The sequence below is a fragment of the Mytilus trossulus genome, chromosome 5 (genome assembly GCF_036588685.1).
Source record: "Mytilus trossulus isolate FHL-02 chromosome 5, PNRI_Mtr1.1.1.hap1, whole genome shotgun sequence".
Lineage (NCBI taxonomy): Eukaryota > Metazoa > Mollusca > Bivalvia > Mytilida > Mytilidae > Mytilus > Mytilus trossulus.
The window spans coordinates 64,936,626-65,008,714 of NC_086377.1; the positions used below are offsets into that span (position 1 = coordinate 64,936,626).

The 72,089-nt window shown below is 34.0% G+C and overlaps 2 protein-coding genes across 4 annotated transcripts; one reads left to right on the top strand and one right to left on the bottom strand.

The window, feature by feature from the left end:
* The first annotated feature begins 232 nt into the window (after positions 1-232).
* LOC134719064 (glucose transporter type 1-like) lies at positions 233-20,146 on the top strand. Of its 3 annotated transcripts, none has more exons than XM_063582007.1 (13): positions 233-394; positions 5,801-5,924; positions 6,915-7,010; positions 7,682-7,842; positions 8,662-8,786; positions 9,982-10,152; positions 10,760-10,867; positions 12,243-12,331; positions 14,252-14,350; positions 15,385-15,597; positions 16,004-16,079; positions 16,835-16,962; positions 17,787-20,146. In XM_063582007.1, the coding sequence occupies exons 2-13, from the start codon at positions 5,850-5,852 to the stop codon at positions 17,979-17,981; spliced, it is 1,536 nt and encodes a 511-aa protein (XP_063438077.1). In that variant the 5' UTR covers positions 233-394; positions 5,801-5,849; the 3' UTR covers positions 17,982-20,146. The 3 variants fall into 3 exon arrangements, with proteins under 3 accessions (XP_063438077.1, XP_063438076.1, XP_063438078.1); XM_063582006.1 differs by lacking the exon at positions 233-394 and adding an exon at positions 3,096-3,276; XM_063582008.1 differs by lacking the exon at positions 233-394 and adding an exon at positions 3,844-3,891.
* A 2,766-nt stretch (positions 20,147-22,912) lies between these two features.
* Positions 22,913-27,604, bottom strand: LOC134719806 (uncharacterized). The gene is made up of 5 exons (XM_063582764.1): positions 27,429-27,604; positions 25,835-25,999; positions 25,001-25,174; positions 24,019-24,230; positions 22,913-22,977 (listed from the first exon to the last, which is right to left on the bottom strand). Exons 1-4 carry the CDS (start codon positions 27,463-27,465, stop codon positions 24,019-24,021), a joined length of 588 nt encoding a protein of 195 aa, XP_063438834.1. The 5' UTR covers positions 27,466-27,604; the 3' UTR covers positions 22,913-22,977.
* Between the last annotated feature and the right edge of the window lie 44,485 nt (positions 27,605-72,089).

A 72,089-nucleotide genomic window follows, 5' to 3' on the forward strand; every position in this document is an offset into this window, starting at 1 on the left:
GGGCCCTACATTATCTTGTTTTAAAACTTTTAAATACTACTAGTATTTGTTTATTGATTTTGTCCATAATCTCTCAGCACCACACTATTTTCTATTCTCTGTTTTCTGGCCCATTTTGTATTATATTATTTATTTTTTCAGCCGTTATTTTTCCCATAACTGTTTATTACGTAAACTAACAATAGACCCTCATGTTTGGCAAAATCTTGAGATTGTTTTAATTAAAGTGCTTCTCAAAATCTAACGTAAAGTTCGGAATTTTAACACACGACTGTTTCTCTTGATGGATGTTTCCCACGTGTTAGGTAATTTTGGGCACGTTCATGTTGCACAAGGCCGAAAATGTTATGAAACTGAAGACGGATAATTTTCAAAGAGGATTTTGTCTCTCTAGGTGAGTTTTAACTTTTGATATTCTGTATATCAGCGGTGGATTCAAAAAGAGGCATAGAGGGCATAAAAATGAAAGTAATACATTTTATGCGTTTGAAGTGATTTTCTGTATTTACCTTCACTAGGAAGGCCCAAAGCTAAAAAACGAAAGTCGGGCGGATAAATACCCAACCACGTTTATTGAGCAAATGCAAAATGTGACTTAATTACACCAGTGTCCATGATAACCACAAGACACAGCTTAGTGAAATATTCGGACGGCTGGTAATACGTTTTTATAAGCAGAGAAGGCAACAAGTGTCATAAAGAAATGTAATGAAAAACTTGTATTTTGTGTTGACTGCAGCTCAGTGATCGAAACCTCTATTTTTCATCTGTTAATTAAATTTTAAAATTATATATTACAAGTATGCTTATTTAAAAACCAAATAAATAATTCTTAAAGGTATATTGGCATGTGGATCGTATAATAATAGTCTATATAGTAGTTGCTTAATGACGAGTAGGCCATTCAAGAATACATACTAGTAGTCTAGAAATGTTGCATTTCAAGGAACAGATCGTGTTAGAAAACGAGTAGGCCATTTAAGAATAGTCTATTTTAGAAGATTCTCAATGACAAGTAGGCCTTTAAAGAAAAGTCTAGAAATGTTGCTTAACAACAAACAAACCAAAACAAGGTATAATAGTATAAGCATGAGGGCAATGTTGTATGATTGCTATTAAGACAACCATATCAAGCAGAGACCAAATCAGGTAAGGTAAGAATAACTATAAGTCAAATTACGGTTATGTGAAAGGTGCTGCATGATAACCAATGATCAAACAATACAACAGAGACCAAAACGTAGTGTTAATCAGCAACCCGTAGATCAAAGTTAGCATATTGGCATTATACAGGCACGAACAATAGTGTGCAACGAGTTTGGAAATAAAGATACTATAGGAAGGGTAAACATTGTGTATTTAGTTTTCAATCTGAAGAAAGCTGAAACATCCAAAGCAATTGAAGGACAATGAATGCAGTTTATTTTAGAATTGTGTAAAAGTAATTTCAGAAGTATATTACGAGATTTCAACATTTGAAAAAAACCAAGTGATAGGTTCAATTTTTCTTTGAACAGTTTCAAGATAGAGTCAATTGCAAAAGTCTTTTTAAATTTTTAAATATGCCATTTGAACGTTGAATTTATATATTTGTTCCGGACCATATGAGTATGTAGACTTGAGAGGATAACTTACCATATTGTGATTGACTCATAATAACAAATCTGATATGACCATAGGTATAAATGTGTTATACTAACTGTGTGAAGCTGCTTATTTTCATTTAGTAAATTATTATTACGATATCATAACATTACCTTTGATATCGTCTTTTTGATGACATGACAACCAAAAGGGTCATATCTTATGCCGAAAGAATTTAAAGTATTTGAAAGAGTACACTTGTTAATTACCCCCGACCATACCCATACGGTCATGACCATACGCGTATGGTTCACAAATACTCATATTGTCCGGAACATATTCATATGTACTGGAGTATTTCTGGACAAGATATTAACTAATAAATGATTGAATAATAAGATTTTAGAAAATTTTAGTAGTTATCATAAAAACTTTAAAAAAAAAAAAAAAAAAAAAAGAGAGCGAAACTTTCTCAATCGAAGACAATATGAACCGATTATCAGGTTATCGAATGTTGATATCGTAAAATATCAGCTGGGAGACATAATATGAAGCTTTTTGTAGAGTGAGCGTAGCGAACGAGATCAAAAAGCCTTCATATAATGTCAAGCAGCTGATATTTTACAATATCAATATGCAGATAATCTGATAATCGATCTATCGGGCTATATTTGCGTGTTTCGGAAGTATTTTCTTTGTTTCGTCAGCACACAAAAGATGACTTGATAAGTTCGGGTCAAAGTTATTAACGTCGGTTCAAACATTATGACGTCGCTGATATGTCCGGGTCAAAGTTATTAAGGCCGGGTCAACGTATTTGACGTCACAAAGACATGATACGGAATAATATTAAGAGCTGAACAGAGTCATATAGACAGAGGGACGACCGATAATGAAACTTAACTGGAAATTCAAGTTACTAAGGAGTGTACGTGGAGTTATGATCGTTTTTGATGTATGTCCCCGAGCAAAGTTCAGTGAAGCTGAATTTGAGCTATTCTTTTTGATGGTACCTTAAAGTTATATATATTCTAACTTAATTGTCTGCGTATTTATACATTATTGGCTAATAGTTCACATGTTTCATGATCGGATTTGATCATTCCTGATAAAGGTCAATCCATAAAAGTGATTCTTACGCACAACATTAATAGGTTAATTTCTGGGAAGGTCAAACGAAGTATGTCTCCTCCTTAAGACACAAAGACATTGTGATATACATCTGTACTCTGCAATACAAATAACGAACTATCTTTTCATCCAATCTATTTTATTTTTCGAAATTACTTGTAGTTAAAAAGTTACTAGCATATTTGACTATGTTTTGAATGGGAGTGTCGCATTTCTGTTACTGAGTATACATATAAAAGGATAGGATATATATTAAAAGTGCATTTCATCTTATTCATAACGGGATCAATAGATAACCCTGATAAAGAAGTCCCGTGTCACATACCGTTATATACATGTACTATTTTAAAACACATTCTAATGCCTACTTTATCTCACACAAATTAACACACGTGAAGTATGGTGTTTTTATACATAGTTTTATATAAATACATATACACACTTGTCATGCTTCATCATAATATATACAAGTGACAACTTTTAATCAATACCGGTGTAGTTGACATTTTATTTCTGATATTATTATTGTGATAGAGATGTAGATTTAAAACGACATGTAAGGTAGGTTCATACACGTATTATCTGAGCATCGTAAGTAATTGTTTTGACCTGGGACCAGTTGACACGTGGACACATCATGAAAAATAAATATTATAAAACATCGAAACATTTCACCATATGGGACATCGTGTTTTTAGTTCATGATTGTTATTTTATTATTTGTTAATTGTTTTTGTTTACCTGTCTCACACCGCGGGACTACTCGGGGGTCAATGTCATATGTCAGTGTCGTCCGTCGTCCGTCGTAAAGCCAATTTTTTTTCAAAATTACCTCTTCCTTATTTCTTATTTCTTCTTTAAAGGATTATGTACCCTTGTGTTGATTCAATGCAAAACATGAAAATTTTATAGAAAATCCACAGCATTAATCCTTGTACTCTCATATTTGACGATTTGATGACTGATAGATATAAGATTATTGCATGCAGTGCTAGCATTAATTTCCTTAAAACTAGTTTATTATTGTAGTTATTGGTTAAAACCAATAAAAATATAGACCAAATCAAGTACACCTGTTAGAGTGCACTCGACTTTAGTGCACGAGGTATTTTGGAATTTACAGATTGGTTAGAACTTTTTGTAAAAATTAAACACTAGCACATCATAGAAGAGCAAGTGAGTAATCTATGTTTCAAATTTTATAACAAAATTCTCTGTGAATAAAGGCATTGGATTTTCTATAAATATCTTGGTTTATTTGCCACAAAGTAAATCTTTTTCTATTAAATGCAACGAAACAGTAAATAATAATGCCTTGCATCAAGTTTCCAGCACTAAATAACTTTAGAATAAACTGGTCGTGTAAAAGGACAAGGTACGATAAGACCCGTTTTTGCCCCCCCCCCCCCCCTTTTTCATTTTCTAAAGTGCAACATTTCTTCACACACATAGAGTGTCCGGGGAGGGTAAAAGAGTGGAGAAATATATCAAAGGGACAGTCAAACTCATAAATCCAAAAATAAACCATGGCTAAAAATGAAAAAGACAAACATTTAAATAATAGTACACATGACACAACATAGAAAACTAAAGACTAAGCAACACGAACCCCACCAAAAACTGGGATTGATCTCATGTGCTCTGGAAAGGTAAGAAGATCCTGCTCCACATGTGGCACCCATCGTTTTGCTCATATTACAAACAAGGTAAATAGTCTAACTCGGTAGGTCACATTCATGAAAGGGAAGGGGATTGTAGTTACGACGTAAGGAACATATCCGATATCAGCTGTGAAACGGTTATTTCATAATTGTCAACCAAATCGTGATGGGGTCCTTAAAATTTACGAATTTAACATGTCTTATCCATTTGTTTGATGAGCTTATGATTTTGCCATTTTATTAGGGACTTTCTGTTTTGAAATTTCCTCGGAGTCAGTGTTATTGTGATTTTACTGAGAACTGTTGCCTTGTGAACATGGTTGTTAAATACCCTGATAAGTTTTCATTGTGTACTTGATCATTGTGCTGTTTCTTTTGATTATACCAACAACAACAAAGAAGCGTTTGGTACATATGAATATGTGAAGGTATCTGCTATTTACTATTTTACGTGTTATTATAATAAGGAAATGTTACTTTGATCTGATTTTCAATAACACATTTAAATATTATAACGGATCATATATCATGTTTTTAATCTTATGATCTTATGTTTTGACAGTATTTCAATATATATACATATTTGTCAAATAACGTCTGAAGGTGATCAAACACAAAGATATGCAAATGAAGGTTCATTTTACGTTTTTTTAGTATAAACATCAATGTATTTCAAGTGCAGTTATAAAGAGCTTAAGGCTATATTATGTACAACATGATTCTAAAAGCATTAAACTAGGGTAATATTATGTTAAACGACGACTTTTGTATCTCATCTTTTGACTATAGAGTATGAATACGAACTTATTACCCGTATAATGCAATATGTATAACTCATAAAAGAGCTTTGACAAACGCCAGTGCATAGAGGGTGATGGGTTATATACAAGGTTAGACTATTTGCACAACTGAATATATAAATATCAAATGATCATGTAAAAAAGAAAACTGAATGAAGCCAAAAGAATGCTGACAGCAAATACAATGAATCGGAAATGCCTGTACTGTAAATAAAACCCTTCCGCGTTTAAAAATTAGCATATCTTTCTCTGTGATATAAGATTCCTGTTACATGTCGTTGCTGTAAGAGTATTATGTGCAATAAATCCCCCTTGAGTTGAAGATTTGTATTAAGTCAAAGTTAAACACATTTTGTTCTCTGGTAATGGCAGTAATGAAAAAGTACAGAAACAACTTCCCATCCCAGTCTAACTTAATTCAATATTCATCGTTTTAATCTTGTAATTTATGAAGTACAAATTGATATGTTGTATGCTCTTAAATATGAAGTTATTACAGAGACAAAAACAGTCTAGAGGAACTTGACTTATAAATCTGACCTAAAGTATACAGTAAATACACATACAGCACTCAAGAAAACTAAATAAACATGACCCTGAATGTTGTTCTCGTCTTTTTTACAGATGAAGAAATTTAGATTAAAATAGACTGGAATTATCAAAACCTATCAACATGTCTACTGCTGATGATATAAGCATTGCCGTCTCGTCACAAAAAGAACTGACCATTAATGACAAAACAGACGGGGTATGTATTAGTATATATCAAATGATAAAAAAACTTGGGGTATATTACAGACAGAACAGAACACAGCAAAAAGACATAAAACAAACGACATTTAGAAGTCAATCTATGGTACACACGTGGAGTACTTTCACACAGTAAATAACAGCACGTGTCAAAATAAAACAAAAGACGTTAAGAGGTCTATTCAGTACATACATGGAGTAAATATCTTTTAGACAGTAACTGAGCAGCACACAGAAAAACACAAAGAAGACATGAAACAAAAGACCTTGCTACGATACAGACGTGGGGTATACGTGGACTATACGTCTTTCAGACAGGAACTGAAGTTACAGAACAACAAACAGCAAAACAAAAACAAAAACAAAAATAAAAAAATAAAAAGACGTAACACAACAGATGTTTAGAGCTATACCAAAGGTACAGACGTGAAGTGTAAGTCGTTAACAAAGTAACTTAACAGTACACAGCAAAACAAACTAAAAGTAAAATCACAAAAATACTGAACTCCGAGGAAAATGCAAAACGGTAAGTCCCTAATCAAATGGCAAAATCAAATGATTAATCACATCAAACGAATGAAAAAACAACTGTCATATTCCTGATTTTGATACAGACGGCATTTTCAAAAGATATAAAACAAAAGATGTGTAGAGTTTTATATAAGGTACATACGTGAAGTATAGTCTTTTAAACAGTTAGTTAATGACCACTTCCATTGGACAATATCTCCTGTGGTTTTGTTTTTTATAAATGGAGTGCATTAGATCTTAATAATCTAGACAATCAGATGTAATCCTCCATGTTACACCTTAAGACACCTTAAGACACAATACAGCATCAGATCTTGATTCCGATCCTCATTAAAAAATGAACAAAGGGGTTATAGAGTGTCAATCAACCCAACGACCATTACGCATTTCATTTAAAGCATTTTGAAATTTCCTGTAAAAGTCTTATAGATATGACAAACTATTCTTTATATTCCAGAAAATAACTGGGCGGTTAATGCTAGCTGTCTTTGGAGCTGTTCTAGGATCTCTACAGTTTGGATTCAACACCGGAGTAATAAATGCGCCGGAAGGAGTAAGTTTTAACATTTATCCTGTCTTTGAACGCTTAGAATTATACTCAGTGGGTAAAGAAACGTAAAATATCATATGCAAAGCCCTTTTAGTCCTCCAGCACAAATATCCCTTCAATGCATTTTTCAACTTCATTTTGCTACATGTTAGTTAACTTTTGTTTTAGTGTAGACATTAGGCGATGTTAAGTCTTGAAGAGGTCAAAATCATAAATGCTCATCTAAATTAATGGGATAAAACTGGACCATACATGTAATTATTGTTTTACAATATTGTTTATCTTAACAACTTGTAGTAGTTTTTTTATTATGGTGGATTGTTGTCACCGAAGGTATATTTTGTTCTTTTTTTTTTTAATAAATATGCGGAATTTCAAAACGTTAAAATCTGAAAATGAAAAATTTTCAAATCGTATTTTCGATCTGCATTCCTTTATTACTTTAGAGCATTTGTATAACTTTAGTTCTATTTAGTCTTAAGTCTACACTTCTGCTTTAAGTAAGTGCAAACGATGGATTGATTGATTGCCAATTGCCTAACGTCCCCAAGAGCAGCTAATAACGATAAAAATCAAACAAACGAAACAGCAGCAATACAAGTACAATCCCAGAATCAAACAATTGTTTTTGTTGTTTTTCTTGCATTACTTTTATCATTGTCTTATATTTGTAGAAAATTAAAGACTTTATGAATGTAACTCACATTAAACGAACAGGAGAAGAATTCTCAGAGGATGCACTGATCAATCTTTACTCATTGTTGGTAGCCATCTTTGCTGTTGGGGGAATGATTGGAGGTTTAATGGCGGGATGGTGGGCCGATTTCTTTGGAAGGTACGCTACGATTAGAAATACAATTGAAATTACATTGTTCCTACCAATTTATTGAAAAATGTTACTTGTTCAACTTCACTCGGATGACTGATACCCAAATTTTACGCGACTGTATTACTGTGTAAACTAGCAAATAATTGATGGTAAACACTCACTGAATCCTTACTGTCGTGAGTGACAAAGTTGTATATCTGGTATATTGATCTGTAAACAAATACAGACATTATAAATGCTATGCCATTGTCAAGTGACGTCATGTCACATATTCAATTTAATTTACATGAATAAATCCATGGGTCAAATTTTAGATCGAAATGTTCTATATAATCGAGTCTTAACAACATTCCTGTTTTGTCTAGACCTAATACTAGTATATAGAATTTTATCTTGAAAGATTATGCATATTCGCCAATAAATACGATTTAAAAGAATGTGTAGTCTTGCCATTAAAACAAATCAAGCTCAGTGAACCTTTGTTACAACCTTTAACTGCACGCTATAAATAGTTACACAGGCATAGTACATACGACGTTGACTGCTTTAAGACGATTTTGTCATCTTTTGTAGGGGTGGACAGGGGAATTCTTGATTTCCACTGCCCCCTTACTCCAGAGGAAAATAGGTTGAAGACACTTTTTCAGCATACAAATCATGATTATAATAAGACTATGATTATGGCTGATCTTTGACAAGCTTAGACGGTTAGGAGGTTGACATTTGTAAAGGCAATATGTTGACCTTCAAATGGTTTTAGATTTTGTTGGTCTAGCATGTCTAGTGTTGAAGTCTCCTTGACGAATAACTCTCTTATTATTTTAGAAAATTTGGTCTGATATTGAATACTCTACCTGGTATTGCTGCTGCTTGTCTGATGTTCTTCAGTCGCCATGCCACGTCATATGAAATGGTTATTGCGGGAAGATTTCTGGTGGGATTCAATTGTGGTGAGTGCAATTAGTTGACCCTCTAGTTGAATAGACCATATAGAAATGGTGTAGTATACTTGAACGTTTCCGTGTTCAACATTCTCATTGTTCAATACTTCAGTTGCTGCACCGTCGAGATTATGCAATCTAATTTACGTAGACGGATGTAGAAATTCTAAATTGTTTCAATACTTTTTGATTATCTTTATAAGATGTGTACCTAATCGATTTATTCATTGATTGCTTAATTCCAGTTGCAAAAATAAAACTGCTTACGTTTCAGCTTGAAATTCAAATGAAGCAGATTATAATAGTTACAACAATAGTGCACATAACACTAAGGTTTTAAAAGATAACAATATACATAACTAAAGTGCATGAACTTGTAGAATCAATATTTACTTGTTAACTGTAATCAGGTGTTACACATATCATTCATAATCAATATTAAATGTAATCAAAGTAACTTAAAGTACTTTTATATCATGCAGTATATGTACACTGTTTGCATTAACATCTCAGAATTTAAAATAATATATAAAGGTATTGAGCGACATGTTGCACTCATAAAATGCACTTGCATACAATCACCTAAGTGATTGACTTGCATTTTGTCTATATATTCTTTAAAAAACCTGAGTAGTTACATTGCACTTTCATCTGCAACAGGCAGATGTTTTTTTCAATGTGGACAAAATTTAAGACATTAACTCGTTGTTCAAAATTTAAAACTTATAACACTGGTTGGGTAGAAGATATAGTAGAAAACCCATATATCCGCTACTTTAGCTGTGTGGTTTTTTTCTGACAACTTTTGTTTTGATATCTAGCACACTTAAACGTCTACATTAGTGTGACAATCTAGCTATAAGCAAGGTTACTGTTATTTATGAATATGAATGTAGTTTTACCTGCATTCTGTGAAAGACCAACCAGAACAACAGGGTCCCACAAATGACTGGACTAGTGTAAAACTGTTCAAACAGGAGTATAATGTACATTTTATTTAAATACGTTATTATTATTTGCTAAAAGTAACTTCCCGTCATTCTGAAATCATCATTCATTTCCAAATGAAATGTAACATTCATGATGACACGAGTTTCCGCGCTTCATACACAATGTACTTCGGTCAATGCTTTTTCAGGCCAATAAATTTACAAAAAGAAGCATCCAATTCTTAAATGAATTAACCAATCATTTGTGTTTGTAGGATTATACACTGGCCTAACGCCGTTATATTTGTCAGAGATCTCTACTCCTAACATCAGAGGTGCACTCGGTACCTTACATCAGTTTGGTGTTGTCATCGGTATACTACTGTCACAAGTTCTTGGATTTCCAGAGGTGCTCGGTAATGGACAATACTGGCACGTCTTATTAGGTAAATGAATATAAACGCTTTGGTGTGTTACTATTGGATTATCTAGTTATATGGACTTGTGAATAAATTGATATAAGACATTGCCTTTTTGATTAAGAATGCATTTAACATACATTTATTAAACAAGGAATACATTACCGCTTTTTCTGTTCTTATGGTGTTGAATGTTCACAAAACTAAGGAAAAATCACTTTACTGCATTGACAGATTTAAAGCAAATGCATGCTATGTGTTCAAAACACATCGCACACAGTATGTAGTTCTGATAATAAATTACAACATTTCAACTTATTGATCCAAGAAGCATTAAGTAAAAGATAGTTTCTTGACAATTCGCATAATTTCTACACAAAATTGTATTGACTTTTCAATTCTGATACACACTTTGTATTTTTCAATGTCCTCATTGAGAATGCTGAGATCTATTTGACTCTGTACGCTTGTTTTAAAGATTGTATTATTCACATTTTCAATGTCAAGCGTTTAATATTTAAGAAATCACATCAGCATTATTATTCTTTAGACATTTGTTAAAGTCATGTTTTTGACAAATTTATTTAAAAAAAACCCAACCATTTTGAGCTTAATTTAATATTACGACATTTAGGTATGTGCATAGTACCATGTGCTCTTCAGTTATTAGTTATGCCGTTTTGTCCCGAAAGTCCAAGATATCTTCTGATAACAAAGGAACAGGAAGACAAAGCTCTTAGCTGTAAGTATACTTATGTTGTGCTGCTGTACTACTATCTGAGGTTAGGGAGGGTTTGTCGCCAGTTATCATGTATAACCCCGAAAAATTATATATGTGACGGTCCCATGTTAAAAGATTGTTATTTAGTGGCTGTCGTTTGTAATTTATTGTCTGCTGGAGAATTGTCAAATTGACAATTATTCCACATCTTTTACAACATTTGGTTGTAAAACCAATTAAAATCATTTAGAAAAATTTCCAGTTAAAAAAAGGAAGCAATAGACACCATGACCAATAGAAAATAACCTATTTATCATCCACATATAAACTCACCGTGAACTGCAGATTTAGCAACAGAAACCCCATCGATAACAGTTTTTTTGTTTTATTTACGATTTAAAAGGTATAGGATTCCTTCTTGTGATGAATTATGGTTCCCAAATCGTGTTGAAGATTATAAAAGAATCAAATTGTATACCAAAAGAAGGTTTCCTAAGTCTGTATTCTCACCACGGAGTCGGCGTAGCTCCTGGTTGACCTTCAATTCTCCGAATGTTCGTTGCTACTGTTAACGATCCATAAGATAGTATTTTATAACTTTCACGTTGACTGCGGTCTCGAACTGCCCCAGGAAATAATGAATTTGTAGACATTGTCAGACTTTTACAAGTAGTTAATGCTCTTCAACTTTATTTAACCATTTTTTAATTTAATGATTCAGACGTCACTGATGAGTCTTTTATAGACGAAATGCGCGTCTGGCGTACACAATTGTAATCCTAATATACTTATGATGAGTTTATTTCAACTTATACACTGTAAATTCAGTACTGTATTGAAAATGCTCTTGTAGTCAATACAGATTTGTTATGTTTATGTTCAGGCTGATCAAGAGTTGTTATTTACCTCTTCACGTTACCATCATATTGAATTGTCTGAAAAGCAAAAGTACTTAACTTGTTTGACTTCAAGCACACTTACTGCAATAAATAAGTCTGAACATGCCATAAGAAATTATTGTTCCTTTTCTACATTTGAAAATGCCTGTACCAAGTCAGGCATATGACAGTTCTTGTCCATTCGTTTTTGATGCGTTTTGTTATTTGATATTGCCATGTGATTATGGATTTTCCGAATTGATTTTCCTCTAAGTTCAGTATTTTTGTGATTTTACTTTTTTTCAGAGAATTTTTAAATGAAAATGACCGTTTAAGAGTTGGAACTCATTTTCTAGTGTAATTTTTTAGATAGTTAACATTCCTGATTAGTTAAAGTCTGTATGGGATTGAACAGTGGACATATCAGTAAAGAATAGAGACAAAGGACATAACTATCAAATTATTAAAAGATGAAGACTCCATCCTAAACCAAAATCATACTTCCCTTTATATTACAGCATTACGTACATTGAGAGGAACATCCATGGTGGATGCAGATATATCGGAAATGAAACGTGAACAATCGAACAGTCGAGCAGAGGCAAAGGTAGTTACTCATTCAATTATTAGTCTTATGTAAAAAAACAAAAAACAAAGAGGCAACTCTTTCAAGTACACATAAGTCTACATTGTTAAAATGAAGTTAAAGTTATGACCGTTGACTCCATTTTAATGTGTCACTTGTCTATTTAGAGATATTCCACTGTCAGTTTCCTTTAAGTTTTACAACAATACTTATAAAGCTGTAACTTTATTTTATAAAACAATAGTCGGCCCCTAGCCTTGTCATTACTTAACTAAACATTTGTAACAAAATTTTCTGTTCATTGACTATGCAAAAGTATTAAGGTGCATCAGACAACGATGACCGTAGATTTTAAGTGGAAGTTTTTCATTTGTCTTTATTGTTTTATATGTTCGGCATTCCCGATGAAGGGTATTTCAGAAATAAGTGATCGGTGGCCGCAACTAAGTGTTACCTTTTTGTGCAAAAGATAAACTTCGTACAATCAAAACCCATATGCAACTGTCTTGCTGGTTATGTTTTGAACATAATTCATTACTACATAGTCCTTGGAGGTGAACATTCTATACAACCTATCCATGTGACTTTCAAACAGTTTATCAATTGAACATAGACACCGAAACTCAAAGTTATCAAGACTAATATAAAAAAAACAATGACTTAAGATTATGATTGTCAATGCATGCATCTATCTGTTATCAAATTATATTGAAATGTCGTATATACGAATGCAGTTAACCAGTTACTATTATGGAGAAAGGATCATATTGCAAATTCAATATATTGCTTTCCATTGAGTACTATCGAATGTTTAATCATTAGTAACCACTGCAAAATGAATTCAACATTTCCCCTTTAGCGCGTATTTATAAGCACTTTGGTTGCTAGTATTCTTCAGAATAGATTTTGAGATACATTATCATAAGTATCATATTAATGTGATTGTTTGAATGTGTATTATGATTGAGTGTTGCTCTTAGTCTTGGCCCATATTGGTTCAATTACAGTAAAGATAATGAAATCTAATGAATCACTTCAATACAGTTTTAAATCGTGCTGTAAATCATAGTAATATTAACAAATACTAGAACTGTCCTACAGTTATCAGCCAAGGTTGATTAACTCACTTATTACAGATAAGTTTGTATGACCCTAGATGTATTCGATTTCATAATTATTATTTTATCACATTATGCCTACAAGGAATACATAAAAACAAACACTTTGGTAAAAAACAGAAGAACAATGGGCCGTTTCGCAATTTCTTTTAAAATTAAATGCAAAGTTGTGAGTATATCTGGTATTGTTTTGTTTGCTTGCCTTGGTGACAAACCCATTACCATTATTTTGACGCGGCTTCCTGGAAGTTTTTACTTATTACTATTTGAATGTTTTGACCAGAATTTTACCTGTTTACCTGGGAATATGCTTAATTTGACAGCCATATGTATATTAACAGTTGCTTATATACTTATTAATTTCTTAAAATTTCAATGGTATTTTAGAATCATGGTTTCAAATATTTTGTGTATTGAAGTCTGTGTTCATACTTTTCAAATGATACTATGATACAATGATGTAACAATCGTAACTGAACTGAAATATTTTACATTGCAATATGACATATATATTGATAATTCAATCTTTTTAAATAACAAATAAAAACATCTAGGAATATACACACGTAAACGATCTTCAACTACAGGCACGTTTCTGTATCTAAAAATACGTTTAGACATGTTGAAAATAAATGATAAATAAGTTTTCAAAGATGTACCATTGACATTATATTTCTTATGGCAAACAAAACACACAGATTTAACTAAAGAGGTGTGTTCTCAAATAGGACTGCCACAAGAAAGCCAATTAAACTAATCATGTATTTCTTTTGCATACAAACCTTGTCATTTAATTGTTTCATAATTGCAATATCTTTTGTAGATTGGCATGTTGCATTTATTTAAGAAGAAATCTCTGTGGATGCCTCTTGTCATCAGTATCATTATGCATTTGTCACAACAGTTGTCGGGTATCAATGCAGTAAGTGTTACGTCACAACAGTTGTCAGGTATCAATACAGTAAATGTAACGTCACAACAGTTGTCGGGTATCAATGCAGTAAGTGTTACGTCACAACAGTTGTCGGGTATAAATGCAGTAAGTGTTACGTGACAACAGTTGTCGGGTATCAATGCAGTTAACGTTGCGTCACAACAGATGTCGGGTATAAATGCAGTAAGTGTTACGTCACATCAGTTGTCAGGTATCAATGCAGTAAATGTAACGTCACAACAATTGTCGGGTATCAATGCAGTAAGTGTAACGTCACAACAGTTGTCGAGTATCAATGCAGTAAACGTAACGTCACAACAGTTGTACTGTATCAATGCAGTAAGTGTTACGTCACAACAGTTGTCGGGTATCAATGCAGTAAGTGTTACATCATAACAGCTGTCGGTTATCAAAGCAGTAAGTGTAACGTCACAACAGATGTCGGGTATCAATACAGTAAGTGTTACGTCACAACAGTTGTCGGGTATCAATGCAGTAAGTGTTACGTCACAACAGTTGTCGGGTATCAATGCAGTGACGTGTTGATGTCGGGTATCAGTGAAGTAATTGTTACGTCACAACAGTTGTCGGGTATTAATGCAGTAAGTTTTAAGTGTGCTTTGATGAAACAATACGAAAGTTATAGACAAATAAAGCAAATAACGGGAAAATCTTTAAAGAAATACTTATTTGTTTATAGACCAAAAACAATTATTTGGGTCAGACATCGCTATCAAATGGAACAACTTTTTATTCACGTTGAAAAACAATCCTGTGTTTGATCCAAATGTTTACACGATATTTCATCAGGAACTTGAACTAAAACTATTTAAATTGGTTGTCATTGGTTAATGATTGTGATAGATGTAAATTATTTTGTCTTGCATTTAGTCTTTACTTCTTTTTCTTTGCATTGTATTATTTGTTGGATATAGTATCCTATTGTCTTATATTCTCTTCCAAATTATTATGAATTTGTTGGATATTTAGAGTTTTGTTACTCTTTTTTAATTTATTTTCAGATATTTTATTATTCAGCAACGCTTTTCAAAAGTGCAGGTGTTTCAGAAACTACAGCTGCGCATGCGACCAGTGGCATTGGAGCTATCATGGTCGTTATGACGCTTATAACAATACCACTAATGGACATAATAGGAAGAAGAACTTTGCACCTGACTGGACTGGCAGGAATGTTCGTGTTTAGCATTCTTATAACACTATCACTGGTGTTTCAGGTAAATAAAATATATATACAGGCAACTAACATCGTGAAAGTAGAATATAAATTAACAACTTAAAACAATTAAACGATCAAAGTATATTTAAAACGAGAAACATCTATTGAATATTTCATGGATTCCAAGAAACATTTTTATCCAATATGAGTATAGCTGTATTTGAATTATCAATTCGTATAAAAAAAATATTTTGGGGTGCATGTAATGGATATATTTGAATTTTTTGTTGTTGTTGGGCTTATTGATTAACAAGTCTTGAACATCTGTTTACTACTACCGCCTCGTATTTATATGGGAAATACATAGAATCACCGAGCTTTAAGTTGTTTAGCAGAAGATATACAGTATAAATACCAACAACTAGTATAACGGCCTTTGAATTCTTGTATTAAAATAATTTCAGGACCAAGCCAAGTGGGTTAAAATAGCGACTATTGTTGTTTCCCTGTGTTTTGTGGTCTTCTTTGCTATTGGGCCAGGTAAGGGAAAATAGTGTAACAAAAAATGCCGAACTTCAAGGTAAAATAAAAAAAAAAAAGGTAACACCAAACGTGAGACGTTATCACCTAAAGGAACTTATGGAAATGCAACCACATACCTACTTACATTAATGTATACATATGTTTGGTATCTAAACGAAAATTTTAATATTTGAAAATAAAAGAAATGATTGGTATCCGATATTGACGTCATTGATACAGTAATCCAACACCACAAACACCACAGAGCATCTATAGATTTAGCGTAAAGTTCGGTCTCTTCAACAATAGCAAAGTGTGTCGCAAACAGTTTAGAAATGAATTCAAATTTGAGAGAAAAAAAATAATTTGTAAATTTAATGCGTCCAAAGCGTTTTTCTGGATTTACATTCATCAGGAAACTTCAAAACTGCATTCTTGAACCCCAAAATATGCCCACTGTTACATAAGAAACAGAAACAGGTGAATGGACAAAAATAGACTCAGGACATTTAAAGTAAAGTATTAGTCAACTAGTATATTATTAATCAAGTACTAGTAGTAGGACATTTATTCGGTAGTAAAATATACACCAGTAAGTGAACTACTTGTCAACTAATTATATATTCAATTAGCATTATATTTATCAATGAGTAAAACATTTGTCAAGTGGTAATTTTTTTGTCAATAAGTATTAAACTATTTTTCAATTAGGTATGAAAACAATTTTCAATTTATCAATTAAAATATTAATCAACTACATACACATTTGACAGGTTCAATCCCCTGGATGATTGTTGCAGAGTTATTCTCACAAGGTCCTAGACCAGCAGCGATGAGTATCAGTGTGTTGATCAACTGGATATTTAACTTTGTTGTGGGATACCTTTATCCATTTCTTCAGGTAAATAATAACACACGTGATGCAGGATCTGCACACCACACCGAAGCACCTCTGGGTTTTGTGTGGTTTGCTTTGCTCATCCTTTATTTTATTTGCTATGTTTTGTAGACTAATGTTTTTCTTTTGTACTTTTTCTTCTTCGTTTTATTCTTTATAATGACATTCTGAGTACGTTTACGATTTGATTGATTGATTGGATGGTGATTACTTTACGCCGCACAAAAGGTAGCGAGTTTTCGACTTATTAGTTAAACAGTCTTTTGTATCATTCGCTTCTCTTTTATGTTCTATTTTGCACACGCAATATTAACAAACTATTTAAAATTTTGTGTGTCCGATTAGCTATTTTGGTTTTATCTTTACCAGGAACGCTCACACTCAATCATTTGAAAGTAGAGGATGTATAAATATGTAGGAACGTAAGCTCTATCGCGAAATGGGACCTTAAAAGAAAAGCCAAAGTCATCCCAGGTCAATTGTCTTGGTCTTGTCTGATTATGCCTACTAGTATTCCCTCATGTTGTAAAACCAAATATTCATAAAACAGATAGTGTTACCAAAAAACAAATACATTTATAAAACTAATGCAGCTGTAATACTGTTTATAAGATGATATGAAATCTTCTTGAATATGTCAAATTTGCATTTTGGTGTTTTCGCTTTTTACAATGCACCAAGTAGCGAAAGTAGTGTTGACTAGCAGTTGATTTGAAATGATTAAGCGTAAAAATAATTTGGTTTTCATTTTGTGGTTTGCTTTTGAAAAATTCTAATCTAACTTTTTCTACAACATGTGAATGTATATTTCTATTGTCTTATTTTAGAAAGCTATTGGACATTATTCCTTTATACCATTCACTGGATGTCTTGCACTTTCCTGGATATTTTTATTTAAATATTTACCAGAAACGAAAAATAAAACAATAGAGGAAATCTCATCTCAATGGGAGAGAAAACCAAAAGAGGGTTTCGTAGCAAAGGAGGACACGGGACTAGTACATTTTAAGACGTCATTATAACTGTATTGCTAGCATTAATGAACTTTGAATGATCAAATAAACTGTAAAATGTTTTAAGGATGTTCACTACTCTGTTTCAAAATAACAAGCCTTTTAAAGACGGTTATAAAATGTATACATAAAGGAACTAAAATGCAGAAAAAAATAAAGCGTCCGTGTTCTTGGTTTCGTGATATAAAAGCCATTGGACTAGACTTTTCATACGTTTAGATTTGCACCCTTTTCCCTTCAAAAGTTATGAAATAATAACAAGGATTTTAAAACATTTTGAAATATAGCTTTTTAAACTTTATGTTATACAATTATGAAAAGAAAGGTAGCGGTTAGTGGGGGAAATGTTTAAATAACCCTTCATTGGTAAAACCAGAGCATTCTGAATATCTGGCAAAAATGTTAAAACAAGAGGAGCGAACATCCTTTACCTAGGACACAGGATTTGTCCACTTTAAGTCTAATTCTACACAATATAATTGCACGCATTATTAATTTGAACGATACACCTAGTTGATAGTGTTCTACTACTCAATCAACTTTACATGATTGAGCCTTGTACTAGACAGCAACATGATTTAGTGTGTTCCATTTTAGGAAAATTGAAATTGCAATATTGAGTTTTTATCATTTATTTAAAATTTGCAATATGCATTTTATACAATATGTATACTAACGTATACATTTTGTGAGTATTGACCAAGAGATTTGATTTTAAATAGAACATTTCATTTTTTTAAGGAGTAATTTATGGTGGTCATGGAACATGCATCTAGTTATTTCATAGTGTAGCTATATAAAATGTTTGGTAATATAATTGATACATGTTTTTGTAACATCTTGATTTCTGAATATGACAAAACAAAAAACAAAAGATAGATATTTAACAGAACATTTTCCCTGGTACTTCTTTTTTTTTTTTAGGAAAACCGAAAACTAAATATTGAGGGTTATAACATATTAAGTATCGTCATTTGTATCTTATTGACGACATGTCAATATTGACCCAGATATTTTGTTTTGAATAGAGTTTACTTTAGGACCAAGCAGTTTAGCCATTAAAATAATTTTTGTTGCATAATTGATAATTTTTTTTTTAGTTTGATCTATTTTTTACGCTGTCTGTCTGTCTGAATATGAACAAAGATTTTAATCGTTGACATAACACTATAGACTTCTTTCCTTAAAAAGTATACAAGTCAAAATTGTATATAAAGGTAACACTCCGGACTCAAGAAAAAATTAACTCATAAGAGCGGTGACGTTTTGATTGCTGTTTAAAATGTATAGCTTTTACAGCATGAAAAGAAGGGGTGAACTGACACAGTTTGTTTGCCTAAAAGAAGTGACCTATATAACATATTTGACTTTTTGATTTTAACATTTGATTATGGAATTTCCGCTTTGAATTTTCCACAGAGTTTGGTATTTTACTTTTTATATACCATAAGGGAACGTAAATGTCAATGTCCTAGTCAAACAAATCAGGCTGATTTAAATGATTTGGTTTAAGAAACTGTACATAAAGTAACGATGGAATTTGCCCAAACATATTCAACCGTAGACTACATATTGTGTGTAAAGTCACCATTATGCATTGGTTGACCGATTTGTTTGGTCTGTCTGCAACTCACTGCTGACATGTGTTCAGTGTCTTAGATCATAAGATACTAGGGAAGTCCCTATTAAGACATGTTTACTGAACTGGGATTCCCATGGCAGTTGGTACATGAAATATATAAAATGACGTTTATCTTGTCTCCGCTACCAGCCTCCGTTGGTGATCTTTTCTAATCATACAGTTCCTTTACTATTGTTGTATTGCCTTGATTTGCATCTGCTTCCTGATTATTTCTATTTTTTATGAAAGAGTTGAACTTAGAAGTTGGCAAAGATAAAATTAACGGTGTTCCATCAACTTTGCTATGAATGTTTTTGTTTATCACTTATTTATATTTATTTATGTTTAATATGTTCAACAACTTGAATGTAATGCTTTTAGTACTTGTCATATTTTAAAAGTGAAAGCATTGTGTTTCAGATCATTGAATTGAAAGTTATTTACTAATAATAATGTTGATTACATTTATAACCTTATTATAACATTTTGACAAGTTGTTAAATATATTTTTTAAAATGTCCTTTTTCTTGTTTCCTATATATATTCAACTGTGAAAAAATCTAAACTGAATAAAGTTGAATATATTTCCTTCTTTGTTATATTTACATAAAAGATAAACAGTTGTCTTTCAAATATTATTTGACTATTATTTCGAGGAATTGACATTATTTGTATTACTTTTTTGATACCTATTATTAAGGCTAACCTCTCGCTTTTCTTGACTTGGTACGAATCATAGTTTGCCATGCTGTATTAACACTTGTTGACGTAGTGGTATGGTGTATATATTCATGACACAAGATCCCTTTTTCACTTAATAACACAAACATGAGTAAATGACAATGCTTTATTAAAAGTTGTTCTTCATCTAAAAGTACTAGTCTTTTTTGTTGATTTGCGAGTTCGCTTTCTCATGGCCAATTTTTAGTTTTAAAGAACATGTCGTTCTCTTCAGGGAAGCGGTGTAGTATATGTATTGTAATTAAAGTTAAATATAAAGATGTGAACAATTTCCTTGAACTGCCAAAATATTTTCAATTTTCCTTCATCGATATTACCTTCTTTCAATAATATTAACTGTTTACAGATTTTCTATCTCAGGAAGTTTTAGCACTTACTGATCCTCAACTGTTTATTTTATTTGTCCTTTTAATTTTCTTGATTCAAGCGTCACTGATGAGGCGTTTGTAAAGCACGTCAGGAGTGCACAAGTATAACCCTGGTATCTTTGTTGAGTTGTTTAGATGACGTTATGAAAGAATAGTGAACAAGAATATGTCCATAGTACACGGATGCCCTAATTGCACTATCATTTTCTATGTTCAGTGGACTGTGAAATAGGGGTCAAAACTCTAATTTAGCAATAAAATTAGAAAGATCATATCATATGATCATGTTTACTAAGTTCCAAGTTGATTGAACTTCATCTTCCTCAAAACTACCTTGACCTGAAGCGGGACAGACCGACAGACGAACGGACGCACATACCAGAAAACATAATGCCCATAAATGGTGCATTAAATATTATACTTTAAATAAAATTAGGATAGTGGAATTTCGGATACTTGCCTCCAGTAGTTCATGATCTTAATCTCTAAGAATAATTAACTGCCGAAAAACTCCGCGACTCGATGGATCACGATCATACTTTGGTATGCGACAATAGACGTAGTTGCCGTTTTTCAAAGGTTAATGGAATGAAGTTTTGAAATATTTTCCTTCTTATCCTAGCTGGTTGTGCAATGTTAATTTCTAAAAAGCAGAATAAGGTTCGTAGAGGACAATCAACATAGTTTGATTGGTTGACTGGTTGTTAATTGTCTAGCATCCAGTGGCAGATATTTCATGGATGCTTAGATAGTTATCAAAGGTACCAGGATTATAATTTAATACGCCAGACGCACGTTTCGTCTACATAAGACTCATCAGTGACGCTCAGATCAAAATATAAAAAACTAGAACAAACAAACAATTAAAAACGAATAGATTCTGTAATAAGGATCAAATGAAGCACGTGCTATTTGGAGTGCAACTGGATAATTAGCGTATATTAAATAGGGACAGCAATTTAGTCATTAAACAGTTTAACACGTGGGATCGTCTCTTTACGAAGCATCGAATTTAACGTCTTAATTCTGGCTGGACTTGAAGGCTTATTTATGCATATCGCAAAACCAAACACGATACCATACTTTAACAAGGATTATACTGCCAGTCGGAAGAAGACCAAGAGTCGCCATTTTCTTTTCCCCAGTCACTATTGGGTGTAAAAAAAAGTCGAAGCAACACACATACAACACCATGACAGACAAAGATTAGTCCACTAAAGAAGAGAAAGAAATCCAACAAAAAAACTGACCAAGCATTGTCATTTTCTTCAACCTGATAATGGTATGAAGCATGTTAAAAACCCAGTTTCTACATGAAGGCTTCATGAATATACAATTACATTATATTTATTAAAGAATCAATCGAATTAAATTGGCCACTTTCGAGTTCATCCGTCACCGGCAAAAACTCGTCAATTATACACGCCTTTTTGACGTCATTTACCAGATAGAGGGGCTCGCCTGTATCCCTGCACTATTTACGTTCATCAAGCGTCTTAGTGATCGTCTTTGTGCAGGATAAACTAGAAATAATGGTTGCTCTGTAGGTACTTACTGACATTTCCCTAATGACAGCAGTGTTGATTGTCAATTTTGAGAATTCAATTTGCCGAATAATTCGTACAATATAGAATTATAGTTTTACAACCACTCGCTCAACATTGGAAGGAAGTGACGACGCCCCTAAACGCACAAATGACGATGATAAAGGCGCGTATAATTGACGAGTTTTTTCCGGTGACGGATGAACTCGAAAGTGGTCTATTAAATCAAATTTAAGGATAAACTCATTTGAGCAAAATAATATGTACATTCAACAAGTTTGTCTCTGAAAGGTGCGTTTTGTTCATTCTACGGAGTTCCTTATGTTCAAAGTTGTATGTATAGACAAGTATTGAATCCACATTCTTCCTGGGAAAAAAAATAGTTCACCATGTCACAACTTTAAGGAATCTGTTTATGTCACCCGATCGACAATGTCGGGTGACATATTGCTCTTCCGCTGTTTCTTTTTCTGTATTATTATTATAATACTTCCACCTATTTCCCAAAACAACTATCTACAGATGGACTGGTTTATTATGAGCATACCGGTTAAACTCCGCCCAGTCAAGTGAAATAAATCGAGTAATAAATGACACACATTAGGAAAATAAGTTTATAATAATTAAGTAATTCTGAGAAAATAATAAATACAAAATATGTAGGAGTTATGAGAAAAGGTTTTTAATTTCAAATTCTGCTTCTTTGGCCAAAGTCTGTAACAGCTGTTATTCTATAAAGTAACAAAAAGTTATTATTGGTTTAAAAGTCAAAAAGTCTGGTTCCGGATAAGTTTCATTTCATTTTTCTTACTCCAAGTCACGAGGTAACATTTTAACATTTCTATTGTGTCGACGTCTTTACCAAATACAAACGTTTCAATGTATGCTTTTGAAAATATTTCCCCAGAATGCATTATATTCTAAAACGTTTAATTGTGTAACTCTGTTATAAATGTTGTTGTGTGTGTTTGTGTTGTAATTCTGTCACGTAATGTTTTAGGGATATATCTTTATCAGAAAGCGGGGTGTTTGGAATGCCATTAAACCGGGTTCACTCCACCATATTCTCTCTAAAATGTCCTATACCAATTCCGGAATTTGACAGTTGTTATCTATTATTTCGTTTCTATGTGTGTTGGCGCTTGTTTTTGTTGAACTTCGGTAGTCCTGTTATTCCTATGTTTTCTCTTATAGTTGATGTGTCTCTCTCGGTTTGAGTTTGTAACGTGGGTTTGTTTTTTCTCAATCGACTTATGCATTTTGAACACCGGTATTCTACTATTGCCTTTATTTAACATGCCGTTTGAAAATGTCTGTTGAACAACAACATGATTCATACCCACAAGTGCAAACATACCATGCAAATGAATGGCAAATCACACAATAACACACTTGATCTTTTGTTCACTGATTTACATGGGGGCCGCTGTGCCCAATTGGTCTCAGTAATACTTGTATAGGTATAATTATTCTATCAACACTGATAATGCGCTTGTGAATTCGAATTGTATTAAACTCATGAAAAGGTTCGTTCGACTCCGATCTTCACGGATTAGGATTGTGCGCATCTAGCATAAATATAAATTTCAAGCCTGGTATCTATGACGAGCTTATTGTTGACCTGCCCAAGTTCATTAAACTCCAGATTCCACACCAACAAAAACTAAATAAAATATCGTTAGTCCTTATTGTAAAGAGAAGCGTTAAACACCAACACTAAACCAATAATATACAATACATGGCAATTGTTCACCCGTTGTAAGTTATCTTACCTATCTCCCAAGCCTGTTGTGAATCTCACTCTTGCATATGCAGAAGGTACAATCAGAGGGATCTACCAGATATTTGCCGTTACATTTAGCACTACATATCTGTCTGGCTATGCTACAGTCTTGACTAACTGTAGTACCCATGGTTGTAGGTGCTGGTGTTTGTGTCGTAGGCAGGTCTGTGGTTGTCTGTGCTTGCATTGTTGTTATAGGGGCTGTAATAATAAAGTGAGAAACGTGTTGTCATGTAGTATATATGTACTATGCGGTATAAGATGAGTTTTTGCATTGTTGAAGGCCTTACAGTGACCTATAACTGTTAACTTCTATGTCATGTGGTCCCTGTTGAAGCGTTGTATCATTCCAAACCTACCTACTTTTCTAATACGTTTATGTTTTGTTTTTGCTACTCTTTATATTTTGTGTATATGGCTTTATTCGAGCCTGATTAAGGGTTTCCCCGAAATTGTTCTGACTGTACTGAAATATATATTACCCGTTAATATAAATACCGTCGACGTTGAAGATTTTCCGTCCCGACATTACTTGATTGGCCAACGTTTTATCTACCAATGTTACACTTAGTTTATTCACCTCTTTAGTATTTGCTCCATTAATGTGTACCCATTTATTTATATACAGTGCAAGTGTCAACATGTATTTATATTTTAGAAAAGAGAACACTATTTTCGTGTCCGAAATAACATATGGTAGAACTTTCTACGTGTTAACACACTTTATGGTGTACCCTTTCATTGTATTCGACTGTCATAAAAGTGAGAGTTTTAGCAAGCTATAAAACCAGGTTTAATCCACCGTTTTCTACATAAGAAAATGTATGTACCAAGTCAGGAATATGACAGTTGTCATGCATTCGTATTATGTGTTAGAGTTGTTGATTTTGCCATTTGTTAAAGGACTTTCCTTTTTGAATTTTCCTCGGAGTTGGGTATTTTTGTTATATTTTTTTTACACGCTGTCTTACCTTGTGTAGTACTTGCGTCATGGTGCACCTTAGCACACATGCAGAACTCACATCCGCTGCCACCTATGACAAATTGCTCACATTTTAGAGGACAATTGGACTGTGTAGGTATACATGGATTGTGTATGGTGTGGTAAGCAGTCCCGTGGTCTGGTCCTGTTAACACTGCAGTGGCTATAAATAGTAAAAGATAAAAGTTCTAGTGCAGCATGACACGGCCGTCGTTCATTGGTAGATAGTGATCTCCTCTAATGTTAACTAAATAACTAGTGTTTCCCTATTGTGTAAATCTTACAAAGCAACAAACACTTTGATTCAACTGATTTTGTTTTGCATGTTGTTATTTTTTTATTACATTTACTCTTATCAAGTCTCATAGAAATGATTCTCGTTTGAAATTGAAATTTATACAGAATAGAGAATGGAAACGGGGAATATGTCAAATAATAACATAAACGATTCACTAATTTTTCTGCACCAGCTGCGCATTTCGACAATAACTGTCTCTTCAGAGAGGTTACAGACCAAAATATTTAAAAGTCCAAAGCTTATCAAAAAGATGAAAATATTTAATAAAAAAAAAGACAAAAAAGACTACAGTCCGACCAAATAAAACAGCACAAGGCCACCAATAGGTATGCAACGCAGGGGAAACCAAGCTACCGGAGGCTAACTGTCTACACTTGGGCCCTTAAATACTCTGTAATAGTTCAGCAAAACTTCAAAACATAAAAATAATATGACTACCTATTTACGTTTTATTAGCACATACTAAAAAATCCAAATAGCGCTTTGCAATAATACATTCCACAAATTTACAATATACATACATACCTCCATCGCCCTTACAATGACAAACATTACACCCACTGCCGTCCTTTTCGTATGTTTGACATTGGAGGCTGCAGTATCTACTTATAGGTATACACATGTGACCTCCTGGACCAAACATAGGTCCTCCTCCTCCATCTCCGAACAGCCAGCCTTTGACAAAACACACTAAAAAAAACAAGACCGAAATTTAAAAACATTAAGAAAGAAAGAGATACATAAAGTGAAAAATATGCAATGAATGATTAATCAAGACAATGGTACAAACCCCTCAAAGAGATTACAATGTCTTGTTAACGTGCAGAAAGCGCGATAATATATATACACGGAGGCATTGGATTCAACGTCTACATCTGACTGGACGTGGCTGCGTTCTTGCTCATCCCGCACAAAAAACGGACGCCGTACTTGGTTAGGGGTTTACTGCCGGTTGGAATAAGACCTGTTTTCATCATATATCTCTTCTCCAGTGATCGGGACTCAAACGAAAACAGTTACAAAGCTGAATAATTATCAAAGGTACCAGGATTATAAATTAGTAGTCTAGACGCGTTTCGTCTACACAAGACTCATCAGTGACGCTAAAATCAAAATATTTATAAAGCCAAACAAAGTTGAAGAGCATTGCGGATCCAAAATTCCAAAAAGTTGTGTCAAATACAATTAAATACAAAGTTGAAGATCATTAAAAAACGAAAGTTCCGAAATTACGCATAACACAACCTTTGCCTGGAATTTTTTTTTTATATTTTATAAACCGTAAATAACAGCAATGACATTTCATGTCAGCACAAAGGGGGCTAACAACAAGGCTGGTGCATAAAGCCTAATGCATCGAAGATTAATTTATGACTAATGCATTGTTGGTTTCGTAATAATGCAAAGCTACCAACATAAATGTATTAAATGCATATCAGAAAACAGGAGCGATGAGAGATCGGTTTTTAAGTAGATTGGTTATGAAACACAGTCAATCAGCATTAATAAAAGATGGAAAAACAGACCCTCTTTGTTACCTGAATATTGGAAGTTTTGGGAATTTCTTTTATTACTTCTCTTGTACGACCATTTCTGAAAACACTCATCATAAATACCAGGATTGATAAAATTTTGTATTTGCGCCAGACGCGCGTTTCGTCTACAAAAGACTAATAAGTGACTCTCGAATAAAAAAAGTTAAAAAAGCACATTAAGGTACGAAGTTAAAGAGTATTCAGGACCAAGAATTCGTAAACGTTTTGCCAGATACAGCATGAACCCAACATAAGTCAAGCTTCTAATAAACAACTGTCACATGTTGGTTGCAATTAGAAACTAGTGAAGATCAGTAAATGTGTCTATTTAAAAAAAAAGGGATACTTTAATACAATTTAAAAAGTATTGTCAAAATGAGCTACTAGTAGCCTTTTACAGGAACCTATAATCATTTAAATAGCCTCATACTGTGGTATGATAGCTCACGAAATAACAGTTCATGCTCGTCAAAGACATATTGCAGAATGACGTAAATACGATAGACCAGAAGTACAAAGGGTTATCTATGTTATACAAATGCCACATGGAAATACAGAAAGTGTGCAATAATTGGAACGCCTACCTGAAACAAGTACGGTGAGAACTTGAAGCAGTTCCATGTTCGATGTATTGGTTTCTACACGGAATCACGATCTATTATATGTATAGCCATATGTTATCTGCCATTTGACACCTGTCCTGGCTATCGTTATTAATATATCTTATTACATTAAGATTACTATGATGTGAGGCACGGACTATATCTTTTGGTCTATATTTAAACAAATTGTGTCAGTCACTTTCCCTTTTTGGAATTTGTTTTTCGGTTTGTATCTCTGAAGTGTTTCCGGACTTTGGCCTGGTGATGTTTTGTTCTGAAAAAGAACATGTGTCTGCCTAAAATCAGTATATATTAGAAGAAACGTTTAAAATTAATCATGCCCTCATTAAAGAGACCAAGACAATTAACTCTTCCACTAGAAACCAAATGACATAGAAGTTAACGTCTATAGTTCACTGTGCAGCCTTCAAAAATGAGAAAAACTATTACCGCATACTCATCTATTAAAAGACACGAATAGACACATATTTAAACAATTCAAAGGAGAAAACAAGCGGCCAGATTAATGTACAAAAAATGAACGGAAAAAAAATATACTAGTATACAGCAAAAATTGCAACCTCTGAACATGTTTAGAAATCTTAATTTCAATACTCTTATAAATTGGCATTTTTTTTTTAGAAATCATGACAAAGAAACGCAAAGAATGGAAAACTCGATTCCCACCCAACACCGAGGTTACGTACTCTGGAAGAGTTAGCAGTTCCTGTTCAACATCAGACAATTTACTCAAAAAAGGAAATACAGGAAAAGAGACGGAACAGTTAAACAACACCACAAAACCCGCTTAAGATTCAGCATACACCATATTGAGATCAGAGTTTGTATTCAGGTGTCCAGGATGAAGATACTTCGTCACCTATCGGCAACCGTCGCATTGCTACTGACAATGACAAATCAGATGAAAGTCGAGTTAAGTTATGTTGTAGACGAGAGAAAATGGCTGAATTAAGGCTACAAGTTGGACATATACATTGGTATATGCGAAACTGCTAGTTCAATAAATTAGGATTAATCCATAAATCTTAAAGAGCTACATGTTTAATTTAACCGTTGACATTTATTTTATATGTCAGTCATACTATGATACAGATTTAACTGCATCTGTGGTATCTATACACATGGAAAAAAAGTATTGCAACACTTTCATTGAAAACAATGTAAAATGACATAATTGTAGAATATGTATAATTTGGGTTTTCCGTTTGTGGTAATACTAGAGAGACGCATCATTATAGCTGTACTGAAAAAGTTATTCAAGCTTTATCTTGTTTTCTATACCGAAAAGAATAGTTAAGAAAAACGCAAAAAAACTATTTCTGTGCAGCTGTTATGTCCTATCCATGTAGCATTAATATTGAATGAAATGTAAATTAATAACAATAATTCAAATTTAAACCATAAACAGATGAGGTATTTGGGAAAACCCAAATTATACACATTCTAAAATCATGTCATTTTACATGTTTTTCTATGAAAGTGTTGCAATACTTTTTTCCAGGTGTATATGCTATCTATTAACTCAATTTTAGTTTATAGACGCTGTTAACATGGTCACCAAACTAAGGGCTACTTTATAGAATGACATTTTATGTATATAAACGTGAAACCAAAAGATAATTGGAGCAAAATATTAACTGACTAAAATACAAAAAATGTATAAATCAGATAAAAATAGACGCTCGAATATAATCAACTAAAGAAATGAGTGAAAAACAAATGTCATATTCCATACTTGGTACAATAATTACAGTTGGTTAAACCTCACACTAGCTTCACCAAACTTAGAATATCTTCAAAGTTGATGAAATAACTTTCATAGATATACAAATGTATATCAGATCGTGATATCAATAGATACAGTTCGCTTCTTATTTGTTCTTCATAAGAAGCTATAGTTTAATTCTATCTCATACTAATACATATCAAAGTTTATAAGAAGAGGATCACAAAACTGTTTGTAGTAGTAACAAGAAGTAACAAAGGCATAACGACTGTCGATTAAAGAACTGTTTGTAGTAGTAACAAGAAGTAACAAAGGCATAACGTCTGTCAATTGAAGAACTGTTTGTAGTAGTAACAAGAAGTAACAAAGGCATAACGTCTGTCAATTAAAGAACTGTTTGTAGTAGTAACAAGAAGTAACAAAGGCATAACGACTGTCAATTAAAGAACTGTTTGTAGTAGTAACAAGAAGTAACAAAGGCATAACGTCTGTCAATTGAAGAACTGTTTGTAGTAGTAACAAGAAGTAACAAAGGCATAACGACTGTCAATTAAAGAACTGTTTGTAGTAGTAACAAGAAGTAACAAAGGCATAACGTCTGTCAATTGAAGAACTGTTTGTAGTAGTAACAAGAAGTAACAAAGGCATAACGTCTGTCAATTAAAGAACTGTTTGTAGTAGTAACAAGAAGTAACAAAGGCATAACGACTGTCAATTGAAGAACTGTTTGTAGTAGTAACAAGAAGTAACAAAGGCATATCGTCTGTCAATTAAAGAACTGTTTGTAGTAGTCACAAGAAGTAACAAAGGCATAACGTCTGTCAATTGAAGAACTGTTTGTAGTAGTAACAAGAAGTAACAAAGGCATAACGACTGTCAATTGAAGAACTGTTTGTAGTAGTAACAAGAAGTAACAAAGGCATAACGTCTGTCAATTGAAGAACTGTTTGTAGTAGTAACAAGAAGTAACAAAGGCATAACGACTGTCAATTAAAGAACTGTTTGTAGTAGTAACAAGAAGTAACAAAGGCATAACGACTGTCAATTGAAGAACTGTTTGTAGTAGTAACAAGAAGTAACAAAGGCATAACGACTGTCAATTGAAGAACTGTTTGTAGTAGTAACCAGAAGTAACAAAGGCATAACGTCTGTCAATTAAAGAACTGTTTGTAGTAGTAACAAGAAGTAACAAAGGCATAACGTCTGTCAATTGAAGAACTGTTTGTAGTAGTAACAAGAAGTAACAAAGGCATAACGACTGTCAATTAAAGAACTGTTTGTAGTAGTAACAAGAAGTAACAAAGGCATAACGTCTGTCAATTGAAGAACTGTTTGTAGTAGTAACAAGACGTAACAAAGGCATAACGACTGTCAATTGAAGAACTGTTTGTAGTAGTAACAAGAAGTAACAAAGGCATAACGACTGTCGATTAAAGAACTGTTTGTAGTAGTAACAAGAAGTAACAAAGGCATAATGACTGTCGATTAAAGAACTGTTTGTAGTAGTAACAAGAAGTAACAAAGGCATAACGTCTGTCAATTGAAGAACTGTTTGTAGTAGTAACAAGAAGTAACAAAGGCATAACGACTGTCAATTAAAGAACTGTTTGTAGTAGTAACAAGAAGTAACAAAGGCATAACGTCTGTCAATTAAAGAACTGTTTGTAATAGTAACAAGAAGTAACAAAGGCATAACGTCTGTCAATTGAAGAACTGTTTGTAGTAGTAACAAGAAGTAACAAAGGCATAACGACTGTCAATTAAAGAACTGTTTGTAATAGTAACAAGAAGTAACAAAGGCATAACGACTGTCAATTGAAGAACTGTTTGTAGTAGTAACAAGAAGTAACAAAGGCATAACGACTGTCAATTAAAGAACTGTTTGTAGTAGTAACAAGAAGTAACAAAGGCATAACGACTGTCAATTGAAGAACTGTTTGTAGTAGTAACAAGAAGTAACAAAGGCATAACGACTGTCAATTGAAGAACTGTTTGTAGTAGTAACCAGAAGTAACAAAGGCATAACGTCTGTCAATTAAAGAACTGTTTGTAGTAGTAACAAGAAGTAACAAAGGCATAACGTCTGTCAATTGAAGAACTGTTTGTAGTAGTAACAAGAAGTAACAAAGGCATAACGACTGTCAATTAAAGAACTGTTTGTAGTAGTAACAAGAAGTAACAAAGGCATAACGTCTGTCAATTGAAGAACTGTTTGTAGTAGTAACAAGACGTAACAAAGGCATAACGACTGTCAATTGAAGAACTGTTTGTAGTAGTAACAAGAAGTAACAAAGGCATAACGACTGTCGATTAAAGAACTGTTTGTAGTAGTAACAAGAAGTAACAAAGGCATAACGACTGTCAATTAAAGAACTGTTTGTAGTAGTAACAAGAAGTAACAAAGGCATAACGACTGTCAATTGAAGAACTGTTTGTAGTAGTAACAAGAAGTAACAAAGGCATAACGACTGTCAATTGAAGAACTGTTTGTAGTAGTAACAAGAAGTAACAAAGGCATAACGACTGTCAATTGAAGAACTGTTTGTAGTAGTAACAAGAAGTAACAAAGGCATAACGACTGTCAATTAAAGAACTGTTTGTAGTAGTAACAAGAAGTAACAAAGGCATAACGTCTGTCAATTGAAGAACTGTTTGTAGTAGTAACAAGAAGTAACAAAGGCATAACGTCTGTCAATTAAAGAACTGTTTGTAGTAGTAACAAGAAGTAACAAAGGCATAACGTCTGTCAATTGAAGAACTGTTTGTAGTAGTAACAAGAAGTAACAAAGGCATAACGTCTGTCAATTAAAGAACTGTTTGTAGTAGTAACAAGAAGTAACAAAGGCATAACGACTGTCAATTGAAGAACTGTTTGTAGTAGTAACAAGAAGTAACAAAGGCATAACGTCTGTCAATTGAAGAACTGTTTGTAGTAGTAACAAGAAGTAACAAAGGCATAACGACTGTCAATTAAAGAACTGTTTGTAGTAGTAACAAGAAGTAACAAAGGCATAACGTCTGTCAATTGAAGAACTGTTTGTAGTAGTAACAAGAAGTAACAAAGGCATAACGACTGTCAATTGAAGAACTGTTTGTAGTAGTAACAAGACGTAACAAAGGCATAACGACTGTCAATTGAAGAACTGTTTGTAGTAGTAACAAGAAGTAACAAAGGCATAACGACTGTCAATTGAAGAACTGTTTGTAGTAGTAACAAGAAGTAACAAAGGCATAACGTCTGTCAATTGAAGAACTGTTTGTAGTAGTAACAAGAAGTAACAAAGGCATAACGACTGTCAATTAAAGAACTGTTTGTAGTAGTAACAAGAAGTAACAAAGGCATAACGACTGTCAATTAAAGAACTGTTTGTAGTAGTAACAAGAAGTAACAAAGGCATAACGTCTGTCAATTGAAGAACTGTTGGTAGTAGTAACAAGAAGTAACAAAGGCATAACGTCGGTCAATTGAAGAACTGTTTGTAGTAGTAACAAGAAGTAACAAAGGCATAACGTCTGTCAATTAAAGAACTGTTTGTAGTAGTAACAAGAAGTAACAAAGGCATAACGTCTGTCAATTGAAGAACTGTTTGTAGTAGTAACAAGAAGTAACAAAGGCATAACGTCTGTCAATTAAAGAACTGTTTGTAGTAGTAACAAGAAGTAACAAAGGCATAACGACTGTCAATTGAAGAACTGTTTGTAGTAGTAACAAGAAGTAACAAAGGCATAACGTCTGTCAATTGAAGAACTGTTTGTAGTAGTAACAAGAAGTAACAAAGGCATAACGACTGTCAATTAAAGAACTGTTTGTAGTAGTAACAAGAAGTAACAAAGGCATAACGACTGTCAATTAAAGAACTGTTTGTAGTAGTAACAAGAAGTAACAAAGTCATAACGTCTGTCAATTGAAGAACTGTTTGTAGTAGTAACAAGAAGTAACAAAGGCATAACGTCTGTCAATTGAAGAACTGTTTGTAGTAGTAACAAGAAGTAACAAAGCCATAACGTCTGTCAATTAAAGAACTGTTTGTAGTAGTAACAAGAAGTAACAAAGGCATAACGTCTGTCAATTGAAGAACTGTTTGTAGTAGTAACAAGAAGTAACAAAGGCATAACGTCTGTCAATTAAAGAACTGTTTGTAGTAGTAACAAGAAGTAACAAAGGCATAACGACTGTCAATTGAAGAACTGTTTGTAGTAGTAACAAGAAGTAACAAAGGCATAACGTCTGTCAATTGAAGAACTGTTTGTAGTAGTAACAAGAAGTAACAAAGGCATAACGTCTGTCAATTGAAGAACTGTTTGTAGTAGTAACAAGAAGTAACAAAGGCATAACGTCTGTCAATTAAAGAACTGTTTGTAGTAGTAACAAGAAGTAACAAAGGCATAACGACTGTCAATTGAAGAACTGTTTGTAGTAGTAACAAGAAGTAACAAAGGCATAACGTCTGTCAATTAAAGCACTGTTTGTAGTAGTAACAAGAAGTAACAAAGGCATAACGACTGTCAATTAAAGAACTGTTTGTAGTAGTAACAAGAAGTAACAAAGGCATAACGTCTGTCAATTGAAGAACTGTTGGTAGTAGTAACAAGAAGTAACAAAGGCATAACGTCGGTCAATTGAAGAACTGTTTGTAGTAGTAACAAGAAGTAACAAAGGCATAACGTCTGTCAATTAAAGAACTGTTTGTAGTAGTAACAAGAAGTAACAAAGGCATAACGTCTGTCAATTGAAGAACTGTTTGTAGTAGTAACAAGAAGTAACAAAGGCATAACGTCTGTCAATTAAAGAACTGTTTGTAGTAGTAACAAGAAGTAACAAAGGCATAACGACTGTCAATTAAAGAACTGTTTGTAGTAGTAACAAGAAGTAACAAAGGCATAACGACTGTCAATTAAAGAACTGTTTGTAGTAGTAACAAGAAGTAACAAAGGCATAACGACTGTCAATTAAAGAACTGTTTGTAGTAGTAACAAGAAGTAACAAAGGCATAACGTCTGTCAATTGAAGAACTGTTTGTAGTAGTAACAAGAAGTAACAAAGGCATAACGACTGTCAATTAAAGAACTGTTTGTAGTAGTAACAAGAAGTAACAAAGGCATAACGTCTGTCAATTAAAGAACTGTTTATAGTAGTAACAAGAAGTAACAAAGGCATAACGACTGTCAATTAAAGAACTGTTTGTAGTAGTAACAAGAAGTAACAAAGGCATAACGACTGTCGATTGAAGAACTGTTTGTAGTAGTAACAAGAAGTAACAAAGGCATAACGACTGTCGATTAAAGAACTGTTTGTAGTAGTAACAAGAAGTAACAAAGGCATAACGTCTGTCAATTGAAGAACTGTTTGTAGTAGTAACAAGAAGTAACAAAGGCATAACGTCTGTCAATTGAAGAACTGTTTGTAGTAGTAACAAGAAGTAACAAAGGCATAACGTCTGTCAATTGAAGAACTGTTTGTAGTAGTAACAAGAAGTAGCAAAGGCATAACGACTGTCAATTAAAGAACTGTTTGTATTAGTAACAAGAAGTAACAAAGGCATAACGTCTGTCAATTGAAGAACTGTTTGTAGTAGTAACAAGAAGTAACAAAGGCATAACGACTGTCGATTAAAGAACTGTTTGTAGTAGTAACAAGAAGTAACAAAGGCATAACGTCTGTCAATTGAAGAACTGTTTGTAGTAGTAACAAGAAGTAACAAAGGCATAACGACTGTCAATTGAAGAACTGTTTGTAGTAGTAACAAGAAGTAACAAAGGCATAACGTCTGTCAATTGAAGAACTGTTTGTAGTAGTAACAAGAAGTAACAAAGGCATAACGACTGTCAATTAAAGAACTGTTTGTAGTAGTAACAAGAAGTAACAAAGGCATAACGACTGTCAATTAAAGAACTGTTTGTAGTAGTAACAAGAAGTAACAAAGGCATAACGTCTGTCAATTGAAGAACTGTTTGTAGTAGTAACAAGAAGTAACAAAGGCATAACGTCTGTCAATTAAAGAACTGTTTGTAGTAGTAACAAGAAGTATCAAAGGCATAACGACTGTCAATTAAAGAACTGTTTGTAGTAGTAACAAAGGCATAACGTCTGTCAATTAAAGAACTGTTTGTAGTAGTAACAAGAAGTAACAATTTTGAAATAGCATGTATTTGATTTATATACATACGTCGACTTTACCTTCAGGTATTCGCAATGCAATGTTGTCAATGCAACGCACACCAATGGCCTTAATTTAAGACAATAATATATTGGTTATACATATAGTTTGTACAGTATACATATAAGACTATCAAGGACACCCGGAAGTCACAGTTATATCACGAGGTCAGAAAACCGGTGAGACATTGGTATTTATTAAGAAATCAGACTCTAATACTGTTTAGGACACCGCATTCTCCGATATTTGGGCAGTAACTCTTTACACAGGAATGTGACTTAATGTAAATTAATATAATTTTATAATACGGATGACATTGTTAATAAAATATACACATTGATGTTCCTTCTGTATTTGCAGCTTATATACTTTAGACGGTTATATTTTATCGCATACCAGTGAACCAATTTAAAAGAGTTTATTGTTTACACCATGTTTAAAAATGCCATTGAAGTTCTAATTAAATACCAAGATAACTAATATAACTTTAAAAATTGGTTATGAACACTTGAAAATCCTCACTTGATCTCATTACGGGAACTAACATCTATTTTATATAATAAAATGTATTGACTCACGGGGTTTGTACGAACTACATTTTTTGTACCTTCATATATCAAACATAACATGTGGTCTTATTACTTGTTGAGGTCAACAATCAATCCTTAATCATTATACTGCAAACGATATCCAAAATAAACAAAACCATACACGAAAATTGATTAAAAAACAAAATCTAGTATAACTAATCAAACCTCACTTTCGCATTGTTTATATAGAGGCAACAGTAGTATACCGCTGTTCAAAACTCATAAATCCATGGACAAAAAACAAAATCGGGGTAACAAACTAAAACAAGCTAAGAAGTCCGTTGGAGCCCGAAAACTTTAGATTTAAGGTTAAGCATTTCGTGGATTTGACTATTATCAGACATTCAAATTTAATATTTAATTGTATGTTTGAAATCTGTAAAAGAGGGACAAAAGATACCAGAGGGACAGTCAAACTCATAAATCGAAAATAAACTGACATGCATGGATAAAAATGAAAAAGACAAACAGTAGTACACATGCCACAACATAGAAAACTAAAGAATAAGCAACACGAACCCACGAAAAACAGGGGGTGATCTCAGGTGCTCCGGAAAGGTAAGCAGACCCGGTTCCACATGTGGCACCCATCGTGTTGCTCATATTCTAACAAATCCGTTAAATAGTCTAATTCGGTGGGTCACTTACATGAAAGGGAAGGGGATTATAGTGACGACGTAAGGAACATATCCGAAATCATTTGAGAAACGGTTGTCCAACCAACTCGTGATGCCGTCCGTAAAATCAATTTTGCATAAATTATTTATTAACAGTAACAAAAAAGAAAACATTGTATGCATCTCTAACTTCAACACATCTACTATATACTAGTAATTTGTGATATATGAAATCTATTAGTAATGTCACGAAATTTTGTGACTAATTGTTTACTTTAAAAGAAAACAAGTCCTATTTCCGTGTGACTCTTGTAAACCATAATATATATAAGACAAGTAAATTTTCGGCAGACGTGATGATGCCTAAATGCATATATTGTACCTCAAACACAAATATATTCGGCTGAGCGTTCTAAATGAATGACCATAAAACGGTACCAGATCATTTATTATTCAAAAGTCAATGTATTTGTTCTTTGCCACCAGTCTCTCTCTCTCAGTGAGAGCATGCGCAGAATTGACAGTTGTCTGGACCACGTAGATATCCATGCGCACAAAAGATGTTACACGTGTCGAATTCCTGAACACATGGTTTCATCAGTTTGATGATTGGTTCTACTGACTTGGTTAGGTGCACTGTAATAAAATCAACATATCCTGAAATTATAGTAAGACTTAATTAAACTACGTGATTAAAACTCATTGGAATATATACGGTGTGGTAACAGGCAAGAAATTAACTACACGTTTTATCAATTACATTAGTAAGAAAAAAAACATATTCTAATGCATGGAAAAAAAACGTGGAGCCACCGATGATATAAACTTGAAAATTGCTTGTAATACAGCAAACAAGAGAAAGATAAACCCTAGAGAAAAAAAGAATTATGAACAGAGCAATACTAAGTGCGTCGATAGCGTAAGTATGACATATCTGCACGCAGTTATCGGTAGTTTCATGTCCGGTGCTAGTAGGTTCTTTTGAATCAGCTAGATGTATAACCAATCAAAAGTTAGTACACATCGAACAAATGAATAACAACTGTCATATTCCTGACTTGTTACAGGCATTTTCTTATGTAAAGAAAATGGTAAATTAAACGTTTTATAGCTTGCTAAACATCTCACTTGTATGACAGTCGCAGCAAATTCCATTATATTGAAAACGATGTGTGAACAAAACAAAACATATTTTGTTTTTTCTATGGTCGGGTTGTTGTCTCTTTGATACATTCCCAATTTCCATTCTCAATTTTATTATAATAGGTAAAAATGTGAAAAAATAGGGGTATAACAATCAACATTGTGTTATAATCTGTATCACTATAAAAACAAACAAATTTGTAAAAAAGGCTTGTAGACCAACAGTTGCAAAAATGAAAAACAAGAATACACAAATTATCATACAATAATAACAATGACGGGATGTATATATACAGAGTTGCGTCACATGGATATCACCAAAAAACAGACTATACATTAAAAGTAATAATCATAAAGACAAACATAAAAAAATGACTTTAAACACTTGTTTCAGATTATTAACAATGTCAGTACCAAGGATCTATACTTCAAGACCATCGTGTATTATTTGTGAAGTTATTTCGGAATATATTATCAACAAGGTCTTAGAACCTTCCGATAAACTTTTTTTTTTTTTTAAAATGACGAGACGTTATTTGTCATAGCCCTGGTTCATCAACTTTCTGCTCGTACACTGGAGACGTGTCACAAAGTCTGAGTAGGAATTACATGCTCTTGAATACCGAATAAAATGGGACAAATGTATATCCCGTATTCAGGAGAAATTGGAATTTGCTACTAAGGTAGGGGAAATTGTTATTTTAGGCATCTTTTGTAATTGAACTTTAGGAAATCTAAAATACATGTCACTCAACCTACCTCTTGTAAGTCCTCTTTATTCGAATGGTTGTTGTTTAATCTTACATCTTATGCATTACGTTCAAGATATTTGCCACTGGACTTATTTTACACTTAGTTTTAATTAATGAAAAGCTATTATTTATTTAGAATTTATTGAACCATAAAACTAATTTTTGACTCTTCACATTGAATAATAAAATGTGAAGAGTCTAAAATTAGTTTTATGGTTCAACAAAATCAAAATAAATTATTCCCATTCATTATAAATAAATTTCTATCAAAAATAATACTCAAAGAACTTTTTATATTATTTATCTTGACAATAACAACGTACACACATGTTGGCGTATGAATACACAACGTCAGATTGGGCGTGTCGCCATCAAAATTGACAACATTGAAAATAAAACTAATAACTTTAACCAATCAGAAGACAGTAAATACACAAAATTTATTATAAAAGCAATATAATTGAAAACTTACATGCCGCTTCAATATCTGCCTTGCACGTGCAGAACGTACAATCATTTTTGTCCGTCATAAAACCTTTCTTACACTTCACCTGGCAGATGGCTATCGCTATTACACATTTCTCGCTCATTGTGCTCACTAATTTCCTTGGACCCTGTGTGGTGGGTACAGCTAAAATACATGAAAAACCAATGTATGTATTGTATAACATAAGCGCTACTACTGTACTGCACTAGATGCACAAATTGTATAATTTATATTTCTTAAGCACTGGTCAAACTATCTGAAAATCCGAAACTTTTAAAAAACGCTGAAGAGCTGATGATTAAACTAAAATACCATACTTTCAAAAATATTACTGTAACAAATGAATCATTTGAATTTCCTAGAAAAGCGATACCACGTTCATTTTACCAATTCTCCAACGAATCATTGATAAACACTATCCATTCAAAAACAGCGTCACGTTCATGTGTTGATTGGAGGTCTCAATTTGTTCATTCTTATCTAGAATTTTGTTGTAATCGTTCCGGTTAATGACGAAGGTTTAATATTGATAATTTAGATTGCATTTCAAACGGAAAAATATTCTCTGAATTATTTTTTTCAGCTAGGTTTCTATAGTAACTTTTGTTTATATATAAAACTTGATAATTAAAGTAGATATGCTTGCGATATTAAGTACTAGTAAACGATAATAACAGAAAAAACATACCTTGAGTTGCGTTTGGTGCGCACAGACAGTATTGACAGCCACTCGGTCCGTGGACGTTTCCATGTACGCACTTAAGAGTACATTTCTGACTTGGTACACAGGCGTTGTTCAAAGTTGTGGACGAAGTTGTTGTTGTTGTTGTTGTTGTTGTTGTTGTTGTTGTTGTTGGTGTTTCTATAAACAAGAAAGAGAATATTAGCAGAGGAACACAATGGGTAACGAATTTGAATGCGACAAGAAATAATATGTGAATAGTTTATAAGGATGGGAAAATGAGCGTCAGCAAGTGTTTAGCGGATGATTCTATGGGAATATATTTGATACTAGGATGGCACTCTTTGAACCATTCTTGTCACTTAGATTGTTATTTATTCTTTTGACTTTATAGACGGAGTCACATGATTGCATTTCGCCCATGACAGAAGAACAGACTTTTATTTGTCACATACTCTCATGAACTGCCACAAATAACAGTTTAACTCTTCTCGTCGGCAAGACATGCATCTTGTGTACTTTCCCTGCAATTTTTGTGAATTTGAGAAACCCTTTCATGGTTAGTAGAGTCAGAAAAAAATGAAGTTAATAAAAAGATCAAGCCTAGTAAGAGACATACAATATATTGATTGATCCTGTAGGGATTTTGTTTATGTCATTTAATTTCGTTCATACCTTTCATTCGCCCCTGGTTTGTTTACCCCGAAACAATGAATACAGATTGATTAGCTAAGTGAAAGTAATGATAGAAAGTACTTACCGGTTGTAATTCTTTGAGCATATGGTGAGCATAAACAATATTGGCAATTGTTTGGACCAATCAGAAAGCCGTATTTACATGATTTATCACACGTGGTCTCAGATGAAATACACGGCTTTATTAACGGAACAGAAGTATGATGTACCACAGTTGTCGGAATTGTTGTTGCATCTGTAAATAGAAACAAAGAGTTGAGTGGTTGTTGTTTGTTGCTGTTGGTCATATGCATTGTTTAATTATTGTTTTGTACAGTTCCGAGTTGTATTGTTCTGTTGAACCATTGTCTCAGGATTACAGGTTGGGCGCCCACTAACATGTTAAGCCACGCCACATTTTTTTTTTATGTATGTGCCTGTCCCATGCCAGGTGCCTGTAATCCAGTGGTTTTTGTTTGTTGCTATGTTAACAATTTGTTTTTCCGTTCATCATATTTTACATGAATTCGACCGTTAGTTTTCTCGTTTGGCTTGTTTTACTTTTGTCATTTCGGGGCCTTCTATGGTCTACCTACCTAAGTGTATCCAAACACAGGAGATCAGCTTGCTCCTCTATATTTGGCTACTATATTTAGCTATAGCTGACAATGCGGTATGGTCATTTGTCTCTGTGACATTCATATCATATCTTCTGTTTAATGATGACTTCTTTATTTCAGAGTAACTTACAAAACAAAATAAAGATTACAACAAATGGGGCAAAATAAATTATTTTAATTTAGAATCGAAATGGTCAATGTCAAAGAGACAACAACCCGACCAAATGCAGAAAACAGCGTAAGGCCAACAAAAAACTAACAGAGTCCCCCAATTGGTCTTTTACACAGCGAAAAATCAAACACATTGACCCCTAAACAATAATGGGTATACTACTTCAGCTAAACTCCGAAACATATATCCAAATTGAAAGAAAACTACAAGACCCAAGGAAAAGATAATAATGGCTTAAAAACATAAAGAATACTGAAGGTAAACATCCTTTTATAAACCCTCTTGTATCTACCTGGTATACTGTCGTCACATAGACAATACTGACAACCACTAGCCCTCCCGTTATATACCCTCTTGTATCTACCTGGCATACTGTTGTCACATAGACAATACTGACAACCACTAGCCCTCCCGTTATATACCCCCTTGTATCTACCTGGTATACTGTCTTCACATAGACAATACTGACAACCACACTAACCCTCCTTTCATATGCTGTCTTGAATCTACCTGGTATACTGTCGTCACATAGACAATACTGACAACAACTGGCCCTCCCGTAATATATCCTCTTGTATCTACCTGGTATACTGTCTTCATATAGACAATACTGACAATCACTGGCCCTCCCGTAATATACCCTCTTGTATCTACTTGGTATACTGTCGTCACATAGACAATACTGACAATCACTAGCCCTCCCATAATGTACCCTCTTGTATCTACCTGGTATACTGTCGTCACATAGACAATACTGACAACCACTGTCACCAGTCATATACTTCTCACATCTCAGTATACAATACGCCTGTCTAGGGTTGCACGGATTGTGATAGGAGGTGCCTGGGATATTGGCCTGAGGACCGAATATACCACTCATCTGTTGGCCGCTGCCACCTGTCTGGGGACCAATAATCGGTGATGTCATAGAAGTGGCAGTATTACTTTTACCTAAAAGTTAAATATAAAAGTATATTTCTAAGATACATCTTGTATTTATCCGTGATTTCAGTAGCATTTTAACACCATCTTATAGTTCTGATCTTATTGATTGGTGACTATTTAACATTTAGTGGTAAGTTTGTCTTTAATATTCAGGACAACAAGTATGCCAGTGAGACAGAAGACAACAACAGTGCATTCAAACACACAAGGGGAACTTGTGAATAGAAATAAATGTATAGTGCAAATGTTTGCACCTGTTCTAAGTCAGGAATCTGATGTAAAGTAGTTGTCGTTTGTTTATGTAATTTAAACGTGTTTCTCGTTTTTTATATAGATTAGACCGTTGGCTTTCCCGTTTGAATGGTTTTACACTAGTAATGCTGGGCCCTTTGTGGCTTTTTGTTCGATGTGAGCTAATGCTCCGTGTTGAAGGCAGTACAGTGAACTATAATGGTTTACGTTTATAAATTGTTATTTGGATGGAGAATTGTCTCATTGGCATTCACACCACATCTCCCTGTATCTATGGTCACTTTAATCTTTTTTCGACCATCATGAAAAGCCTCGCCAAATATGGACGTTCATTTGGTTGTGTGGGAAGTACAAGTACGCAGCCACGTCTGGTAAGAATGATACTGTTAAATACAATGCCTCGTGTACAGATTGTACTACCAGTATACGATTTGTTACATTAATAACCCTTGCCCAACAACCTTTTGAAGGATTCGTCGAGGGCTGTTGAAAGAAAAATATTTGTCCATTTCCAATATACCCTAACTTCCAGTGCATGTCAATCCAATTTTTCCCGACTTTCATGCCGTGCAGCCTTTATTACAGGACATATCTATTGTTAATTTGTTCTTAAATACATGAAAGATTTGTCGCTGGACGTTAACCCACACAGTTGTTCGTGAAGGGTTTACAGATCCCCAATGCTGTATTACTTTCAGCCGAATATGAGATCACACATCACTAACATATTGAGCATTCAAACTCCGGGTCGAACACTTTCATGTTACTTCTTTATGCAGTGTGCTTTAAGGGCAAAACTGAAACACCAGTTTAAATTATTGTCTGACCTGTTGTCGGATTGGTCCAATTATTCCTGCTGGCTGGTAGAGCATGCTTTCAAAATACTAATAAGAGGTATTGTTTTTCAAACCCATGTCCCAAAGAACGATTTGTTTTCGTGCTCAGCATACCCCATAGTTAAACTGAAAAATGAAGGTTCGCGTCTAAAAGTAAAAAACACTCACACGTAATTCTTAATTGTCAAGTTGACCTAATTCTGTTCAATAGTATACCCCAACAAAGTTTGATGAAAGACCGGACAAACACACACTGGACTGTGAGTGCAAAAATGTGACGTAAATACTGTTGGATGAACGTACACATTGACTGCAGAATAAAAAAGGGGCGATTAAAAAAATCACATACACAAATAAATAAAACATACATACTGGTCCCAGAAATGCACAATAAATAAAACATACATACTGGTCCCAGAAATGCACAATAAATAAAACATACATACTGGTCCCAGAAATGCACAATAAATAAAACATACATACTGGTCCCAGAAATGCACAATAAATAAAACATACATACTGGTCCCAGAAATGCACGTGCAGGTGCGACATCCATTAGAATTTAAAACATATCCATTTACACAACGTTCAAAACACAGTATAGGTGGACAAAAGTTTATTAGAAATGCAGAAGACTCTGAAAGAAGTAAAATAAGTATTGACAATATTTATATAAAGTCTAATTTGTACATGCATTTATCGTTTTTAATTGAGTATATCTGTATATTTTCGGAGATTTTGTATGAAGAATGCATGAATGAAAAGTATCAAATAATACAAGTAAGGATCTGAATTTTAGTTTTGGGGTTTATTACAATTCCAGTGTTCTACAATTCAACGCCTTTTTTTGCGATTCTTTATGATTTGTCCATATTTTTTTGTTTTCTATATAGTTTGGCGCCCATTTTCTCCATTTTTTGTGCGTGTTCGATTCTTTTTTTTTGCTCATTTTTTACTATTCGATTAATCGAGATTTCTTAAAATTGAAACAATAACTAAAAGGAAAACAATAAATTAGGAAGCTTTTCCAAAATGAATGAAAATGTGCACACTTCAACAATAAACTTATTTTCACTCATTTTGACACTGATTCCTGACTTTCGCATTGGGGTATTCTGTTGGTAGCTATGTGTTGCTCACCGTTGTTTATGGTTTTGGTATGGTTGATTAAAGTTTTTTAATATTTTTGGTATTTAATGCTATTCCTTTTATGCATTATCTTTCATAATTCATTAGTAGCACTACTTTTTATTTCTCATGTTGCATTGATTTTCACTTAAAAGTTAAGAAACACGTTTGCATTTTAAGAAAAAAATAACATATAGCAATTAATTTCTTAAGAATAATATTCAAACACCTTATTTCAAGAAACAAAAATGCACTAAAGATAAAGTATGATAATTGAAGATGTGTCAATAAAGGTTGTTTCCGAAAAAAAATAATTTGTATACAACCTGATAAATTATACCTTCAAATGACATAAAACAAACATGTACACAAAGCTTAATGCTTACCTGATACTGTGCAAATAATTATAATCAAACAAATGATAAAACTTTTCATTTTTGTGTTTCTTAATTACAGCCCTCGGTTTAAAAATTTGTCAATGAAAGGGGTGATATCAATATCACGTGGACGTTTTATTTACTATCAAAGGACAACAGGTGCGACAAGAACAGAAGGGATAGTGAACTGCTTAACATTCACAGTTATCTTCGACAAGACAAAAATAGATCAGAACGAAGATTTAGCACGCATTTGGTGGTCATTAGGTTTATGTTTAAATTAAGGCAACAACGGAATAGTTTATTTCATAATGAAAAAGAACGGAAATGGTGTATCAGATGAAAGGAACGGAAATGGTGTATCAGATGAAAGGAACGGAAATGGTGTATCAGATGAAAGGAACGGAAATGGTGTATCAGATGAAAAGAACGGAAATGGTGTATCAGATGAAAGGAACAATACGTAAATTGTGTTCGTCTGACGCCCTTTTCTAGATTTACCTTCATAAGCAACGCTTGAAAATAAACTATTTGAAAACCAGAGATGCCAAGAATACTTAGATAATTCCAGAGCTTTAATTCAACCGGGATTAAAAAAAAAGAATATTCAAAGTCATCCAATTTCGGATTAGGGGCCTCGGTAGCCAAGTGGTATAAGTAGTTACTACTGTAATCACTAGCCAGTCAACACTGAGGCTGTGAGTCCGAACCCCGCTCATGCAGGTGCACTCAACTCGAATCTTAATCGACTTAATCAACTAAGGTTGTGTTATTTTGAAGTGTACATGTAAAAACGTCGGTAACGTCACGGTCACATGACAAAATTATTTCTATGAGCTGATGCACAAAACACTGTCAGCCAATGAGAAGACGTGTTACATCCAAAATTAATTTATTTACAGATATCGTTAATGTTGCATATTCCGAAACTGTTGCGACGTTGCCAATCGGCAATCCTCGGGTGAATCCGCCATTCTCCTCTTATACGAAGGTACGGAATCGGCCGAGTTGTGACGAATGGCGACGTTGCTACTCTATTTGCTTAGACGTTACGCACGATATTGCGTCCCAATTGGTAACGTCAAAATTTGACGTTTTATGTCGGTAATCGAGTATACTTTGTTCGTTTTGTTTGTAATCATTTTTGATCGATATGGATACTTCAAAGTCTTGAATATGTATGAAATATTTGTTACTGGTAGATACGCAAGCAAATGAACTTTTCGCACTTCTGATTCTGCTTGTGTTGTATTTTTCTTTATATTTATTGTAACTTTTAATTTTTTGCTCTTTTTTTTAGTTTCTTTATCTCTTTACACTATTTGATTCTCTCTGTCTCGGATTTGAAATTCTTCTTTTCTGTAATTAATTTTTTACCTATGTATTGACAAATTACCATATGTTTTTTTTCATATTAGATAATTATTCATTTTCTATTTGATTATAAATACTTTTATATATTGCAGTTCTTATCGTGGTTTTTATGATTCTATCTATTTTCGAAATTTTTAATTTGGTTATTTTGTTTTGTCCTCTGATCACAAAACATGAAATTGAACCGTACTTGTTATTTAAAAACAATAAAATATCGTTCATATATCATATGATAATACGAACTGCTTTCAAATTCGATGGCCTAGGGGGATGATTGGCCTAATGAGTTCATACAAAGTGATGAAAAGCATGGTAACTTTAAGATACGCTCGTGGCGAGATTTGTTCGACTCCGATCCTAATCGACAGTTATTGCAACTATTTCATTTAAGGTCGCCTTATGTCTGGCTTCTCCTACCTTTGATGACAGGTCAATAAATTACAAAAAATGTCACTCATACATGTAGTGCTGTTTAACACCCAAAAAAAAGAACAAACTTTTAGAAATATTTGAAAACACATATATGTATAGAGTCCCGAATCGAAAACGTTCAAAACGTAAGAAAATTGCTCAGTGGACAAAAATGCAAGACATTTGATTTGTTAAAAAACGAAGTCATTTCGACATAACAGCTTATCAAAAAGTACGTTATCGTATTGTGGGGTGAGAGCACAATTACGAAAAAGCGCGGTTTTATATGCTACAAATTGAATATTAAATATAATTACGTTGAAACTGACAGTGTTTTTGTAAAAAGCAGCGAAATTCGACATTGGACAATCTTGCAAGACATTTTCCCGAAGCCAATGCGTTTTTATTTGTGGTGCGAGTGCTGTAAAATTCCGGATTTGAAATGGTCTATCTAAGCACATTTGTAAGAATTTCTTAGGAAAGCAAAATTTTTTATCATCTGATATTTTAAAAAGCGATAAATTTTGATAACTAACTATTTTCAGAAACCTGACCATGGCGAGGATTATTCATTTTTGAAAAAATCAGCTTTTACCTTTCGCTCAACACAAAAAACAGCAATCGCGTCATAAATTATATTAGACGTTTATCATTCATGCGATTTTTCGCGGATTTTAAACTTTTTATTAGACCACAAAAATTCCCGCAAAAGTTATTTTGCAAATAATTTGTTACGTCTGACACGCATATTTTTGACGTTTTGGTAATATTTGTATCATTATTTGAAACTTGTATGAAAAGTTAAAGAATATTTTTTTTATTTTTGGAAACAGTAATACCTGCCTAATCTACGGATATAAATTTCAATAAGCTGAACTATTTAGTTTTCATAGAAGAGCTATTTAATAAATTGCTCTGTCACATTTCACGGCATTGACGCAATAACGTGCTTAACGTCTAAGCAAAAACGAAGTTACCACTGTTCCGGGAGTTTGGGTGATCTCAAAATATTCTAGGTACTGCACTTGGTTGAGTGCAGCGTAATACAAGTGGATTCCAATTTACGCAAAATGATACATTACTGTTTCAAGCGGATTTTTTGTTAATAACTATCTTAAATTTGCAAATAAGGTAGCATTCCACAGTTAGATGTGTAGTTTCGCATTTTGGCCCCTGTGGATTTCTCAAATATAAGAGCTAGTGTGCAATAAAATAAATATTTGGATAGCTGAGTATTAAAATAGCCTTTGTATTGGGTTTATATGAACATCAAGGTTATGTGTCACAGTAATGTATGTAATTTAGGCTGTTTTCTGTATGACCGTCCGTATTTGTATGTCCCTACCATACATTGGGCCGGCAATTATTGTAATGTTTTTTTTCCAACTTTTTATCGCACGAACTTTTTGATTGGATTTTACGAAAAAATGACGCGAAAGACACCCATTTTTTATTTGATCATTAGGAAGATTTATGAAAACAGTTTCTAAAAAGGTATTACTCAAAGGCTTTGAAATTCTAGTTTGATCCAAATTTTGGGGGGATATGTGACATGTTCATCCCCTTTTTTGCAATATTTTATGGTAAATAAATGCAGAATGTTGCCATGGATACACATAAAAAGAATTAACGTTCATCCTTTTAACTTTTGAAAATCAAATCTATGGAAGGTACTGATTACATACATATGCACATGTACAACACAAGCAGTTAGGTTAATTTATTAGAAATCCAGGAATAGGAGATGATAAAATATTTTGTGGCTCATTTTTAATTTTATTTTCTAACTGTGGAGTGCTATCTAATGCATACTAAATCTTCTACAACGTTTTTAAGTGGCAAAACCAATACGAAGGGGTTCATATGTGGAGCAGAATCTTCCTATCGGTTCGTAGGTTGACCCTAGGTTCATATGTGGAGCAGAATCTGCCTATCGGTTCGTAGGTTGACCCTAGGTTCATATGTGGAGCAGAATCTGCCTATCGGTTCGTATTGCTCAGTCTTTAGTTTTTTATGTTGAGTTATACTGTTATTTATTTTTTAAGTCGACATTTTTGGTCATTTTATTGTCCTTTCCTTTGTTTAGTTTAAACAATATTTTATTTTAAAAAAATGTATTGGATTGGGCAACAGGCATATCTAAGCCCTAATGACAACACATAATTAGTTTTTCAAAAATACCTCTTAGCTGACTGGGATGACGCTTCAATTAGTTAACTCAGATTAAAAGTATGACTAATTTAAAAATGCTTCGAATTGATAACTCGAAAAAAAAAAGAAGAAAAAAAGCAAATTAAAGATGAGAAAAGTTTCTAGGTAATAAACTCCAACATTAATTTAGAGGTCTCACATTAAATTAAAATAAAATGGTCCCCAGTAAGCTATTTAAAATAATGAATTTAATAACTCATTTTTAAAAACAACATATTTGATCTCGTGTACTTATTTTTACTATATTAATGAACCTGAAGAATAACGACAGTGAGTAATAACCATGCCATTTCCCCTGAAGAATAACGTCAGTGAGTAATAACCATGTCCTTTCCCCTGAAGAATAACGTCAGTGAGTAATAACCATGTCCTTTCCCCTGAAGAATAACGACAGTGAGTTATAACCATGCCCTTTCCCCTGAAGAATAACGACAGTGAGTAATAACCATGTCCTTTCCTTCTCTACATGAAGAATAACGTCAGTGAGTAATAACCATGTCCTTTCCCCTGAAGAATAACGACAGTGAGTAATAACCATGTCCTTTCCTTCTCTACCTGAAGAATAACGACAGTGAGTAATAACCATGTCCTTTCCCCTGAAGAATAACGACAGTGAGTAATAACCATGTCCTTTCCTTCTCTACCTGAAGAATAACGTCAGTGAGTAATAACCATGTACTTTCCTTCTCTACATGAAGAATAACGTCAGTGAGTAATAACCATGTCCTTTCCCCTGAAGAATAAGGACAGTGAGTAATAACCATGTCCTTTCCTTCTCTACCTGAAGAATAACGTCAGTGAGTAATAACCATGTACTTTCCTTCTCTACATGAAGAATAACGTCAGTGAGTAATAACCATGTACTTTCCTTCTCTACATGAAGAATAACGTCAGTGAGTAATAACCATGTACTTTCCTTCTCTACATGAAGAATAACGACAGTGAGTAATAACCATGTACTTTCCTTCTCTACATGAAGAATAACGACAGTGAGTAATAACCATGTACTTTCCCCTGAAGAATAACGACAGTGAGTAATAACCATGTCCTTTCCCCTGAAGAATAACGACAGTGAGTAATAACCATGTCCTTTCCTTCTCTACATGAAGAATAACGACAGTGAGTAATAACCATGTCCTTTCCTTCTCTACATGAAGAATAACGTCAGTGAGTAATAACCATGTACTTTCCTTCTCTACATGAAGAATAACGACAGTGAGTAATAACCATGTCCTTTCCCCTGAAGAATAACGACAGTGAGTAATAACCATGTCCTTTCCCCTGAAGAATAACGTCAGTGAGTAATAACCATGCCATTTCCTTCTCTACCTGAAGAATAACGACAGTGAGTAATAACCATGTCCTTTCCCCTGAAGAATAACGACAGTGAGTAATAACCATGCCATTTCCTTCTCTACCTGAAGAATAACGACAGTGAGTAATAACCATGTCCTTTCCCCTGAAGAATAACGACAGTGAGTAATAACCATGCCATTTCCTTCTCTACCTGAAGAATAACGACAGTGAGTAATAACCATGTCCTTTCCCCTGAAGAATAACGACAGTGAGTAATAACCATGTACTTTCCCCTGAAGAATAACGACAGTGAGTAATAACCATGTCCTTTCCTTCTCTACCTGAAGAATAACGACAGTGAGTAATAACCATGTCCTTTCCTTCTCTACCTGAAGAATAACGTCAGTGAGTAATAACCATGTACTTTCCCCTGAAGAATAACGACAGTGAGTAATAACCATGTCCTTTCCTTCTCTACCTGAAGAATAAGGACAGTGAGTAATAACCATGTCCTTTCCTTCTCTACATGAAGAATAAGGACAGTGAGCAATAACCATGTCCTTTCCCCTGAAGAATAACGACAGTGAGTAATAACCATGTACTTTCCCCTGAAGAATAACGACAGTGAGTAATAACCATGTCCTTTCCCCTGAAGAATAACGACAGTGAGTAATAACCATGTACTTTCCCCTGAAGAATAACGACAGTGAGTAATAACCATGTCCTTTCCTTCTCTACCTGAAGAATAACGACAGTGAGTAATAACCATGTACTTTCCCCTGAAGAATAACGACAGTGAGTAATAACCATGCCTTTTCCCCTGAAGAATAAGGACAGTGAGTAATAACCATGTACTTTCCTTCTCTACATGAAGAATAAGGACAGTGAGTAATAACCATGTCCTTTCCTTCTCTACATGAAGAATAAGGACAGTGAGTAATAACCATGTCCTTTCCCCTGAAGAATAACGACAGTGAGTAATAACCATGTCCTTTCCTTTTCTACATGAAGAATAACGACAGTGAGTAATAACCATGTCCTTCCCTTCTCTACATGAAGAATAACGACAGTGAGTAATAACCATGTCCTTTCCTTCTCTACCTGAAGAATAACGTCAGTGAGTAATAACCATGTCCTTTCCCCTGAAGAATAACGACAGTGAGTAATAACCATGTCCTTTCCTTCTCTACATGAAGAATAAGGACAGTGAGTAATAACCATGTCCTTTCCCCTGAAGAATAACGACAGTGAGTAATAACCATGTCCTTTCCCCTGAAGAATAACGACAGTGAGTAATAACCATGTCCTTTCCTTCTCTACATGAAGAATAACGACAGTGAGTAATAACCATGTCCTTTCCCCTGAAGAATAAGGACAGTGAGTTATAACCATGTCCTTTCCCCTGAAGAATAAGGACAGTAAGTAATAACCATGTCCTTTCCTTCTCTACATGAAGAATAAGGACAGTGAGTAATAACCATGTACTTTCCCCTGAAGAATAACGACAGTGAGTAATAACCATGTCCTTTCCTTCTCTACCTGAAGAATAACGACAGTGAGTAATAACCATGTACTTTCCCCTGAAGAATAACGACAGTGAGTAATAACCATGCCTTTTCCCCTGAAGAATAAGGACAGTGAGTAATAACCATGTACTTTCCTTCTCTACATGAAGAATAAGGACAGTGAGTAATAACCATGTCCTTTCCTTCTCTACATGAAGAATAAGGACAGTGAGTAATAACCATGTACTTTCCCCTGAAGAATAACGACAGTGAGTAATAACCATGTCCTTTCCTTCTCTACCTGAAGAATAACGACAGTGAGTAATAACCATGTACTTTCCCCTGAAGAATAACGACAGTGAGTAATAACCATGCCTTTTCCCCTGAAGAATAAGGACAGTGAGTAATAACCATGTCCTTTCCTTCTCTACATGAAGAATAACGACAGTGAGTAATAACCATGTCCTTTCCTTTTCTACATGAAGAATAACGTCAGTGAGTAATAACCATGTCCTTTCCCCTGAAGAATAACGACAGTGAGTAATAACCATGTCCTTTCCTTCTCTACATGAAGAATAAGGACAGTGAGTAATAACCATGTACTTTCCCCTGAAGAATAACGACAGTGAGTAATAACCATGTCCTTTCCTTCTCTACCTGAAGAATAACGACAGTGAGTAATAACCATGTACTTTCCCCTGAAGAATAACGACAGTGAGTAATAACCATGTCCTTTCCCCTGAAGAATAACGACAGTGAGTAATAACCATGTCCTTTCCTTCTCTACCTGAAGAATAACGACAGTGAGTAATAACCATGTACTTTCCCCTGAAGAATAACGACAGTGAGTAATAACCATGTCCTTTCCCCTGAAGAATAACGACAGTGAGTAATAACCATGTCCTTTCCTTCTCTACCTGAAGAATAACGACAGTGAGTAATAACCATGTCCTTTCCCCTGAAGAATAACGTCAGTGAGTAATAACCATGTCCTTTCCTTCTCTACCTGAAGAATAACGACAGTGAGTAATAACCATGTCCTTTCCCCTGAAGAATAACGACAGTGAGTAATAACCATGTCCTTTCCTTCTCTACATGAAGAATAAGGACAGTGAGTAATAACCATGTCCTTTCCCCTGAAGAATAACGACAGTGAGTAATAACCATGTCCTTTCCTTCTCTACATGAAGAATAACGACAGTGAGTAATAACCATGTCCTTTCCCCTGAAGAATAAGGACAGTGAGTAATAACCATGTACTTTCCTTCTCTACCTGAAGAATAACGACAGTGAGTAATAACCATGTACTTTCCCCTGAAGAATAAGGACAGTGAGTAATAACCATGTCCTTTCCCCTGAAGAATAACGTCAGTGAGTAATAACCATGTCCTTTCCTTCTCTACCTGAAGAATAACGACAGTGAGTAATAACCATGTCCTTTCCCCTGAAGAATAACGACAGTGAGTAATAACCATGTCCTTTCCTTCTCTACATGAAGAATAAGGACAGTGAGTAATAACCATGTCCTTTCCCCTGAAGAATAACGACAGTGAGTAATAACCATGTCCTTTCCTTCTCTACATGAAGAATAACGACAGTGAGTAATAACCATGTCCTTTCCCCTGAAGAATAAGGACAGTGAGTAATAACCATGTACTTTCCTTCTCTACCTGAAGAATAACGACAGTGAGTAATAACCATGTCCTTTCCTTCTCTACATGAAGAATAACGACAGTGAGTAATAACCATGTCCTTTCCCCTGAAGAATAACGACAGTGAGTAATAACCATGTCCTTTCCTTCTCTACCTGAAGAATAACGACAGTGAGTAATAACCATGTACTTTCCCCTGAAGAATAACGACAGTGAGTAATAACCATGTCCTTTCCCCTGAAGAATAACGACAGTGAGTAATAACCATGTCCTTTCCTTCTCTACCTGAAGAATAACGTCAGTGAGTAATAACCATGTCCTTTCCCCTGAAGAATAACGACAGTGAGTAATAACCATGTCCTTTCCCCTGAAGAATAACGACAGTGAGTAATAACCATGTCCTTTCCCCTGAAGAATAAGGACAGTGAGTAATAACCATGTCCTTTCCCCTGAAGAATAACGACAGTGAGTAATAACCATGTCCTTTCCTTCTCTACCTGAAGAATAACGACAGTGAGTAATAACCATGTACTTTCCCCTGAAGAATAACGACAGTGAGTAATAACCATGTCCTTTCCCCTGAAGAATAACGACAGTGAGTAATAACCATGTCCTTTCCTTCTCTACATGAAGAATAACGACAGTGAGTAATAACCATGTCCTTTCCCCTGAAGAATAACGACAGTGAGTAATAACCATGTCCTTTCCTTCTCTACCTGAAGAATAACGACAGTGAGTAATAACCATGTACTTTCCCCTGAAGAATAACGACAGTGAGTAATAACCATGTCCTTTCCCCTGAAGAATAACGACAGTGAGTAATAACCATGTCCTTTCCTTCTCTACCTGAAGAATAACGTCAGTGAGTAATAACCATGTCCTTTCCCCTGAAGAATAACGACAGTGAGTAATAACCATGTCCTTTCCTTCTCTACATGAAGAATAACGACAGTGAGTAATAACCATGTCCTTTCCCCTGAAGAATAACGACAGTGAGTAATAACCATGTCCTTTCCTTCTCTACCTGAAGAATAACGACAGTGAGTAATAACCATGTACTTTCCCCTGAAGAATAACGACAGTGAGTAATAACCATGTCCTTTCCTTCTCTACATGAAGAATAAGGACAGTGAGTAATAACCATGTCCTTTCCCCTGAAGAATAACGACAGTGAGTAATAACCATGTCCTTTCCTTCTCTACATGAAGAATAACGACAGTGAGTAATAACCATGTCCTTTCCCCTGAAGAATAACGACAGTGAGTAATAACCATGTCCTTTCCTTCTCTACCTGAAGAATAACGACAGTGAGTAATAACCATGTACTTTCCCCTGAAGAATAACGACAGTGAGTAATAACCATGTCCTTTCCCCTGAAGAATAACGACAGTGAGTAATAACCATGTCCTTTCCTTCTCTACCTGAAGAATAACGTCAGTGAGTAATAACCATGTCCTTTCCCCTGAAGAATAACGACAGTGAGTAATAACCATGTCCTTTCCTTCTCTACATGAAGAATAACGACAGTGAGTAATAACCATGTCCTTTCCCCTGAAGAATAACGACAGTGAGTAATAACCATGTACTTTCCCCTGAAGAATAAGGACAGTGAGTAATAACCATGTCCTTTCCCCTGAAGAATAACGACAGTGAGTAATAACCATGTCTTTTTCCCTGAAGTATACATTGTATCTTCCGTCTCTCTTTATCGGCAACAGATCTGAAGCACTTCAGCATCTATATATGATTGAGACCTTAACAATATCAAACTTGATGTGAAATTATAAAAGTATCATTAGTGGTGTTTTTTTCAAGTTACAGGGTGAACATGTAATTAAAACTGGAGTGGAGGTCTATGGCTGGCATGTCAGGAACTGCTAGTAGTCCTTTCTTTATTTATATGGTTGTTGTCATTTTGCTTTGTTTCTTCTGTTATCAATTCTTGAAACAGCTGACTCGGACTTTTAAACTGTGTATTATTGTTCGTATTGCTGTGTGTTTGTTTATGTTTCATGTCTACGTAGAGCATGTAATGTGTTGAATATCTCACAAAACATGTCTTGATTGAGTTAAGCCATTTCAATTAATATTTGATAGTGCGTCTTTCTATTTTGTATTGTTACACTATAAGGGTGAAGGGTTGGTACCATTAAAACGTTTAACCCGGCTGCAAATTTATGTACATGTCCTAAGTCAGGAATCTAATGGTCAGAAGTTGTCGTTAGTTGATGTGGTTCATAATTGTTTCTCGTTTCACGTTTTTTTACATTTAGTAGTAGATTAGACCGCTGGTTTTCCCGTTTGAAAGGTTTAGCACTAGTAATTGTTTGAGCCCTTTATAGCTTGCTGTTGGGTGTGAGCCCCCTGAGCCAAGACTCCGTGTTGAAGAGCGTACTTTGACTTAAATGGTTTACTTTTAGAAATTGTGACTTGGATGAAGAGTTGTCTCATTTGGCACTCATACCACTCTTCTTAAATGTATCTACTAACCCTGCAACAGGTTGGAACCTGTCCCAAGTCAGGTCTAGCCTCTGTTAGTCTTGTTTGTTGGCCTTGTGCTGTTTTCTGCTCTTTGATCGTGTTGTTATCTCCGACACATTCTCCGTTTTCGTTCTCAATTTTAATATTTGCTGACTCGCTGTATTGTAATTTAGCTGACTAAAATTGCAGTGCATTCTATATATAAAGTGAACTACCAAAATGCACGTAGAATGTACATGCGTTATCTTGCGAGGTCTTACGTGACTTTACCATTTGCCTTGTTGGTACCTGTAGAAAAAATTTCATGCCTTGCACTATTATTGCTTCTATCTCGGAAGATCTTCATTGGGAAGGCAATTTAGTGTATGTGTACCTGATTCTTCAAATTTGAATGGAACATTCTATATTGTTCACTTTTCATCGAAGACCAAATAATGGTAGCAACAAATTAAGAATTAAGGTTATGTTATAAAATGTTAGAGAGATCGCCCCTCCATCCACAAAAGATAAATTGTTGTTCTCGAAGTTTGAATAACTAAAACATTATTAACGAGAAGCACTGAAAGAGATAATTATTCCCTCGCTAAAAAATGTGTATCCCCAAATATTAACAAAATTACAGTACGTTATACGTCATGCATGCATGTATTTCATATTTTAAATATCATGGAGTAATTTCCTATTTATTATCCATACTCAATGTCTTGTTTGTAAATTCGGCAAAGACGTCATTTATTTTCGTTGCTTAGACTTTTTTTAGTTTTCTATGTTGTGTCATGTGTGCTATTGTTTGTCTGTCTGTCTTCTTCGTTTTTAGCCATGGCGTGTCAGTTTGTTTTAGATTTATGAGTTTGACTGTCCGTTTGGTATCTTTCGTCCCTCTTTTGTAGAAGAAAACAAATAAGTATCAATATTCATTTGTCTGGCTTTCCAAGATGTCGTTTTTATCTTTTTAACGAAAACATCTCTTGACTTCCGATGTTTTTTTTGTAATCCGAACAAATAATATATTTTTAATGAAAAATCTTTTTAATAGCTTACTATGCAGTGTGGGTTTTGCTCATCGTTGAAGGTCGTGTTGTTGACGTTGTTGATTTAAAATTGTTAAAATAGAAATTTAACAATCATTTTTAATATAAAAAATTATGACTTATAAAATAAATGTCAGATATTTCACAATTCTCAACATTGAAATATTGTCAAATATACACTTCATTTGACCCCAGAGATTTAACCCAAGGTTAGGGCAAATTTACATTATCAAATTATGTAAAGAACCGTCAAAACTTATAAATGGTTTGATAATCAATGACGAAGCTCGATGCTCATATATTCCAATTGAATGACGTTCGGACTCTTACAAGTTAGTTTAAGGTCGTAGGGTAACTTGATACCACAAAGCAGTGTCCTACTTATTGAACTGTTTTTTGGTGATAAGAATCCGAATTCATACTGTATTCGTCACTAAGCCATAAACAAGGAAAGATGGCCCAGTAGTAGTTATATAATAAAAAGCAAAGATAATTTTTGATTTTTTTCCAATTCGAATTGTGTGTTTATTACATCGGAACACAGTTTCAACATTGTTAACATCGAATTATTTTCGTTAAGACATAACAAAAAACCCGGACAAGGTAAATAATGTAAACATAATTGCAGTTCCAAATGGTGATTGCTTTACGTCGCATCAGCACAAAACGGCTATATTGCGGCATCAGCACAAAACGGCTATATTGCGGCATCAGCACAAAACGGCTATATTGCAGCATCAGCACATAAAGGCTATATTGCGGCATCAGCACATAAAGGCTATATTGCGGCGAGAGATATTTTAAAAATCAGTTGATTTTCAGAAAAAGCCTTTGTCCTGCCTTTCTTCTTTATTTTAGTAGAAATAACTTTTAAGTATGGTTTATAAGTAAATTACTGCTGGCATCTTCTTTCCTTTAACAAAGACTGCTTAAATCAGCAAAGGCACACACAGCAAAACGTCTTTGGTGGCATTATTGACAATACAATGTACTGACAAACAGGTCACTCGGACCACACATTTTAAGATCATACATACGAGACAATGGGTAATGAACGAAACGTCTGAAATGACATATATTGACCGACTTTAGAAACGCAACACTAGATTATTTTTGTGTTATTTTTGAATGAATGTGTCACGGTCAAAAGCAATGACTGCATGTTGCAAACGCCAAAATAATTGTTAGAATGGTCAACAAATTCTGTCCGACATGTTTTGGGTTCTGTTTTACACCTTCTGGTTTTGCATTTGTTCAACCCATTAATTGGTTTTGGCAATTATGCGGTTGGAACTTGAGGGCATTTAAGGTTTTCCTTCAGTTGATTCTTTGGCAATTCAGTTGATGGGAAAGATTTATGGCATGAATCTGTACCCAATGGCACTCGGCAATTTGATTAGCAGTTGACGTTGCGGCCGTAAACATGTTTGGCAAATGACGTTGCGTAATCAAATTCTGTTGACGTTTCATTGTCTCTAAACGTTTATCTGTTCATTGATGGCCAGCAACAAATCTTGTCTACTTGTATCGTTGTCGGAAGGACAGTAAGACAAGTTTCTGTAGCCATTCAGTGTGGTTGCAGCACGTTTATGTTTTAATGTTTGCAGTATTCTTAAGGGGTTATTCAGTTTTTTGTTTCTCAGTCTTGGCAAAATAGAGATGCAACATTTTTAAACTGGTTTAAGTGAGGCAAAGGATTGAAAGAACTGTTTCATAAAGCAAAACAACTGAAACAATCTTTCATGGGTCCAAAATTTCGCTTTAAGAAATTCGTGCGACTTCAAAAACTCGGTATGCTCAATAACCACAGGTAAGTTAGATTTTGATTTTTTATACGGAGAAAGAAGTATGATAAGCATGCAAAGTAGTTGTAAGAAAATCAAACAAGATTTGGTAAGAAAAATTAACAAAATGAGTGTTGCGTTTCTAAAGCCGTTCAGTATTACCTGTGATATATATTCAGTCAAGAAATTCAGGATTTGGAGAGATAAATAAGTCCAGAGGTTCAAATTTGGTCTTCATGTTGATAATATTTTGTAACATTTTAAGCTATAAAAGCTCAGAGTATGTACAAGTTAGGAATACATTAAATACAATATGAAGGATTGATGAGGTTCCTGCATGGCATAAAACTGTGGAAAACCGGGAATTCAAACCTATATAACAATATGCATATATATGTATATGTATATGCAACACGATTGACTAAATATAAAGTAGATATGGTATGATTGCCCGTTGGCGCAACTGAGTGAGGAATAAATTTAATGGTTCAATGAGAGTATCAGACAACACTGACGGTATTAGTAGAAGTTTGTCTTTTATTAAAACTTTATGATTTGTTTATTTGTTTAAAAACTGATGTAGCTTGTAAATAAGTAAACATTTTGCTTGTTGCTCAAATCAGAGGTAACAGATGTATACTACTAAACTTTCGGGAACCAGTGTGATGTTATATGAATTTTAAATAAACGTTCATTTTCTTTTCAGCACAATTCAGCATAATGTATATATTATGAAATGAATGCCACTTTATGTAAAGTTAAGATAACATAGCTTTGAAGATTTGAAATATATAGCCATGGTGATATATGCATAAGTTGTTAGACTCCTCGGGAATACGAGGGTTTTAGCCATATACACATCCTCATCGTTTGGCTACGAAGTTAACAGCAGCATGCTGTTCATTTGTATCAACTTTGACAATTCGTGCAAATAATTTATTCTGGACATCCGTTCTTTACCTTTGACTTACTCAAAAAAAATGTTTTGATTTTATAAAAGCACGCATTGAGCGTAGAATTGCGGTATAACAGCACGTTCAGAGAGCGTGACATTTTGCAAAAAAATTTCAGGCAGCCCTAAGCTTTACCTAAAATGTATCGTGCTGTATCAGTTATGACGTCAATAAGTATAAATATAGACACATAGATAGGTGCTTCCTCAGGAAAAGTTGTCAGACGGCGAGGTCCAGGTGGTCACATACTAAAAGTAATTACCAGGCTACTTTTAGTTACTATGTAAAAGTACTGCCACGGGAAAATGACAGTTGGATTGTTAGTTATGCAAAGTAAAATGTTGGAGTTATGAGTGATATAATTCCTCACGACGATTGTTTTGCATATCCTTATATTTTACATATTGGGATTGGTTTTTTTTTGTGAAGACTAGTAGGTGTCTCGTTATTCTCAGTTTGAGTTGTATTATTGTCAACCGTATTCCTGACTTTAATAAAGAGCAACTCATATTCAAGGAAAAAGAAATACACAAGATAACGTTTTCTTACTAATAATTTTTTTCTTATAATACACGGAATATGGTTTTTTTCGATACAATGGGGGATAACTATGATTCAATATAAAATCTAAAACAACGGCAGTTTACGTATCAAAAAACTGCAAAAAAAAAGCGCTGTTCCTTTTTTTTTGTGTATTATTTTTTTTTGCTGTGCATGTACTGATTTTGTGTCATTGATGTTTTTCTATTAATGTAAAATTTGAATTTGGTTGGTTAAAAAAAAAAGGGAGTTACTTCAAATTTATAAGAATTGTTACATTGCGGAATTGATAATTTAATCAAATCCTTAAAAAAAGTTAGGACCTCAACTTACACACACAAATGCTGCTAAGGTTTGAAAAATTTAAACCAGTTAAAAAGTCAGGAAACTCAGCAATAGCTGTCTTATCTTATCATGCGACATTGAAAAAAGTATAACAAAATACCGAACAGCATGGTAAATAAAAGTCCATAACAAAAACAAAAAGGAAAATAACTGTACATATTCTGTCATGGCAAAGGCATTTTCCCAAGAAAATGACTGGTTTACTCTGGTTTTATAGCTAGTTAAATCTCCAACGTGGATGACAGTTGTGTATATTTCGGCTGATGTGTGCAAAGTAAAAGGAAAATTGACCCATATCCCATATTTTATAATATGGTATGAAAAAGTAACAGCGCACAAAATAAACAATTTATTTCAAGTCTGTGATCCACTAAGACATTTACACACAGGACATCCTTGTGAGTCTATCTGATATCCTGACATACACATAAGAGTGCAGTCGAATATACCAGGACACATGATTGTACCAGACGAACTTCCATAAGTGACAATTGGGGACACTGTAGTAATCTTTGTAACTGAAAGATATTTTTCAAGAAATAGTTTAAGTGTATAATTATATGTTAAAATTATGATTGTGTAGAATGAGTTCATTTAAAGTTGATACATCGTAAGAGATTGAAACAGCTCTCCGAATGATTTGGTTTGTTGAAATAAAACAGCTCTTTTAACTTTAAAGCATTATGTCTAGTACTGGTTCATTTGGTATAAACCTTCGCTTTTCATCTTTTAAAGTGTCATTTTTAAGAAAGAAAACTGTTTTGCGTATTCTACTTCTGTTTATACGAACCATAAACAAACAAAGCGAATGCTATGGTGAGGATTTGGCGCCAACAAACTATTAGTAGTTTAGTTTAACCGCGCCACATTCATTATATGTCTGTTCAAGGTCAGGAGCCTGTTATACAGTGGTTGTTGTTTGTTGCAGTGTAACATAATTGTTTTTCGTTCATCATTTTGTACATAATAAGTTTGTTAGTTTTCTCTTTTAAATTGATTTACATTTGTTATTTCAGAGCCTATTATAACTGACTATGCAGTATGGGCTTTGCGTAATGTTGAAGGCCGTATGGTGACATATAGTTGTTAATTTCTGTGTAATTTGGTCTCTCTTGGAGAGTTATCCTATTGACAATCATACCTCATCTCTTATTTTATATATAAAATATTTATTACAATACCTGGTGCATCCGAAGTTACGACGCCAGAACTACCCGGCTGTATGCACTGACATAGTGGACATCCGTTTGTGTCTGTCATGTAACCATGATCGCATATTGTGGTACAAAAGAAATTTTGTAAACAAGAAGTCGTTGTGGCTTGTTTTGGCACAGTCGTAGTTGATACTTCCTGTATTGTTTTGAGCGTTGTTTTTTCCGTTATATTCGCTGCACCTTGCGTTGATTGGTTATTCTTACCCGTCTGTATATTTTCAAAATGTTGTTTTAATTCTACAATGTAGTTTGCATAGTTCCAATCATGAGATAAAGATGATGAATGTAATTTTTTATAACAAACAAAAAAACAAACAAACAAAAGAAAGAAACCAACACCAATCGAACAACCGAACAACCTTAAGTCCAAAATAAGTAGGTTGAATATTCATATTTATTCTATTTTGATTGTACGTAACTATGGAAAACACCGACTTGAAATACTGATTACTTAGTACTTACTTTTCGTGAGTAAATGCCACGCAAGAAAATAGTTTAAAAGAAGGGAATATGATTCGCTCTCATCCCATATGGAATTTACTGACCCCATATATACCGTATTAGGTCACTAGCACACTATGCAACGAATTTGTCTGACCCAGGGATTTTCCAACTCTCTTATTTGGGTCGGAAGACGGGCCCCTGTCCAAATGGGGAATTTCCCTTTTTATCACCAATTTTCAGCTCTAAAATTTACAATTGTATATAGACATCATTGTAAGGGTATTTTTCAGTGGTGTCGTAATGAGGTATCTGTAATACTAAAATAACGAGGTCCAATTTGTCAGCCGTCGAGGGGTAAAAACAACGACAAATCAAAGAATTTACTGTTATATATCCAATATAGGACAATGGTGTTGATTAAAAGTACACTACTGCAGACCCTTTTGTTTTCCACATAATTAATATTGCCAATAATTAACAAGTTTTTGCTATATACACGAGTCATAATCACAGGGTTGACACTACTACTTTCAATCATTGTCAAATTGTTCCCTATTGTAGTATTTAAAGCAGTAAGACTTTCTAAGATGACAATACGAATACTCAAAATCTGGACTTAAAATAAGGCGTATAGATACAATTTTCCATTTGCTAGCGGGCATGACATAAAAAAACGAATCAAAGTATTCAACTTTATTAATAACTAAATTAATAAGTAAAGGACAATGATGTTGATTAAAAAATACTCCATTCCAAGACCTTTTGTTTGCCAAATAATAAATATTACCAATAGTTGATAAGTTCCAGGTCGACGGGTTTAAATAGAAAGATTTTGAAAGCAGAGAAAACTGGTCATCTTATAATCGGATGACAATCCCAATACTAAAATAAGGCTTACGCATAGTTATATACTTTAATTCAGTCACGGACCTGTGATATCACAGGTGTGTTCTAGTTATGTTTAAAAATATCTTGAAATTGTTCTCGATTTATGCAATTATAATTTGTTACTTCTCAGAATGCAGAATTTTGCTCAAAATTTTCTTGGGGACCCAAGTTGCACGCGGGTGGTGCGAAATAATATATTTTCCGAAAATCCAACATTTCACCAACTTTTATTCCCAATTGCATTGACCCTGGACCCCTTCCCTTAAACACTAGGAAAATCACTGTCAGACCGACTATCTTTATAACGTTTGATATTTAGACTAGTGACCTATTAGAATAAGTAAGTCTTCAATACCGTTTATATTAAGAAACTACGTCCATTAATCATACAGATGCCAACAATAACAAATTGTGAGCTTTAAATGTGTTTTGATTTATAAGTTTCTTTCAATCTTCATCATCAATTTCTTCGTCTGTTAGTCTTTATGATTTTTTCTCAGTACCGTTTTTTTTTTTATTAAGGGACACCACACTTCTAACCGTGTATTGAAATAAGTCCTGCCCCTACTAACCTAACATGGAATATACACGGTCTCCACGCGTACGCTTTTAACCAATCATATTCCAAGAGATGTAACTTACCTTGTCCACAATAACAAACTACACAACTTTCAGAATTGACGACTCTTTGACACCATGGTGGAGGAAGCGAACACGTGTAGGGGGCGCTGTCACATGCTGTCTTTGATGTAGGAACTGGTTGGTTAGAGTTTGGTAATGCACCCGTACCTATTCCAGATGGTCCTGTCAAACTGTTGAATCCGCCACTACCACCCATTTGATGAAACATGGAAGCCATCGGATTCATAAATGAAGATTGACCTATTTTAGAAAAGAAAAATAAACCAATTATTAGATTTTTTTTAATTATATTCTAATAAATTAACATAAACAACACATACTTTAAAATGATAATTTCAGATAATTTTGATGATGAAATCAAAAGTTTGATCGTAAAAAAACATGCAATTACAACCGATTAATCGATTATCAGACGACATCAATATCAATTTTGTCGATGCCACCCTTCTAACATTGCTTTATTTTTCTATTCTTTATTTCTTTGTTAATTTCTGTCCATTTCTCTATTCTTTCTGTTTTAGGACCGTTATTCTCTATCTGTAAACCCAATCAATACAGATCATCATATAAAACAACGAAGACAATCTTGACTTAGAATCACGGATTCATCTCAATGTTTTGGTTGACACATCAAATAGGACGTAGCATTTATTTGAAGTGAGGTGTACATAATTTTTTTTACTCAAACTTATGAATAAAATATAAAATATTGCTCTGGATATAAGTTCTTGAACTAATATGACAAAACCGTAAAATAATGTCCACGCAATATTTTTTACATTGTTTCTTTCAGAGATTTGGTTCTACTTAATAAAAATGAAATTTCTATTTACGAATGCGTGTCGGACGCTACAAATGTACGTTGACAATTGTTCACTGTCTGCAGTCTGGTCCAACATTCTTAAACTGACGAGCGCAAAGCATAATTAAGCACAATGCGCATGTGTTTTTGTGCAGTAGCAAGCAACAAGTCAAGCCAAGACATGACAAGCTTTTTTGAAGATTTATATTTGCCTTTTCCGTTAAAGCTAGGAAAACCGGGAAAGCCATTCATCCCTGAACCAAACATTGACGACATTGCGGGAGAGCCGTTCGTCCCAGAGCCCGACATTGCCGACATTCCTGGGGAGCCATGCATCCCCGAGCCCATCATTGAGGACATTCCTGGGAATCTATTCTGTGAACTCGACACCCCAAGAGTACCTCCTTTACCTGCGAGTCCACCGGCAAATCCACCTGAAAATAAACATGAACGTATTTAACCAATTTAAAATCAGATACATATCCTACGTAAAAGTTTTGCTTACAATGATCTGAAAACGCTTCATTCTACCTCGTGTCTTAAAATGATCTGTCTAACAGACATTCGGGATCCTCTGGTTTTATCAGAGTATTACACACCATTAAAAATGTGTAGGCACAAATTTTATGTAATAATTACCGGCACAATTGTCAGATTCTTCAACGCTTAAACACAGGTTTTGCATTTTAATCAGAGTGGTATTTGACTTAACTCTTAAAAAAGCCGTGATAGAAATAAAATACATAGAACGCACGAAAAGTATACTTTTGTAAATAAATTAAACAAGTAAATAACATTGATGCAGAACGACTTTTCACCCAAAACAAATATGGGACTACGTTTCTTTAGAACAAGTTGCAGGTCAATAGAAGTCTGGAATTGACTTTCCATCACAATATAAAGTTGTAAACAAAACCAAATATTTACATACATCATTTGAGGGATGAAATAAATGTTTAAATTAAATCACAGAAAAAAACACAACAAGTATGCACTTCTGTCAATAAAAACTGTATGCACCAAAATATATGAAATAAAATAAACCATGTTGTAATAAAATAATCTCTAGCCCAAAAAGAATCTGACAAAACCATGAATCAGCTTAATATAGTAGATGTTCAATTCCTATACCATAACTGATCGTTAATGGCTGGCAGACTCTGTCATATGTTTTCATTTCGTATGAAAACAACATAATATGTCATATGAAAGAACACAAGGTTATAGAATTTTTAGCTCTGCCATCAAATAAATAATCAACACAATTTGAACACAGTGATGTAAAAAATGGACATAACTCAATTCGTTTAATACCAAGACCAGAACAGCCCTTTACGTCGCTTCAATTGGCAATATTACTGTAACCAGTAACCGCTCAATATTTGTACCCAAAGAACTTATGTTAATTAAACGAAATGCTTATATTATATTTAGTCATATTTTATATAGTGTTGACTTTTTATTACCACGATTCGAGTAAATCGACGACATTGCGAGAGAGCCGTTTACATGCACAAAAAGGCATTATGAGTTATAAGAACTAACGTCTGAAATCGATATCACATTACTTTTTTTAGTTTTACGATCACACTTGAATCTTTGATGAGTATATTGTGAAGGTGAAACACTTAATTGACTCATTGTTGTTTATAAAACGGATCGTCTTCACTACCAAATTACATCATGTTGTTACTTACATGAGCAACACGACGGGTGCCACACATATAACAGGATCTGCTTACTATACTGAGCACTTGCGATCAAGCTCGGTTATTAGTTGGGGTTCGATTAGCTCAATCATAGGTTTGTTAAGTTGTGGTTTCTGAACTGCTGTGTGCTATTTTCGTCGTTTATCGGGTTTTTTTCCATGGCATTGTTGAGTTGTTTTTTTTCGATTTATGAGTGGATTTCCCTTTTGTATCTTTTGCCTCTGTTTTCTTAAGTATGTCACCAAACTATTGCGGTAAATGTGTACACGAATAAACAAAATAATCACACAACTTTGGCCGTTTGAGTCTTGACTAATTGTAAAATTTACCCATAGAGCAGGAACACTTCGGACAGCCATCTGAGTCTACAGTCCTTTGGCACCATGGCGCTGGCATACACGACACTGTTTTAGAACATGGTAGTCCAGAGGTTCGATTTACTTGAACTTGTTGTCCAAACAGACTGGGTCCACCAAACTGAGCTGTGGGACATAGTATAATTAGGAGTTCAACAATCTTATTTATAAATCAATCGGCATGTTTGATAAAGGCGATATCCGTTACAGGCCTGGGTGTCAGTAAATTTAAGACATTTACAAAGTTTCTGTTGCGTCGGTTCTGAAATGTTTACTCTAACAGACCGCAAATAATAGAAGACAAATTTGATTTGGCTAAACATTTTGACGTGCGTTAGTTATGTTCATGTATTTATTTCTTTTTACAGGCAACTGACAAACATAGTCATATAGCCGGATTGATATATACGGGGAGTAATAACATTGTTTGCAATGAGCCGCAATGATTTCCAAGTGAAATAAAATCCGATTATTTCACCTTTTTTTTTAAATTTCACAAAAAATCCACTTCCCAATATCATAAAAAGAATAACTAATCAAAGAATTCGAAAATCGTCAAATATTCATCTGAAACAACACTGATGATTACGTAACTCACGCGCTACCTAAGGGCATTCGTGAATTAATGTGTTATTCGGTCATTCATTGAATATTTTCCTTTATTTGAATTCTTCAATCAGTTATTCTTTAATTAATTAATTAATACATAGTTCAATACCAATTTTTAAAAATAAAGTAAAATCGATGAATATTTATTTTTTGAAAATAATTTCTGTATTTTTATAAATTGTATGTTGTCTCTTCATGTGAACTACATGAGTTGGAGAATATCATTTATTAAGACACCCAGGAGTTTGAACCTGCTAAATTTACATAGTTTTGAAATATGTTAAAATTTTTACTTCTCATCCTATCCATTCCAGCTTCTTTAAAGTGTTTCCAAATTTCATAAAATGCATTAAATAATCAAGGCATTCTTAAATTTTGGTTTTCAAAATTGAATTAGTCATTATGACATACCTGTTATTGTCGTTAATAACCACAATGGGAAAAGTATAATGGTAAACATGGTTAATTATTTCCGGTGTATATAAATACAGGTTATCTGTAAATTCTGATGTCAGAGCAGATGTTTCTGGTCCGTAAATAATCTTATCAATAACACAGATACTAAATAATGCGTCAGATAGACAAAGAGATGGTACATTCATTTGAACATCGGACATATTTCAAAATATTATTTATTCACGCTTGGTGGTCATACCATATATATATTATATATATCAATTGTTGGTTGATAAAGGTTCCTGTAACATGTGTAATAGAGGCCGTCTGGGATGAACATGATGAAGGTCGGAAAATTTAAACGGTTAAATGGTTGTATAGGGACAGCAATTTCGCCTTGCAACAAGCCGCCTGTTATTCTAAGTATCAAGTATTTTGATCGACAGCACATTTTGAAGAACAGAGGGCTCTGTGCTTCATACAAAATATCATTCGGTCAATGCTTTCACACATTAAATAAATAATTAATAGATTATCGACGTATCAAAATTATTTTAGCGGATTGTAATTTCATGATATTACCATTAAAACTTTTATTTTATTTTAAATATTAAGTGTTTTTGATCGAGAGCACATTTTGAGGAATAAAGTGCTCCGTGCAAAATACTATTTGGTCGTCGCTTTCACACATAAAATAAATTACAAAAATAATCAAAACAAGATTTGACAGTAAGAGTTCCGTAAGACTGGCTGGCAATTGTTATAATCGAATCCCGGCGAGTGGAGAACCAAAAATTTGCGAAAGCAAATTTACAGATCTAACATTGATGTTTAGACGAGTTGTATATACATTATGTACACAGCCATGTATCCCCATCATTGATGGCGATCCGATGGATACATCTGTTGTAGAGTTGTCACTGACTCGGGCGTACTTATGAATATATTTTTTTCTGTGACTGTATCTTACATTAATTTGTAGGATCCTTTACTATAAATAATTTAGCTGATCTGTAACAATAACATCTTCATGCCTTAAATATCATGTAACTGTAGTACGCCGCTAGATTAAAACTGACGTGGAAAGGTAACACATGGCCAGCGAAAGCTCTATTATTATGTAGAGTCAAGGTGGTCGTGTGGTCTAGCACGGCTGCAGTGCAAGCGATTTGGTGTCACGATATCACAGAAGCATGAGTTCGAATCCCGGCGAGGGAAGAACCAAAAATTTGCGAAAGCAAATTTACAGATCTAACATTGTTGGGTTGATGTTTAGACGAGTTCTATATACATTATGTACACAGCCATCATGTATCACCATCATTGATGGCGATCCGATGGATACATCTGTTGTAGAGTTGTCACTGACTCAGACGTACGTACTTATGAATATAATTATTTTCTGTGACTGTATCTTACATTAATTTGTAGGATCCTTTACTATAGATAATTTAGCTGATCTGTACCAATAACATCTTCATGCCTTATATATTATGTACTGTAGTTCGCCGCTAGATTAAAACTGACGTGGAAAGGTAACACATAGCCAGCGAAAGCTCTATTATTATGTAGAGCCCAGGTGGTCGTGTGGTCTAGCGGGACGGCTGCAGTGCAGGCGATTTGGTGTCACGATATCACAGTAGCATGGGTTCAAATACCGGCGATGGAAGAACCAAATATTTGCGAAAGCAAATTTACAGATCTAACATTGTTGGGTTGATGTTTAGACGAGTTGGAACTTCTGTTCATATCGTTAATAAGGTAAAACAAACTTTAAAATTGCATTTCTACATCACAGTTAAACCTTTGTTTTTGTTTACAGCTGACAGATTTTCCACAAAACCATGATTATTTTGAAAAACTAAGGATGTTCTCAATAGATTTCCTAACCTTTATTTGACACAACTTTTTTTTGAAATATTGGGTCCTCAATGCAACTATGTACTTGTTTGGCTCTATAGCTATTTTGATATGAGCGTCACTGATGAGTCTTTATGCGCGTCTGGGGTATACAATTGTAATCCTGGTACATTTGCAATCTATATAGGTACATTCTCACCGTTCATGTAGACGGATTACCAATACTTTAAACTTTACTAGCAAGGTCCGGACACGAGACATAAGACAAAAACTGACTAACTAATAACAGTATATATAAATATATATATCCCTCCCTTGGACTGAGGACGTGTTGAAAAATTGAGCTCGTCAAAATATTGAAATTTGAGTGAAATATTCAGGAGATAATACAGATATAGTTATATTATCAAGGAGACATGATTTGGAGTAAGTTGGTTAAAACAAACCCAGAATTAATTCACACTTTTGAAAACCCATTAAGTCAAGAAAATGCATTTGATTTCGTGTAGAAAGTAATGTCGGCAACCCCATTGACACCAGTCAATATTAATATAAACTCTAGAAAAACAGTTATAGCTACACAAGCAACTCTAGAACACCACTCAACCCCGAGAAAACGCTCTGTGTCACATGAAAGACGAATTAGTGATATAGAGCGTAAATTGACGGCAAAATTTAATACTGATACTGTAATTACGGTTTGTGATGAGATAAATGAACTAAAAGATAAATATGAACAAATTGATAAAACCTTAAATGAGATAGCGTCAAAAAAACAAAGCACTACCGCCGAAAAATCTGTGGAACGTAAATTTGATAGTGGTGAAAAATCTTCCCGCGGGAAATTCACACGACACCGCCTTGAAGTTAAATTTAGAAACAATGGTCAAGGACGTCCTGAAACTTCAAAATGTAAACATTACAAGTGTGTCTCGCAAAGCGAGTTATATTGAAGGAAAAACCAGGAGTAGTCATAGTGTCACTGAGGGATTTTGAAAGTAAACAAAAGATAATGAAAGCAAAAAAACTATTGAAAGATAAAATGAAATATAGGGATGTTTATATTGAAAACTTTTTAAAAAACGAGAAGAGACTGCTCGATGATAACATTAGAAGACTACTAAAAGCTTTGTGGTAATTCATCAAAGTTTGACTTGCAGAATTTGAATGTTTACTGACGGATTGAATAATTAGTTATTAAAAAGTTAAGTATGCTTGCGTCTGGCGTGTATACAATATTTAGTCCTGGTATCTATGATGAGTTTATTTCGAATGTCGTAAAGGCTTTACCCCAAGGGTGGCTGGTCACTTGGTCTTCTCCCGACCGGCAGTAAAACGCTTGCCGAAGTGGGGCGTCCGTTTTGCTGTGCGGGATGTATCAAGTTTGCAGTCACTTCCGATCAGAAGGGGGACGTTAAATCCGATGCTTCGTGTAAAGAGAGTGCCACGCTCTTTGCACGTTAAGAAACCTTGCCACAACTCTCAGTCCCTATCCAATATACCCTCATTTTTCAGTGGCAGTTCAAATTTCACGGACCATCATCCCAGATGGCCTCTATTGTATCAACCTACCTATTGTATTTATTGTGAACTTGTTCTCGTCCTGAATATGCATGAAACATTTGCCACTAGACGTTAAGCAATAAACAATCAATCAATCAATCGTAAAGGTTTGGTGTTATGATTTAAATACTCTAACTCTAACCTTTAATATGTTTAATGCTAGAAAGAATTACATTATAAGTGTGTAAAATATTTGTTGTTAAATAAGAGTTGACCATTACCATCTTTTTGAAAGACAACACACTATACATGTATGCATATAAAAAGTTGTACCAAGAGCGCATGATACGCCCGTAGCATTTTCAAATGATTATGTTCCAATGCTCCTTAATGTCATCATATTAATATATAAAAAAATGTATTTAAAGGAATGTTATATTGAGAAAAACAATCTCTGAACTGAACTTAGAGGAAAATCAATTCGGAAAATCACATGGCAAAATCAAATAACAAACCGCATCAAAAACGAATGGACAATAACTGTCATATTTCTGACTTGGTAAAGGCATTTTCAAATGTAGAAAATGGTGGATTAAACCTGGTTCTATAGCGCTAACCCTCTCACTTTAATGACAGTCTCATCAAATACCGTTATATTTACAATTTATTTGATGGATATAAACCAGTCATCAAAGTCTTGATCCAGAATTCACATAATACCGAAACCCAATTATTAAAATATTATCTTCCTTCACATGTAGACAGTTTGCCTTCGAAGAATGCCTATCATTACTTCATTGATAAGTGACAACGAAATTGTGTTTTCGTCTGAAATGGATTGGTGTATAAAGTTTTAAGTTTTGAAATATAATAGTGTACGCTCTCAATTCTAGTTTCACAGATTAATTTTTACTTTCCTACTTTTTCAACATTCATTAAAACATTCATTGGAATTACATCAACAAGAATCTTTTAAAATTTGAAGAAAAAAAAATACCTTTAGCACCGTGTACCATGGAAGTTAGTTCCAGTAAACATTTTTCAATTTGGACTGTCTTTTTCATCGCATCATTTAAATTAATTATTATAGTTTTCAACTAATTATCATATGTTTATCAAACACTAGTTCAAGTTGTCTTAAACTCTGTCATACATTTATCCCTTTATCACCTTAGTTCCAGTAAACAATTCTCAATTTGTATGATTTTTTGCATGGTTTTATCAGAATTCATTTTAAAAGATCAGCTAGTTATCATATGATTATCAAACACTAGTTCAAGGTGTCTGAAACTCTGTCATACATTTATCCCTTTACCACCGTGTACCATTGCACTTAGTTCCAGTAAACAATTCTCAATATTTATGATTTTATCAGAATTCATTTTAAAAGATAACAGCTAACTATCATATGATTGCCAAACACTAGTTCAAGTTGTCTGAAACTCTGTCATACATT

What these genes read in the sequence shown, in the direction of transcription:
- LOC134719064 (XM_063582007.1), top strand. Translation starts at nt 5,850, where the DNA reads ATGTCTACTGCTGATGATATAAGCATTGCCGTCTCGTCACAAAAAGAA. An exon ending in TAATAAATGCGCCGGAAGGA is followed by an intron (nt 7,011 to 7,681) that starts GTAAGTTTTAAC and finishes TTATATTTGTAG; the next exon opens with AAAATTAAAGACTTTATGAA. An exon ending in ACAGTCGAGCAGAGGCAAAG is followed by an intron (nt 12,332 to 14,251) that starts GTAGTTACTCAT and finishes TATCTTTTGTAG; the next exon opens with ATTGGCATGTTGCATTTATT.
- LOC134719806 (XM_063582764.1), bottom strand. Translation starts at nt 27,465, where the DNA reads ATGGAACTGCTTCAAGTTCTCACCGTACTTGTTTCAG. An exon ending in TCTCACCGTACTTGTTTCAG is followed by an intron (nt 26,000 to 27,428) that starts GTAGGCGTTCCA and finishes TGTTTTTTTTAG; the next exon opens with TGTGTTTTGTCAAAGGCTGG. An exon ending in TGACGCAAGTACTACACAAG is followed by an intron (nt 24,231 to 25,000) that starts GTAAGACAGCGT and finishes TTATTATTACAG; the next exon opens with CCCCTATAACAACAATGCAA.